The sequence below is a fragment of the Canis lupus genome, chromosome 21 (assembly GCF_011100685.1).
Source record: "Canis lupus familiaris isolate Mischka breed German Shepherd chromosome 21, alternate assembly UU_Cfam_GSD_1.0, whole genome shotgun sequence".
Classification (NCBI taxonomy): Eukaryota; Metazoa; Chordata; class Mammalia; order Carnivora; family Canidae; genus Canis; species Canis lupus.
The window spans coordinates 2,939,231-3,011,319 of NC_049242.1; the positions used below are offsets into that span (position 1 = coordinate 2,939,231).

General features: G+C 34.9%; 1 pseudogene; it reads left to right on the top strand.

Moving 5' to 3' along the window:
• Positions 1-7,715: 7,715 nt before the first annotated feature.
• On the top strand, positions 7,716-47,052 carry LOC100688359 (annotated as a pseudogene).
• The last annotated feature ends 25,037 nt before the right edge of the window (positions 47,053-72,089 follow it).

The following is a 72,089-nucleotide window of genomic DNA, read 5'->3' on the forward strand; positions in this document are numbered from 1 at the left end:
TATATATTATATATTAATATACATATAATATATATAAATGGAAATAATAGTCCTGTCAAAAATAACTATAAACCCTAGACAAAAACAAAAGAAAACAAAAAAAGAAAGGAAATGTAAATGATTAAGGAAACTAGAAGATATTTATCTTGAAAGAAGGGAACAATGGCTGAGATCCACATTACAAAACACTCTTTAGAATACTATTTAGTTCTTGTGGTGGTAATTCAGATAGAGCTCAAAGAGAAAGCTTTATCTTCTTTGAAGCTGGGTTTTACCATCAACTAAAAATAAAAAGGAAAATCTCAGAGGAGTGATTAAAAAATAAAGCTTTAAAATCCTGTATGATAATTAATCACACAAAGAATGCAGTGTGAACAGTGATATATTGGAGCAGATTATTTTGCAATTATTTTTATTGAAATTAAGTTGTAGAATGCTTTGTGTTAAACTGTTAATGGTAATCCCCCAAGCAAGCAGTGACAAAATAATATAAAAATGCAGTAAAAGAAAAACAAAAAATAAAATAAAATGGTATAATAGAGAATATTGAAAGCAAGAGGAAATGATAATGGAGGAAAAAGGAACCAAAAGAAATAAAATGTATAGAAGACAAGTAAAAAATGGCAGAATAAACCATACTTATTTGATAATCATATCAAATACACATTTATTAAACACTCCAATCAAAAGACAGAATTGTCAGAATTTAAAAAGAAAATGATCCAGCTATAAAAGATACATATTTTACATTCATAGACTCAAATAAGAAGGAAGTAAAGGATGAAAAAGATTCATACCAGTCCTTCACAAATCAGGTGAGAGTACTTCCCAAGATATGCCATGAGGATTCCATTACTCTGATTCCATAATCAAATTAAAAACAAATAATAAGTACAATAAAGACCAGTATTCATTTTTAATATAGATGCAAAGTTCAGAAACATGAAAATGGATTGTGCATCAAGATCAAGTGGGATTTATACCAAGAATGCAAGTGTGTTTATTATATGAAAATCAAAGTGATACATGAAGGATACAAAACATGATCATCTCAATAGAGGAAAATGGAACAAAACAAAAAAAGACATTTAATAAAATTCAATACCCATCCATGACAAAACTTTCAATATGTCAGATATAAAAGAAATGTACCTCAATATAACAAAGATCATATATGGCAAGACCAAAGCTTTTCCTTTATGATCAGAAACGAAACAAGAATACCTACTCTTGCCACTTTTTTTTTTTTTTTTTTTTTTTTTGCCACTTCTTTTTAACACAGTACTGGAAATCCTAGTCAGAGCAATTAAGCAAGACTATATCTCACTCTTAAAAAAAAAATCCCCTTGCAAAAATAAGTTGTGTTTCTAAACACATGAATCATCTGAAAAAGAAATTAATAAAACAATCTCATTGGCAATGTCATAAAAAAGAATAACACTTATTAATCAAGGTATAAATTTAACCAAGAAATTATATACTGAAAATGACAAAACATCCATGAAAGATATCGTGTTCATGGATTAGAAGAATTAATATTGTTAAAGTGTCTATACAATTCAGAATGACCTTTGAATTCAGTGCAATCCCTATAAAAATTCCAATGGTGTGGTGCAACTGGGTGGCTCATAGGTTGAGTACCTGCCATCAACTCAGATGGTGATCCTGGTGCTCTGGTATAGAGTCCCCATTAGGTTCCCCACAGGAAGCCTGTTTCTCCCTCTGCCTATGTCTGCCTCTCTCCCTGTTTCTCATGAGTAAATAAATAAAATCTTTAAAAAAATTCCAATAATGCTTTTCATAGAAACAGAAAAAGCACTCCTAAAATTTGTATGAAACTAAAAGATCCCAACTAGCTAAAGCAATCTTGACAAAGAACAACAAAGCTAGAGAACTAACACTTCCCGATTTCAAATTATATTACTAAATCTTATAAAGAACTCTTATAACTCAATAATAAAACAATACTTTATCAAAAAATGGCAAGGAACCTCAATAGACATTTTCTAAAGAGGACCTTCAAAGGGCCAGAAGGTATATATATGAAAAGGTTCTCAACATTACTAATCATCAGCTAAGTACAAACTAATACCACAATGAGAAATCACCTCAAACCTTTAGGTGACTATTATCAAAATTAAAAGATAACAAGTATTGGCAAAGAGAAAAGAGTACACTTTGGGATGTATAACGAAAATATGGAATATATATATATACAATGGAGTATTATGTATTCTAAAAATAGAAGGCAATTCAGCTATTTGCAAAAATCTGAATGGACCTTGAGGATATATTATGCTAAGTGAGATAAACCAAACACAAAAAGAAATACTGCATGATTTCACTTACATGTGGAATCTAAGAAAGTTGAACTTAGAGAAACAGAGGGCTGAGAGGTAAGGGGAGTGGGGAAATGATAGTCAAAGGGCACAAACTTTCTGTTATAAGATGAATAAATTCTGAATATCTACTGTACAACATGGTAACTCTAATTAATAACATTGTATTGTATTGTATACACGAAATTTGCTGAAAGTAGATCTTAAGTGTTCTTTCCATATACGCATATGCAAAAAGGTAATTATGTGAGGTGATGGATATGTTAGTTAGCTTACTTGTAATAATTTCACAATGTATATGCATATCAAATCACATTTTATACCTTAAATATATATAATTTTTATTTGTCAATTATACTTATTAAAAACTGGGAAAAAGAAAAAGGACAAAACCACTGATCATCTCAATTGGCACAGAAAGAGCATGTGACAAAATTCAATATACTTTCAAGATTTAAAAAAGGACAACTAAAGAAACTAGGAATAGAAATGAACTTCATCAAGCTGATAAATAGCATCTACAAAATTTTACAACTAGAATCCTATGTAAGAGTAAAAGACTACAAGCTTTTCACTTAAGATCAGAAACAAAACTAGGACACTTATTCTCACCACTTGTATTCAACATTGTATTGCAAGATATACACGGGGTAATTGAGGAAGAAAAAATTAGTAAAAGTATACAGAATTATCATTCTGGATCAAGAATAGCTATCTCTAGATGGCATAACCTTATGCATAGAAAATTCTAAGAAATATATATATATAAAAAAGAAAACCATATCTGGGGGCATCACAATGCCAGATTTCAGGTTGTACTACAAAGCTGTGGTCATCAAGACAGTGTGGTACTGGCACAAAAACAGACACATAGATCAATGGAACAGAATAGAGAACCCAGAAGTGGACCCTGAACTTTATGGTCAACTAATATTCGATAAAGGAGGAAAGACTATCCACTGGAAGAAAGACAGTCTCTTCAATAAATGGTGCTGGGAAAATTGGACATCCACATGCAGAAGAATGAAACTAGACCACTCTCTTTCACCATACACAAAGATAAACTCAAAATGGATGAAAGATCTAAATGTGAGACAAGATTCCATCAAAATCCTAGAGAAGAACACAGGCAACACCCTTTTTGAACTCGGCCACAGTAACTTCTTGCAAGATACATCCACGAAGGCAAAAGAAACAAAAGCAAAAATGAACTATTGGGACTTCATCAAGATAAGAAGCTTTTGCACAGCAAAGGATACAGTCAACAAAACTCAAAGACAACCTACAGAATGGGAGAAGATATTTGCAAATGACATATCAGATAAAGGGCTAGTTTCCCAGATCTATAAAGAACTTATTAAACTCAACACCAAAGAAACAAACAATCCAATCATGAAATGGGCAAAAGACATGAACAGAAATCTCACAGAGGAAGACATAGACATGGCCAACATGCATATGAGAAAATGCTCTGCATCACTTGCCATCAGGGAAATACAAATCAAAACCACAATGAGATACCACCTCACACCGGTGAGAATGGGGCAAATTAACAAGGCAGGAAACAACAAATGTTGGAGGGGATGCGGAGAAAAGGGAACCCTCTTACACTGTTGGTGGGAATGTGAACTGGTGCAGCCACTCTGGAAAACTGTGTGGAGGTTCCTCAAAGAGTTAAAAATAGACCTGCCCTACGACCCAGCAATTGCACTATTGGGGATTTACCCCAAAGATACAGATGCAGTGAAACGCCGGGACACCTGCACCCCGATGTTTATAGCAGCAATGGCCACCATAGCCAAACTGTGGAAGGAGCCTCGGTGTCCAACGAAAGATGAATGGATAAAGAAGATGGGGTTTATGTATACAATGGAATATTACTCAGCTATTAGAATGACAAATACCCACCATTTGCTTCAACGTGGATGGAACTGGAGGGTATTATGCTGAGTGAAGTAAGTCAATTGGAGAAGGACAAACATTATATGTTCTCATTCATTTGGGGAATATAAATAATAGTGAAAGGGAATATAAGGGAAGGGAGAAGAAATGTGTGGGAAATATCAGAAAGGGAGACAGAACGTAAAGACTGCTAATTCTGGGAAACGAACTAGGGGTGGTAGAAGGGGAGGAGGGCGGGGGGTGGGAGTGAATGGGTGACGGGCACTGGGGGTTATTCTGTATGTTAGTAAATTGAACACCAATAAAAAATTAAAAAAAAAAGAAATATATATATGTACACACCCATATTATTAAAACTAATAAATTACAAATTATGTAGTTAATATGGAAATACTTGCCCAGTTTGTCTACAATTTATTTTTTATTTTTTTTGTCTACAATTTAAATGTAATACTTATAAAATATTTTTTTTCTGCAGAAATTATAAGCTATTATTTAAATAAATATGAAAATGCAGAATAGCCAAAGCAATCTTGAAAAAGAACAAAGGTGGAGGACTTAGATATATATTTAAATTTTGAAACCTACTGCAAGGCTACAGTAATCATGATATTATGGTACTGGAAATAAGATGGACAAATCAATGGGATAGAATTGAGAGTTCAGAAATAAATCCTATATGGTCATTTAAATCATTTATGGTCAAATTATTTAAGGTCGATTGAATTTTAGCTAGGATGCCAAGGCAATTCAATTGCAAGGAATGATAGTCTTTTCCACTAAGGGTTCTGTGTAAAATGGATATCCACATGGAAAAGAGTGGATTAAGACCCCTGCTTCCCATCATAAACAAAAATGAACTCACAGTGATTCATAAAACTAAGCACAAGAGCTAAACCTATTAAAATCTTAGAAGAAAACACAAATAAATCTTCTGACCTGAATCAATGCAATGGCCTTAGATATGATAACAAAAAAACACACATAAAATAACAAATCATAACAAAAAAGCTAGATAAATTGGATTTCCTTAAAATTAAAATGTTTTTGAAAATTAAAAACAATGGAAGGAAGAAGATATCAAATGTCATGTTATGCATGGTGAAGAAAAATTGTCTACAACTCTTTGCAAATAGACCAAAAAATAACATGAAAGAGTAATTTCTGGTCATTTTACTAATTTTCTTTCTTTACATACACTCTTAATTTATGCTAACTCACCATTTCCCCCACTCTTCCACTGAAGTTTCCTTTTCTATCTACATCATCTACAATCTTTATTGTTAAACTCAACATTCCTTTTTACTTCTTATCTTGCTTGACTTCATAGCAACATTTGACAACTTTGATGCTCCCTAATTATTAAAACATTTTTACTCTGGAGTTCCATAATACCACACTTCTTAGTTCCTGTTTTTACTTCTCAGTAGATTTTATAGATTTACCTCCATACATACCTTTCTAAACATTTAAGGGGCAAGGCTTAGTCCTAGATTCTCACTTCACAACTGGAGGGCACATTGCTTTCCCTTTTTTCAAAATCTTCAGGGCACATCTATGGCCAGTTTTTTACACTAAAACATTAAACCTTGACTTGTCCTGGGGAAAACTGTCAGGACCCATCTCCAGCAAGAAAATCCTTAAATGTTCATAATCTGGAGATAAACCTGGTAAGGAAAATCTGCTGAGGTCTTTGATCCTCAGATTAACAAAGTCATTCAAATCTTGACAGTATGTCAGATCACATACACTGAGAAAGGATATTACAAATAAAACAAGAAGAATCAAAGAAAGTGGCAGAGTAGGAGGACCCTAGGCCCCTCTTGCCCCACAAACACAACTAGATAACCATCAGATCATCCTAAATACCCCCTAAATTGACCTGAAGTCTGGGAGAATAGACTCTATAACTGAAGGGAGAAAAGAGCTCACAGTGAAGAATTAGAAAGTGTGGAGACATAGTTTAAGGGAGAAACACATCATGGGTGCCATGGAGGGGAGGGAGCCATGGTCACAGAGAAGGAACAAGAAAGAAGGAAGCACACAGGGGAACCCACAAAGAGAACATTTCCCTAAAGTCATTGGCTTGGGAAATGAAAGGGGCAGAGTTTCATCAGTTGTAAAGGTCAGTGGGCTTGTCTGGGATAGAGCCCTGAGGGTGCTGACTTGCTTCTTGATGGAGCACAGACAAACAACCCACACTGTGTCTGGAGAAAAGTGAAATGTCCGAGGCACTCAGGGGAGGTTATTGGCTTGTCTTGGAGACCTTCCCTGGGGGGGCAACATTCACAGAGATGAATCTTCAGGAACTGAGGAATGAACCAAAGCCATTTCCCTCCCTTACCCTCATCATAAACACAGAGGCACCTGTGGGAGTCAGTTCAACACCCACACTGGCTTATACCAAGACCCACACCTCTGTTCTGGCAGGACTGCTTTTCTTGGTCAAGCTTGCCTCAGTTCCAGAGTGGTAGGCCCTTTCCCCAGAAGACCAGTGTGGGCCCCTCCCCACAGCATGTCCCTCAAGCCTAGGATTTTAAAAGTCAGAAGGCTTGGCTGGGATTGATCCAGGAGGGCTCCTGGAGAGAAGGCAGACAAACAACCCAGGGACATACAATATGGAGACAGTGATCTGAAAAACACCTGGGGCACACAGTGGAGAGATTATTCCCTATTCTAGGAGAACTTTCTTAAGAGGCAGCATTCAGGGAAACACCTCTCTGTGAATAAAGAAGCTGGTTGGTGCCATTTCCCTTGTCTGCACCTCCACATAAACAGAATCACCTGAGGGGAGCAGCTCAGCCCTGATACTGGCTGCCTAACCCATTTATTCTAAGCCCCATCCCCATGGTCTGAATGGACTTCCATTCTCTGTCAAGTTTGTTTTAGCTCTAGTAGGGCAAGCCCCTTCCCCCAGAAGACTGGCTGGCACAAACCCCTGCCCACGCCATGTCTCCTAACCCAGAGTTCTGCAGGGCCTCAGTTCTGGTGGAATTGGTGCTAGAGCATATCTAGTTAAAACTCATCACATTCAGGCCAGGGACCAAACACGGACCACAGCATGCAGGGAGAGCCTCTGTAAACAATTGGCCTGAAGGAAGAACACCCAAAACACAACAGCAGAGTGCTTGCAGCACACACTGGAGACACCCCTAAAACACCAGACCCTGTGTACTACATGAACTCTTCTTCATAAGGCCTTTACTTTCAGAAGAGGAAGACATAAATGGCTTTTCTAACACAAAGAAGAAGGCAGAGACTCAGACAAAATGCCAAGATGGTAGAAATTATCTCAAATGAAAGAATAAGGGAAGGCCATGGCCGGAGATCTAAGTGAAACATATGTAAGTAACATGCCTGATGGAGAATTTAAAGTAGAAATCATAAGGATACTCACTGAGCTTGAGAAAAGAATAGAAGACATCAGAGACCTTTACCACAGGGATAAAAGAGTTTAAAAAGAATCAATCAGAGATGAAGAATGCAATAAAGGAGATTGGAAACAGACTTGATGCAATGAAGAGAGGACTGGAAGAAGCAGAAGTAAGAATTAGTGACATAGAAGACCAAATAACAATAAATAAATAAATAAATAAACTGAACAAAAAAAGAGAAAGAATTATAGAACGTGAGAATTGATTTAAGGAACTCAATGACTTCATCATATGTAATAACATTTTTATTATAGGAGTGCCAGAGGAAGAAGAGAGAGAAAGGGGAGTAGAAAATTTATATCAAGAAATAATAACAGAAAGCTTCCCTAATCTGAAGAAGGAAATAGACATCCAGATCAAGAAGACATAGAGAACTCACATCAAAATCAACAAAAGCATGGCAACACCAACACATATTGTAATTAAATTTGCAAAGTATAGTGATAAAGGAAAAACTTAAAAGCAGCAAGACAAAAGAACTCTTTAACTTAAAAGAGAAAATCTATAATGTTAGTTGGAGATTCCTCAACAGAAATTTGGGAAGCCAGAAGGGAGTAGCATGATATATTCAAAGTGCTGAAGGGAAAAAAAATATGCAGCCAAGTATATTCTATCTAGAAAAGAACAGAAGGAGAGGTAAAGAGTTTCCCAGAACCAAAAGCTAAAGGAGTTCATGACCACTAAATCAGCCCTGCAAGAATATATATACATCATATATAAATATGTACATAAATATATATATTTAAAGATTTTACTTATTTATTCATCAGACACACACACACACACACACACAGAGGCAGAGACACAGGCAGAGGAAGAAACAGTCTCCTCACAGGGAGCCTGATGTGGGACTCGATCCCAGGACTCCAGGATCATGCCCTGGGCCAAAGGCAGAGGCTCAACCACTGAGCCACCCAGGCGTCCCCCCTGCAAGACATTAAAGGGGCCTCTTTGAATGCAAAAGAGATAAAGACAAGAAAGGATCAGAGAATACCTCCAGAAACAATGACAAAACAAGTAATAAAATGACAATAAATACATACCTCTCAATAATTACTTTGAATATAAGTGGAATAAATGCTCTAATCAAAAGATACAGGATATCAGAATAAACACACAACCAAAAAAACAATGGAAGACCTGTCTGTATGCTGCCTACAAGAGAGACATTTTAGACCTAAAGACACATGTGGATTGAAAGGGGTAGAGAAACTTTTATCACACAAATGTTTGTCAAAAGAAAGTTGCAATACATATATCATAAAAACTAGACATTATTATTTTCTTTTTGTTCTTGTTTTTATCCTGCTTTGGTATCAGGTTAGTACTGGCCTTTTGGAATGATTTTAAATTTATTTTTTATCCATTATTTGTAAGACTTTGATTAAGATTGTCATTTATTTATTTATTTATTTATATTTATTTATTTATTTATTTATTTATTTATTTATTTATTTATTTTAAGTTTGTTAGAATTCCCCAATGAAACCATGTGCTCTTGGGCTTTTCTGTGTTGGGAGATTTTTGATTCCTAATTCAAATTTCTTTTTTTCTTTTTTTTACATTTTTTAAATTTAAAATAAATTTGTCAACATATAGTATCACCCAGTGTTCATCCCACCAGGTGCCCTCCTCACTGCCCATCACCCAGTTACCCCAACCTCCACCCACCTCCCCTTCAACAACCCTTTGTTTGTTTCCCAGAGTTAGGAGTCTCTCATGGTTTGTCCCCCTGTCTAATTTTTCCCACTCATTTTCCCTCCTTTCCCCTATAAACCCATTTACTATTTCTTATATTCCCCGTATGAGTGAGACCATCTGATGATTGTCCTTCTGATTGGCTTACTTCACTCAGCATAATCCTTCCAATACCATCCACCTCAAAGCAAATGTTTGCTATCCATTCTTTCTGATAGCTGAGTAATATTCCTTTGTATATATAGACCACATCATCTTTATCCATTCATCTGTCAATGGAAACCGAGGCTCCTCCCACAGTTTGGCTATTGTGGACATTGCTGCTGTGAACATTGAGGGGCAAGTGTCCCGGCGTTTCACTCCATCTGTATCTTTGGGGTAAGTACCAAATAGTGCAATTGCTGGGTCCTAGCGTAGCTCTATTTTTAACTTTTTGAGGAGCCTCCACGCAGTTTTCCAGAGTGGCTGCACCAGTTCATATTCCCACCAACAGTGCAAGAGGGTTCCCCTTTTTCCACATCCTCTCCCACATTTGTTGTTTCCTGCCTTGTTAATTTCCCCCATTCTCACTGGTGTGAGGTGGGATCTCATTGTGGTTTTGACTTGAATTTCCCTGATGGCAAGTGATGCCGAGCATTTTCTCATGTGCTTGTTGGCCAGGTGTATGTCTTCTTTGGAGAAATTTTTGTTCATGTCACCTGCCCATTTCATGATTGGATTGTTTGTTTCTTGGGTGTTGAGTTTGATAAGTTCTTACAGATCTCGGATACTAGCCCTTTATATGATATGTCATTTGCAAATATCTTCTCCCATTCTGTAGGTTGTCTTTCAGTTTTGTTGCCTGCTTCCTGTGCTGCGCAGAAGCTTTTTATCCTGATTAAGCCCAATAGTTCATTTTTGCTTTTGTTTCCCTTGCCTTCATAGATGTATCTTGCAAGAAGTTATTATGGCCAAGCTCAAAAATGGTGTTGCCTGTGTTCTCCTCTAGGATTTTGATGGATTCTTGTCTCACATTTAGATCTTTCATCCATTTTGAGTTTGTCTTGGTGTATGGTGTAAAAGAATGGTCTAGTTTCATTCTTCTGCATGTGACTGTCCAATTTTCCCAGCACCATTTCCTGAAGAGACTGTCCTTTTTCAGTGGATAGTCCTTCCTGCTTTGTCAAATATTAGTTGACCATAGAGTTGAGGACCCATTTCTGGGTTCTTTATTTTGTTCCGTTGATCTATGTGTCTGTTTTTGTGCAGGTATCACACTGTCTTGATGATCACAGCTTTGTAGTACAACTTGAAATCTGGCATTGTGATGCCCCCCAAATTGATTTTCTTTTTCAATATTCCCATGGCTATTAGAGTTATTTTCTGATTCCATATGAATCTTAAGATATTTGTTCCAACTCTGTGAAGAAAATCCATGGTATGTTGATAAGGATTGCAGTAAATGTGTACAATGCCCAGGGTAGCATAGACTTTTTCACAATAATTATTCTTCCAATCCATGAGCATGGAATATTTTTCCATCAGTTTGTGTCTTCTTCAATTTCTTTCAGTAGTGTTCTGTAGCTTTTAGGGTATAGATCCTCTACATCTTTGGTTAGGTTTATTCTTAAGTATCTTATGTTTTGGGTCCAATTGTAAATGGGATTGGCTCCTTAATTTCTCTTTCTTCAGTCTCACTGTTAGTGTATAGAAATGCCACTGATTTCTGGAAGTTGATTTTGTATCCTGCCACATGGCTGAATTGCTGTATGAGTTCTAGCAATCTTGGGGTGGAGTCTTTTCGGTTTCTATGTACAGTATTATGTCATCTGTAAAGAGGGAGAGTTTGACTTCTTCTTTGCCAATTTGAATGCCTCTTATTTCTTTTTGTTGTCTGATTGCTGAGGCTAGGACTTCCAGTACTATGTTGAATAGCAGTGGTGAGAGTGGACATCCCTGTCTTGTTCCTGATCTTAGGGGAAAGGCTCCCAGTGTTTTCCCATTGAGAATGATATTTGCTGTGGGCTTTTCATAGATGGCTTTTAAGATGTCGAGGAATGTTGCCTCTATCCCTACACTCTGAAGAGTTTAAATCAGGAATGGTTACTGTATTTTGTCAAATGCTTTCTCTGCATCTATTGAGAGGATCCTATGGTTCTTGTTTTTTTCTTTTGTTGATGTGATGAATCACACTGATTGTTTTCTGAGTCTTGAACCAACCTTGTATCCCGGGGATAAATCCCACTTGGTCATGGTGAATAATCCTCTTAATGTATTGTTGGATCCTATTGCCTAGTATCTTGGTGAGAATTTTTGCATCCGTGTTCATGAAGGATATTGGTCTATAATTCTTTTTCTTTTGAGACATATCTTGGTCTGCTGTTTGATTTCTTATTTAGCTCATTTCTTGTGAGGTAGTGTTTTGTTTAATATTTATGTATTAGATTTCCCTGCTATGTTTCATTGTCATTCTTTAGTTTTGTACCATTGTGTTTGGAAAATATACTTATCATAATTTCAGTCTTCTTACATTTGTAATATTTGTTATGCTTCATTATGTGATTTAACCAGGGAATTCTGTATGTACTTAAAGAAAATGTGTATTCTGTTTTTCTTAATGTTTTATTTATATCTTTTAGAACCATATATTCTGAAGCATGCTTCAAATAAAACATGTTCTTTTTTAAAAAAAATATTTTATTTATTTATTCATGAGAGACAGAAAGAGAGAGATGCAGAGATACAGGCAGAGGGAGAAGCAGGCTCCATGCTGGGAGCCGGATGTGGAACTTGATCTCAGAAATCTAGGATCACACCCTAAGCCAAAGGAAGATGCTCAACCGCTGAGCCTCCCAGGCTTCCCTAAAGCATGTTCTTGTTGAAAATAATAATAATAATGTTAAATGAGGGTACTTGTTTTAAACAAAGCATAAATGAAGTTATTGGTGGAGGGTGGGTGAAATAGGTGAGCGGGATTAAGAGCATGCTTATCATGATGAACACTAAAAATGGATTATAGAACTGTTAAATCACTATATTGTACACCTGAAACTAGTATAACACTTTATGTTAACTATACTGGAATTAAAATTAAAAACAGTAAAAATAAACATAAATAAAAACAAAATACCTTTACCTATATTTAGGGTTAAAAATAAACTGTCTTTAGTATATTTTACCATACACACATATTATGGTTACTATCTATTAGTAGCAAATTGCATCAATTATATCTGTTTTTATAACTGATAACATGTGTGTTGAGTATGTAGAGATATGGTAAAATATATGCTGACTTGTATTTTTGTGTCCAAAGCAGTTTTTTCTAAGTTATTGATGTTCTGAGAGCCTCAATAAAGATTAAAACAAAATAAAACAATATGAATAAATGGTCTCTTGTATTCTCAGAATATGTAGAAACAAAATAGTTATTACTTTCATGTTTTCATTTAATGTTATACAATACTGCCATTGTTTAAATCAACATAGCAAATGGATATTCTGGATGTCTATTGCTGCCAAGTCTTCTCATGTTGAAATTTTTATATGCATTAATTGGATTCCTCATTCAACTCAGAAATTATATGTAAATTCAGAAAATGTTTGTTACCAATAAGCACAATAGGTTATTAAATTGATTATTTTGAATGGCCAATAGTCTTAATTAAAGCCGATTGCTCATTTTCACCCAAATGGTTATGTTTTGTTGTTATACATGAAGAGATTTTTGTATAGGTTTTTATTTATTTTATGAAGCTTGGCAAACAAAATAACTCTGTTTTTGGAAATTAATATTCAACATATAACATGTTCAATATACTTAATAAATAATATCACAAAATATGCCTGGATTTATTTGAAATATCTATTTATGTGAGGATAAATAAGTTTTATAATCCTACAGAATCTTAAAAAGAGTAAATACAAAGTAACATTATTTCCTAATGTAGAAACAATCATGGAATAAAATATAACATTATGTTCTATATTGTAAAATTTTCTTTAAAACTCTATTCACTTAATAGCATACTCAATTTTATGATAATGTTTGTGTCTTATGGATAAAATTAATCTGCATGGCTGCTTAGTTTTATTCAAAATAATAACAACAACTCAAATCCAGTATATTTGATTAGCACTGCATTCGATTAAATGAGTTTGAATTTAAAATTAATGTTCTCAAGATTTCATTGGCTAATATTTACTACAATATGGTTCTGATATTTATAGCTATCTTAATAAATTGTGTAAGTAAGTATATATTTGTATTTGTCCAACATTTAAATTGTCTAATACTGTAAGGATCCAGGAGAAGTTATATAACTTGCTCAGCTTATAAAGTTGGTTATTATCTGAAATGTGATAAGAATCCAAGATCTTTGGAAGCCTTGGTGGCTCAGCAGTTTAGCATCTGCCTTTGGCTCAGGTCATGATCCCAGGGTTCTGGGATCAAGTCCCACATTAGGCTTCCCGCAGAAAGCCTCCTTCTCCCTCTGCCTATGTCTCTGCCTCTCTTTCTGTGTCTCTCATAAATAAATAAAAATAAAATCTTAAAAAAAAGAATCCAAGATCTTTGCCATCTTTTAAGTTATCCTTCAGTTATGCTATCTTTCTATGTGTTTGTTTTGCAATTAATGTTAGATTGAAAGTGTTCTCCAAAAAAGTCTGCATATTGCACTCCAACAAAAGTATTATTTAATTACTTTACTAGTCTTACCATGGTGCATCTTTTGGCTTTATGGATAATCAAATCAAGTCTGAGAAGGTCTGTAGTACAGATAGAAAATTTATTCATTCATGAAGTACACGTAGCATTTAACTATGTTAGATGTATTTTATCAAATATAAGGTAGTGCATTTTGAGTAATATACATTCATTATGCCATTTAATCCATTGTAAATATTATAATCCATTTCATGTGTAGCTCTCTCCCATGACATTACCACTAGAGTATTACCAGTTTAGAAAAAAAAAAAAATCCTTCTGCCACCAGAGTTTTGATTTCTAATTTGAAGTTTGTCTTAGGAAGTCTCCTTAAACAATCTCTTCTTAAACATTTTATCTATCTATCATCTATCTATCTATCATCTATCTATCTATCTATCTATCTATCTATCTATCTATCTATCATCATATATCTATTATCTATCTATCTATCTATCATCTATCTATCATCTATCTATCATCTATTTATTTATTTATTTATAAGATTGTTTTTATTTATTCATGAGTTTTATTCACAACTAGAAGCAAGCTCCTTGCAGGGATCCTGATGCTGGACTGGATCCCAGGACCCTGGGACCATGGCCTGAGCCAAAGACAGACACTCAAACCACCAAGCCCCCTTTCTTAAACATTTTAAACAATTTTAATACTGTAACAAATAGCACATCTATTATTCTATAAATTAACTACTTAAAAGTTCAAAGATTTTAATACAAAACTAAGGTAAGTGGTCTCAAGCTGGATTTGTTTAACAAATGAAGAAGTTGAAAAACAGAACTGATTAATCTTGAAGACAATGGGAAACTCCCATAGAGACCAAACTCCACACTCTCACCATAGTGACCTACAAGGCCTCTCTGAGAGGTTGCTGCTCCTTTTTCCATCCTCACTTTGTACTACATTTCAAAATGCTTTTTCCTTCAGCTTCAGCCACAAAGTCCAATTTTAGCTCCTGAGAAGTGTTAAATTTTTCCTGTAGTAGAAAATTTCATTTTCTTTTATCTTTTCCTTTCCTTTCTGCTTATCTTTGAGTGTGAGCTTAAATGTCACTTCCACTGAAAGTCTCTAATCTAAATGAATCCTTCTTGTTATATTTCATGTCACCACACACATCTCTTTTATTAGAGAAATCTGTGTGCATATATAATTTATTTATTCATATAATTGCTTTTTAATGTTTGTTTAACCCATAGATTACAAGTACTGTGATGGCAGGAAATTTACCACTCATGAAGCTTTTACATGTGGTAGCATGTATCTACTTTTTAGTATTCTAGGACATAACTATGGCTACAACGAATAGTGGAATCCACTGCTTAATTCTGTTATTTCTCTTGCTAACATTTAAAATTTTTTCAGTGCTTAGATTTCAGTTCACCTGTTTAGTAAAACTATGTTATATCTTATCTCTGAACATATGCCACAAATCATATCAAATTGTGTACTCTGAAATAACACATTTCACACAGTTTAACTACTTAATAACTAGGTAATTCTCATTTGTATCTCATGTCCTATACTTAAAGTAATTATATGTTGTATTTCTAGTGGAAAGTAATGTTTGAATACTTGATGTATAGACACTTCATATTATAGTAACATACCTCCTTTTGTTTTCTACATTTGTCATGAAAAGTTTCAGTTTATTTCACTGATCCTTTTGTATCTATATGCAGTTGAGGAGGTAATAAATCCAGGTATGACAGATGCCCAGAAATAAGTTAACATGAAATAATCAACTGGAAATTTTAAGTTCACATTATCTTTTAAAAAATTGAATATTTGGTACTATATGAAAATGTTAGAAATAACAAGCACAATTTTTCACTTTTATTTAATCTAAGTTCATTATTAAAAATAGCTAATTGGAGGGATGCCTGGGTGACTCAGTGGTGGAGCATCTGCCTTTGGCTTTGGTTGTGATCCTGGGGTCCTGGATCGAGTCCTGCATCAGGATCCCCACAAGGAGCCTGCTTATTTCCCCTGCCCATATCTCTACCTCTCTCTTTATGTATCTCATGAATAAATAAATAAATAAAATATTTTTAAAAATAAAAATAGCTAATTGTATTGCATGACAATGAGAAAAAAGTGAATTGTTTAGAGACTAAAATATTCTCAAAATGTAATTTTTATATCTTTTTATTAAATGAGATGAAACTTCCAGATTTCACTCCTTTAATGTATGTTATTCAGAAAATTAGAACAGCCCTTTAACTTGGTCTTTCATTCTCCAGCTCCTGTTCCTATATATAACTTTAATTAGTTAAACTGTATTTAACTTTACTAGTTTTTAAAAGCATAAAAAAGGGCATATGCCTTCATCAGAAAGCAGTCTCTATTGAAGATGAGGGAATGTAATTAGTAATCAGAATTTACTACTTCTTAAAAAAAAAGGCTGCTTTTAGTTTCATAAAGTTTGTAAAGTGTTTAGTAAAGACATTGTCAATCATGTATAGATGCTCCTTTAAAAAATATATTTAAAAAAAAAATAAAAAATATATTTTAGCATTCCCAAAGTGTATATTATGGTGCACAACATGAAGAAAAGGATTCAATGTCAATGTTACAATCCACTAAAAACTATGGAGTACTTTTTGAACTTATGTGAGAGATTTGTCAAGAAATATCTGTCCAGAGGAAAAGAATAGGGGCAAGAGACCAGGAGAAAACTATCAAAAGAAAAATGTTTATCAGTTTAAAAGAGAAAAGAAGAAGTTATAATAAAAAAAGAGATGAAATCCTCTTTTTGCCATGGTAGCCTCTTTCATTTCAATAATTTCTTTCTTCCCAGGTATTTTTATTTGATTATAAAAGCCGTGGTGTTAGACCTTTTCTTTCTCATGAGACATGGAGTAATAATATAGGTCTTGTTGGTTTAAGACTGTCACAATATATCCCCCTTGGGAGAAGATACTATTTTCAACTCATAAAGCTAGCAGAATGTGAAATCACTTCTGATTACTGTTCTATTTCATCCTAGTTCAATTAGTATAGAATATTGTATTTGTGAATTGCCTGTCATCCAAGCCTTCCCCTAGTGCTTATAATGGCAAATGAACTGTATGCTAAGCATTTTCTATAATGTACATATAAAACTATTATGTGATGTGCAACAACTATGTTGGTGTATTAAGAAGAAATAAGTGATCTGTATTCATTAATTTTACAATCACAGTTTCATTTTTGTTGTGCTGTCAGTTCATCCCCTGCAAATAAAATTTAAGTAAGAACACAGGTAATTTTCATTGGCAATTCAGGTGGGATTCTCAACATTAGATAAAATCATTAGGCTTAAAGTACAGAATGAGATTTAAACTATCCATTTTTAGATTAGTTTTGCTGTACAGAGAATTGATTAATGAAAGAAAGGAAAATAATTAGAGAATCTGTTCTTGCAACTAATTTTTGAATGGGCTTTAAAATTTCTAATAATTTCTATTTTGGTGATTGCTGACAGAAAGTCAAGTTATACTAATTTCTTATTTCTACTAGCAGCATGGCATGTGAAGCATCAGGATTATCTTTATTAAAAATAATCATTTTGTTCTCCAGAGATTACAATGTTGAAAATTCATGGTTGATTAGTACTGAAATTAGTACTTGAAATTTATGGTTCATGGTTAATTAGTACTGGAAACTAACACCGATATTGTGTTAGTTAGTTCATGGTTAATTAATACTGGAGAGTGACACAGGATTACTGCACTGTAGCAATTAAAATATCCCATGTATTCTTTTCTGTCATAAACAACATGTGTCATTTTAATGTATGCATTTAGCAATGCACAATAGAAACATACTATTGGGATGAAGACAAAAATTATTTGAATGTCTCCAATATTTTACTAGTTATACTATATTTGGCCTAAAGAGAAAATAATTTATATAGATTCTCCAGACTTTGTAGATACTTGTTGAATTATTTTCACATTTTGAATAAATGCAATTGCATATGGTTTTTTTTTTCCTTTTTTCCTTCCTCTCTTCCTCCTTTCCTTCTATAGCCAGGCAAGAGATTAAAAAAGAGATAGGTAACAACTAGGTGTAAAAATATATGTGTGATTAATACTGAAGAAATATTTTGCACTATACATAATCAAAATATATCTAGCTGAACTACTGAAGTTAAAGAAGACTTAATGCTAAGCTAGAAAATAAATTGTATCCTGGAAAGAAAGGAAACTTCTTTCATTCACAGCATAGATCACTGTCAGTATGCTAAAAAAAGTTATTTTTACTGTATCATTTCATGAAGTAAATCTAATTGCAAGGAATGAATAAACCCTCGTCTCCTTAAAGTTTTGTTTTTATTTCTTTGACTTCAAATTTATCTTCTCTCCTGGAGGGTTTTGAAAATAAGTATCCTCCCCCTTTTTTTAATCCTTAGACAAATTTCTCTCAGTTTTCAGGAAAACAGAGATTGAAATGTGAGCTTAGCTTTGTTGTTCTGCTGTTCTGATCCAACAACATCTCAGGATCTTAGGTTGTAAGATTGTAATATTGGAATATATCACCTTTTTTCAAATGCAGGATAAGAGTCAATTATCAATAAGAAAAGATGTAAACTAAAGAGAATCTTTCATTTTTATTTCAAACTTTTAGTTTATTAATATTCCATATTTATTTTCTTTACCTATCAAATGGAGATAATAGTATCTAGTCCTGTCTTCTTCTTTTAGGTTTCAGGAAATTGCTTAGTGGCTAATGGGGAATGTAATTAGAATTTATAAGTAGTTGATTAATTAATGACCTTAGCTTTATTTTGTTTGTTTGTTTGGGGGAGGTGGTGCATATCATAAGCTAACTGTAATATTCAACAATATTAGAAGTTGAAGATAAACTTGTAGAATAAAACAAGAATCTAAGATAATACATTTTCCAACATGACAGCAATTCTTGTTTTGCTCATAACATTTACAGAGTTTTTTCATATTTATCAACTAAACATGCATTCTATACTCATTCAGGACTACCCAATTATGTGACAAGCAAAGTGCTAAATAAAGAAAAATATTACTTGTTATCAGCCCCAGAAACATAGGAGAGAGAGACAGAAATACAAATCAATGACTATGAACAGTATGATAATTGCTTGATAGAAATCTTTGAAGAATGCTAAGAAAAACATTAAGAAAGAGAAATGAAACTGCACTGATCTCCTAAGTTTACAAGAAATGGTTAAACTTGGCCTGAGTTATAGACCAAAGAGAATGATGAGGTAAATCCACAATGCTCACACCTCCAGAATTCACAGGTATTGTGTTGAGTCCAGGAGACCAAAGTGACACTGGAGAAAGATTTAACTAGAAGCAGGAACAGGAGCTGGAGAATGAAAGACCAAGTGTGCTTCCTGGTCAGGAGGCGACTATTACAGTGTAATTTAATACGTTTTTTATGGATGCGGTTATGGGAGCAGAAGGCAAATAAATCATCAATGCTCCTCACAAGGAGAAGAAATAAACAAATTGTGAAGCATCCATACAAAAGCCATTACTTAAAAATCCATAAAAATAAATTCCTTAAATAATTTGGCTTTTACTTTAAAAATTTTGGCTTTTGTTATACATGGAAAAAAATCACATCTTTTTAGCAGTGTTGCACAAGTTCTCTGCTCCATATTTACTGTCTTTCCTAAGCATACTTGTTATTTTATGCTCCACTTTTTTCCTCATTATTCTTATGGTTACTGTAATTTAAAATTGGCGCTACATCTCTTATCTACTATTTCTATGGAAATACATTGAATCATAAATCCCAATGATTAGTATTTTATCCCAAAAATGTTACTCATTAGTAGTTTAAAGTGAGGGAATTAAATTATTAAATTTAACATAAATGTTCAAGACTTGTGGTATTGGGTATATTGTTTACAAAATAAGGTGTATAAAGGCTTGCTGTAAACTTGGTACAAGTACGGCCTTTCATGCTATCTAATGAAATATCTTCTGTTTCCATATTTAGCCTATGACAAAACTCTGCTTTCATTATGGAATGGAGAATCTGGAAACAAAATAGATTCATGAGAATTTCGTTTAAGACTTTTAACTGGAACCTCTTTATGAGTGGCTCAAGGAAGACTTTTGTTTTTGATAAGATCAAGAAGCAGAGATGGCTGCAAAACATATGAGGTATTTAAAGCTAAAATGAAGTGAATAACTGAACATTAGCTACTGAGATTAACATGGATTCTTCTTTAGGCTGTTAGACAAAAAGATAATTTCCATTCAGAAACCATTTAGGTGGATCAGGCCCAAAATGGGTTTTGAACCATAAATAATTCAAATTGATTTAACTGCACAGAGAAATAATCAACTGTTTACTTTGACTTTATTTTTACATGGCTTTATAATACCTTTCATTTCTTTCATACTGAAGCGGTAACAGTGGTGACCATATGTCTAAGACAATTTATTCTAAAATCAACATGAGACAGATGAGGTTTTCATCTTCAACATAGACACACTGAGGTGAAGCAAGGGGAAATTTTAATCAGAATTTACTGTTCTGATTATCTGAGATTAGGATGCATCAGTGATGGAAGCTTTGTAATTAAGTTGCTGCTTTTTCTTCAACTGACTCTGATTTTCAAGTCAACTAATATACATGTCAATGACATTAAACAGAGAACCTAGGTTCAAATAATTTTCAGTAAATGGGAATTGTTCTTACCATAATCATAATTAGTGTCTTGGGCCCTAAAACAACAAATTATTTCTTCATTGATTTTGGCTTCTCTAACCTCTCATTGATTCTTACCATTATTTTCATTTTTCTAGGATACAGAATCAGTCGTTTAAGGAAACTATATAGTTTAGGAAGGTTTTATTGTGGTTGTTGTTTTACCTATTTTTGTTGTTGATATTTTTAATAGTGACATGATCTAATATACCCATCCAGTAACCTAATATTACTTTTTTATCATTTTTATTATTTATCTGCCTATGCTACTAGAAAATGTTCAAATAATATAATTTTCATAAAACAATTATAGAACATTAGACAAAAACTCTGCAAAGTTGCATATTAACATATTTGTCTATTTTTTCACTAATTTGTTTCAGTAACTACTTTTCAATAGTAAGAGAATATTTTTCTTAAAGATTTTATTTACTTGACAACTAGGCTGAGTGGCAGGCAGAGGGAGAGTGAGAACCAGGCTCCCCCCTGAGCATGGAGCCCAACCAATGGCAGGAAGGGCAATAGTAAAAGAATATTAAATAATATCACTAGTAGACATTTGCTTCTATAATAATTCTTGAACATTACTCCAATGTTCTTGTTCTCCTTTGTATGACTGACACAAAATGAATCTGTTTTTTCCTGAAGTTTAAAGTCTTGCTAATCTACTTTTTCTGTGACATTCCAATAGCACACGGCCTGTTTATTAAAGGAGTAAAATAGTTGATAATAGAAATAGAAATCATTTTACTTCCATGAATCTATGCAGATAGGAATGAAATGGAATGAAGAATAATTATTCTTATAATTTGTTAAATATAAAATAATGGTATAATTTATTTAGGCCTTATATATCTGTCCATTCATTGTACACATAGCTATGAGTCTAAGTTCAACTTTCAACTCCTCCAAGTTATAAAAAATAATAAAACAGTGGAAAATACAAGGGTAAGTAAAGACCTTCAAAGTCTCAGATATTTGAGGATGAGGGAGATGTGAACATTATTTCCTTGGTGTTCCTTAACAATTTTGATACAGATGTTTATAGTTAAAAGCTGAGAAATAGGTTAAGCTTCATATTAAAAAAAAATTGAGTACTGGCATCTTGTTGAATTCACCAAAAATATAACTCATCATTAGAATGTGGGACTTGTTAAAAATGTAAGTGCTAGGAATCTAGCAGCAAATTCAGGTTCATTACCTATCTCACATAGCTGAGGAATTTGTATTTGATCTGGTACCACACTTGATTTTGAGGTACATGTTAGAAAAACACTAGCCTAGGGATTTTTTTGAATTTATCACATTCAGTAATTGAACTTTTACACTGCCCAAAGAAAAAAGAGGAGACTTACTCTTATGAAACAGATTTACAACAGACAAGCTGATAAAATATGACTGTGACTTAATAACAATAAACAACTTCTAAACAGCCTAGATAGAGTGTGCTGTCTTTATGGGATCTTGTGTGTGTGTGTGCCACTGTCCTTTTGAAAATATTTTTTGTGATAGGTTAACTAATGATATTTAATTATTGAATTTTATTCTTTACATATATCTGATATTTAAAGTTTCTTAACTTGATTCTTTTCTTCCTCATCAACCTCTGGAGGAACTTATTCACTGCCTATATTTTTACTAAACTCTATGTATTCTTTTACTTATGTACCCATTCATTCATTCAACAAAAGCAAACTATCATTTATGTGTAATACACTGCCATTTGCTATGAAACTACAATGATTATTAAATTTACAGTACTTTTGAGCATTTAACATTTAATCTAGGAAAAACTCAAATAACATAATAGACAAGGATTCAGTGTAATAATTCAAATATGGATCAAGTGCAAAGTAGGTTAATTTAGACCCATTTGCTAGAGATTTTGAAAGTCAGAGAGATCTAGCTACTGTTTATGTTCATGTAAATGGCAGAGCATAGAATCTAACCCACAACTATCTCAATATTGATTCTGCCATCATGTCACCATAAACGAGATTGCAGGACAAAGTATTCAAGGAAAAGAATGAGCAGCAGCATCATTATTTTATGTTTCGTATATTAAACTGTGTTTATTATTACTAGACCTTTACTATATGGCAGATTACATATATGTATGTGTATATGCATATGTGTCTCTGTGTGTATAGGTAAGCAATAAAGCAAAATCACACACACACACACACACACACACACACACACACACACAAAACAACAACACAAATACCCAATGAATTAAACTGGAAATTTAGAATGTGGAAAAATTATAGCCCTAAAATTTCTCATTTGCCCTGACTTAGTCTCATACCTCTGACTCCTATCGTTGAAGTGACAACCTTATGAAATGTTATTTTATAGTTTTCTTGTTTTTATTATCAATTTTACCATATATGCATGTATCCATTTATCCCTTTTATGTTTCTGATATTCATTTTTTATTAAGCATTATCTTTGCCAGACATAGCTAGGTTGATGCACATAGCTATAATTCAGATTGTAGCATAATATCCATTGTATGAATGTACTATATTTTACATATCCAGTATATTGAGATGATCACTTTTGTTACATTGGGATTTTTTTCTATTACCTAAATCCCTCTATTAACATCCTATCTCATGTACACATGCACTAAACTTTCTTTTCTAGAAAGTTTCTCTCTTAAATTCAGTTGCCAAGTATTAATATTTTCAACTTAACCAGATAAAATTAGCTATTTAAAGTTGTAGCAACATACTTTCTTATAAGTAAATTACATATGTTCAATTATGTTTTATTGTAATTTCTCCTTAGCATCTCCATTTTATTCTAGCAAGGCTGAGGTTTTCTCATACATTTGCTGGCATTTTCTATTTTTATTCTGTTATGCCATGAAATATTTTATCCATTTTACTATTGAGTTGCTATTTTCTTATTAATTGTAATGTTTTAAAATATATTTTGGGTATTAATAGCTTGTCACTTATATTAGTGTCAAGCTTCCAGTTTGTGCTTTCTACTCTTCCTTTCTTTATGGTAGCCTCTGAGGAACAATCACTATACATTTTGATGTTGTTAATCTCCATGTAATTATTTATTTCTTTTTAATATTTTCCACTCTTTAGAGTTTAAGAACTACTTTACACAAAGTTAATAAAGATATTTTCCTATACTATAATTTAAAAACTTTTAGTTATTTGTCTTTCACATGTAAATCCTTATTCATCCTGTAATCAATCTTTTGTGTTAAGCAAGGGTGGATGGATGGATGGATGGATTGATTGATTGAAAGGATTTCATTCTTATTCTTTCATTTGTTGAAAAGTCCATCATCTCCCCACTAGTCTCCAGAACCAACTCTGATGTGGCTCAAGTTTTCATGTATGAGTGGGTTTATCAGCTCTGTCCTTATAAGTTTCATTGGATGATTTATAGATTCCACAGTGTTTCTTTTGATGTAATTGATACGTTAGGATAATTTTTCACACACATTCTATTTCTCCAAGGATCTCTCAGATATTCTTTACTCTTGGATGCATTTCACATTACTATTCAAAATACACACAAGACCCAAGTGAGAAGTTTTAGTGAATTGGGAAAGACTGACATCTTCATAGTCTTGAATGTTCATAAAACAGTATTTTTCACCAATTTTAAGAATTTTATTGTAGTCTTGTAGCAAATAGGAAACAATAGATTTGATTGTGTCTGATTTCCAAGCCTGGGTTATAAAAGGCATTGCATACTCTGCCTTGGTTTCTGAATTCCTTACTGTTGGAGTAGCCAGCTGCCATCTATGTGCTATCAAGCAGCACAGTGGAGGGGCCCACTGGATAGGAACAAATATGCCAACAATCTGAATAAAACATCTTGGAAACAAATCCTTCCTAAGATATAGCCCCCCAAGCATCGAACTGCAACCTCATGAGAGAACTTGAGTTAGAGATGCCCAAATGAACCACCCTAAAATTCCTGACACAGAACATTATAAAAAACAACAAATCTTTACTGTACTTTAGCTTGCTAAAGTTTGCAATGATGAGTTAGGTAACAACAAATAAGTAATAGTAATAATATAAAATAATATAGTATTATAATTGATACAGTTATAATTATTATGTTATATGGTCAGTTACTCTTGAGGATTAATCCACGTGTTTACCATTCCATGCAACTCTTTGTCTTACTTCTCAAAATTTCCTTTTGATAAAGATTTTTTTACTTTTCTGCTTATTGAAGTATATGCTTCAGAAGTGACATAAATGAATTTCTGCATTTTAAGTTTGTTCTGCTCTAGGGTGTCTAAAATAGTATTATTTCCCCTTATATTTGAAAGTAAGTTTATGGGATTACCATTTTAATTTACCAGTGAATTTCTACCTACATTTTGGAGGCACTATCAATATGTCTAATTTACATTGTTATAGATATTTGTTTTGTTTTCTTTTCTCAGAACCTGGAAAAAGAATGAATTCCAGCTTCCAACTAATGTGCAATTCAACATCTTTAAAATAAACATTTATAATTTTTCACCTAACCATTCAGAGTCACATTTGACACACCATATGTTTTTTTTTTTACTTTCTGCTAGCTTGTGATTTATTATTATTTATTATTTATTATTTTTATGAATTTGGTTGTTTGCTTGTTTGTTTCTTTCTTGTGTGAGTGAGTATATCTGATCTTCAAACACCTCCTTAGTCTAAGGTCAGATATTTTGCCTTATGCAGACTCAAGCTTTACTTAGTAAGCCTTACGTTCCAGAGATCATTAAAACAAGCATTAGGCTCTTGGTCAAGTATGAATAACTCTGCTGCCTGCTGACTTCTTAGTCTTAGGCTCCTATAAATCTTCTGGCTTTAGAAGAGATATGTTCTTGTCAGCTCACCCATTTATTTATTTATTTATTTATTTATTTATTTATTTAGGAGTTTAATTTGCCAACATATAGCATAACACCCAGTGCTCATCCCATCAAGTACCCCCCTCAGTGCCTGTCACCCAGTCACCACCACCACACGCCCACCTCCCTTTCTACCATCCCTTGTTCGTTTCCCAGGGTTAGGAGTCTCTCATGTTCTGTCTCCCTTTATGATATTTCCCACACATTTTTTCTCCTTTCCCCTTTATTCCCTTTCACTATTTTTTATATTCCCCAAATGAATGAGACCCTAGAATGTACGTCTCCGATTGACTTATTTCACTCAGCATAATACCCGCCAGTTCCATCCACGTAGATGCAAATGGTACATCGCTTCTAATGGCTGAGTAATATTCCATTGTATACATAAATCACATCTTCTTTATCCATTCATCTTTCGATGGACACCGAGGCTCTTTCCACAGTTTGGCCATGGTGGACATTGCTGCTAGAAACACTGGGATGCAGGTGTCCTGGGGTTTCACTGCATCTGTATCTTTGGGGTAAATCCCCAGCAGTACAATTGCTGGGTCATAGGGCAGGTCTAGTTTTAACTCTTTGAGGAACCTCCACACAGTTTTCCAGAGAGGCTGTACCAGTTCACATTCCCACCAACAGTGTAGGAGGGTTCCCCTTTTCCACATCCTCTCCAACATTTGTGTTTTCCTGCCTTGTTAATTTTCCCCATTCTCACTGATGTGAGGTGGTATCTCATTGTGGTTTTGATTTGTATTTCCCTGATGGCCAGTGATGCGGAGCATTTTCTCATGTGCATGTTGGCCATGTCTATGTCTTCCTCTGTGAGATTTCTCTTCATTTCTTTTGCCCATTTCAGGACTGGATTGTTTGTTTCTTTGCTGTTGAGTTCAATAAGTTCTTTGTAGATCTTGGATACTAGCCCTTTATCTGATATGTCATTTGCAAATATCTTCTCCCATTCTGTAGGTTGTCTTTGAGTTTTGTTGACTGTATCCTTTGCTGTGCAAAAGCTTATTATCTTGATGAGGTCCCAATAGTTCATTTTTGCTTTTGTTTCTCTTGCCTTCATGGATGGATCTTGCAAGAAGTTACTGTGGCCGAGTTCAAAAAGGTGTTGCCTGTGTTCTCCTCTAGAATTTTGATGGACTCTTGTCTCACATTTAGATCTTTCATCCATTTTGAGTTTATATTTGTGTCTGGTGCAAGAGAGTGGTCTAGTTTCATTCTTCTGCATGTGGATGTCCAATTTTCCCAGCACCATTTATTGAAGAGACTGTCTTTCTTCCAGTGGATAGTCTTTCCTGCGTTGTCGAATATTAGTTGACCATAAAGTTGAGGGTCCACTTCTGGATTCTCTATTCTGTTCCATTGATCTATGTGTCTGTTTTTGTGCCAGTACCACACTGTCTTGATGACCACAGCTTTGTAGTACGACCTGAAATCTGGCATTGTGATGCCCCCAGCTGTGGTTTTCTTTTTTAATATTCCCTTGGCTATTCGGGATCCTTTCTTAAGATAATTTGTTCCAACTTTCTGAAGAAAGTCCATCGTATTTTGATAGGGATTGCATTAAATGTGTAAATTCCCCTATGTAGCATTGGCATTTTCACAGTATTAATTCTTCCAATCCGTGAGCATGGAATATTTTTCCATGTGTCTTCCTCAATTTCTTTCAGAAGTGTTCTATAGTTTTTAGGGTACAGATCCTTTACCTCTTTGGTTAGGTTTATTCCTAGGGATCTTATGCTTTTGAGTGCAATTGTAGGTGGGATTGACTCCTTAATTTCTCTTTCTTCAGTGTCATTGTTAGTGTCTAGAAATGCCACTGGTTTCTGGGCATTGATTGTTTATCCTGCCAGGCTACCAAATTGCTGTATGAGTTCTAGCAATCTTTCACCCACACATTTAAAGGAATTGTTACATTATGTGTTCTGACATTTTTATGTATTTTGTACAGGTACATTTTAGGATATCTGATTTGCAATATTGTCATAAAAGAGGCTCTTGGCATTGAAAATGTTAAGCTGATGTTTTCTAAAACTCCCTTTTGTAACTTTGTAGGAAATGATGTGGAAAACAAACAACCAACAAAAATTAATTCAGAGATTTTAAAAGGAAAAAAAATCTAAAGATAATGAAAGCAAAGATTTAGATATGATACATAATGGCACAGATGAATGTCCAATAGGAATAGAGTGAATCCAGAATAGTTTTTAAAGAGTTTACAATGAAGATCAGAAAGGAGAAAAAGAAGAGAGCATGAATAAAATAATAGGAATAAGTTTGAAGTTGTAAAAGTTTGTGTTAGATGTCTTCTATCTTCTCCATAAATTTTGTGAGGAGGGAATCTGTGGAGATTTTAAGTAGTGGAGCTGAGGGACTCCTGGGTGGCTCAGCGGTTGAGCACCTGTCTTTTACCCAGGGCGTGATCCTGGAAAACCCGGGATCGAGTCCCACATCAGGCTCCCTGCATGGAGCCTGCTTCTCCCTCTGACTATGTCTTTGCCTCTCTCTCTGTGTCTCACAGAATAAATAAATAAAGTCTTTAAAAAAAAGTAGTGGAGTTGAGGATATATGAATGCTTTGTCTCAGTTTTCTAATGACTCTTTTAGGGAACTAAAGACTCATTTAAAAGCCAAGGTGCTTCCTTCCCAAGGCCTACTCAAAGTTGCGTAAAATTAATTTGAGGTTGATCCTTTTAGGTCATTTTTGCATTTTTTTCTTCCTATGTATAATTCAGTAGCCATTGTGAAAGTGTAAAAACCAGGGAATCATGATAACAAGTAAGGTGTTATTTTTATATCTAGTAATTGTCAAGGTAAGTGTATCAAAGATAAAAGTAAAAGAAAAAAAAATCATATATTGAATGAACTATACAAGCTAAATTTAAGAACCATTTATGCATGATTGAAGAGTCTTGTGCCCAACTGCATAGCTAGTATAAGTGAACAATATAAAGGTCAAAATAACAAGTTTGAGGAATATAGTTTTTAACATAGTTTATTATAGTATATTAATATCTTATCATGTTACTTTTAAAATTAAAGGTATTGGGCACCTGGGTGGCTCAGACAGTTAGTTAAGCATCTGCCTTGTGCTCAGGTCATGATCCCACGGTCTGGATTGGAGCCCCATGTTGGGAGACTTGACAGGAAGACTGCTTCTCCCCCTCCCTCTGCCTGCCACTTCTGTTTGTGCTCTCTCTCTAATAAATAAATAAATAAAATCTTAAAAAATAAAAATAAATAATGGTATTGAAAACTCTTGTAAAAAATGTAAATTGATTTGTGTACTAAAATAAGATAAAGCTTTAAGAGTCTTTATTTTTCAGGTTAGTTATCATAATTTAAAGTAAAAAAAAGTGACAAACAATCCAGAGAAAGAGAAGTCCTTAATATGGCAGAAGTTCCCTTTTCTCCTGTTACTGGTATGGTAATACTAGATAGAAAACAATGTTTTCCAATAAGCAGAATTACCTGAAGACATATTTTTCATTATAATTATGGATGGCCTGGTCACAAGAAGCTTAGAGCCATATTCATACAAAAAAGTAGTAAACATTTCTTCATGCTGTCCAATGTTGAATCTAATTTATTTATGAGTTGTGGGAAATATTTATTTTTTCATATTGTATTTTACATTATTTCCAATTCATCTTTGAAATTTTAGGAATAATAAAAAAAAATAAAATAACATCAAATTCTTCTCCCCACACCGAATGGGAGTTTCTGGTGGAACTAAAAATTTTTTTGATAAAGCAGAAGCATTAGGATTCTGTCAGGATAAGGTTTCAATATGACCTCAAGTGAAGAGTTCTTGCCTAAGGAAACTGAAGATAAAGTGATCAAGGTGTTGACTAAATGAAAAGCTGTGCAGAAATTTGATGACTAAATGTCAAGTAATTAGGTATATAAAAAAACTCCTGAAATACCAGAGTTACGAGTTTAGATAAGTATGTGGAGACAGGACGCCTGGGCACCTCATGGGTTGAGTGTCTGCCTTCAGCTCAGGTCATGATCCCGGGGTCCTGGGATCGAGTCCCACATCGGGCTCCCTGCAGGGAACCTGCTTCTCCCTCTGCTTGTGTCTCTGCCTCTCTCTCTGTGACACTCATGAATAATAAATAAAATCTTAAAACTTAAAAAAAATTGTGGAGCCAAGGCCCAAAAATTTGCAAAAATAAGTAGATATTAAAAGCAAGTGAAGAAATAGGTTGAATCTTTGGTGAGATTAGCTTGAATCTATGACTTCATTTTGTCATCTCAGAAGGCCATATTATAAGGGAGTTGATATTCAAATAATCTGATCCAAGGTTAGACAGAGTAACATTGAGTGTAGCTTTGCTCAAGGGTTTGGTAGACCCCCAGTTCTTTTTATTTTCATTTTATTTTTTAAATGCTTTGCCAGTGATAAATCCCTGATTCAATAGAATTTCTTTTCTTCCTTGAAATTATGTTCAAGCAAGGAGTTGAACCCCAGCCTAAATATTTTGATCAGCAAATGAATAATAGAAACTACTGCAAGAGGAGAACAATCACTAAATAAATTCTTCTACTGTAGTCCAGGTCTTATTTTGGTTTTCATTATTTCTTTTTCTCTGTCAGAATGTCCTAAAAATCTTCCTATGGCTGCAGGTGCTGATTCATCTAAGGTAATGCAAAGAATATGAAGCATAGATTGTAAAACTTACTAGCATTTTCTCATTAAAGCTTTTGAAATTAATGGCAAAGCCTTGATTTGGAATCTGTGTTTGATCAAGAAATGTAAAGATGAAGGTAATTAGACTCACAAATCTTTCTCTTACCTATTGGCAAAAAAAGGGGTTTTTCAACTAGACTAGACCTTTCTGTGATCTTCTGGATGAATACCAGGAATACTTACTCATGCAGTTGCAGAGTTTAAATCAGTCATGCAACGTTGATTGGAAATGCAAAAATTCATTACTATTTATTGTTACTGTTGGCATAAGTGGTGGTGCCTTATTGCAAAATATTTGAAAAAGAAGATAGGATTTGGTTCTGTTGGTATTAATTTTCTAAAGATTTAAATATTATTGTGACTGTTATTTCTTTATTTCTTTATAAGAAGAAAATAAAGATAGGTAAAAAATTATAGTATACTTCCAAGAAAACTCCCAGTATATTTTTACCACATTTAGTTAACCTCAAGGAGCACCAGGTGTTACGTATGTATATACTTACATACACTCTATGTAAATCGTAATGATCCCTGACAATTAAATTGAACATGGCCTAAAGGGCTTTAATAAGTAGCTTCCCTCTTTCATACCCTTCCATACAAGTATAAGGTACAGACAGATGTCATAGGATTAAGTACAAAATTATCCATATGGTTAACATAATTTTTATAACCCACAATTTTCAATTTATATAAACAGAATAACATTAAGCTCAAATTAAAGCAGCAAACAATTTAATTGACTGATGGGCCCATACAACATATGTTCCACTTTTTACCCTATTTTTTAAAAGACATCTGAAGAACCAGAAATGCTAAACAAAACATCAATATCCTTAATGCTCTCATGTTTCAGATCTTAAATGTTCTTATTTTCTTCAAATATGTTTTGCTATGGAAAGATGTCATGCATATCCTTTAGTGGAACCACTCATGCTGCAACATAGGTCCCTTAAAAATAGTTGCCACCAATCTGGTTCACTGGAACTCAGGAGTAATTCCACAATGTTACACAATTTAAGTTAGAGAAAATATTCATGTGGAAAAGATAGTACTACAATTAATAGATCAACAAGATAAGAGACTCAATAAGATATGAAGAGATATAAATAAGTCCCTCATTTTCATGTTATTCTATGGGCATATCAGGGCCTGGGGTATTTGCTGGATAAATTGAGTTGAGTGGATTTGTGTTCAAGTGGAAGACTCTTTTCTCATTCTCCCAACTGATCTTCTGTGTTATAAGGTAAGCATATAACCAAAGTGTCCGTAGGAGCAAATTCATACTCTGGTACGAAGAACTCTGAATATAGACGGCAGCTACTGACAGGAGTTATCTCAAAATGTCAACTTCAAATACTTAGATACGTTGATACCAAGGGTGAGATTTATTCTCCTCTACTAGCATGATGGAAGCCATAACTTCACTGCAAATTTGAACTTTTTACAATCCCTTTGAGCAGAGGATATCTAAGGTTTCTTTTCAAACAATTTTACTCATAATTTTATAATGATTTTCATAGGAGACATTTTCCCCTTTTCCCTTTATAAAGAGTTCTAACCAAAGACAAAGAAATTGGTTCACTTAAAGATAAGTGGAAAATTTTACTAATCACATTTTATATAAGATAGAGAAAATGTACTGGAATACAAATCCTAAAATATGTATGAAAATGACCATGCATTTCAATAATTTGTTGTTGACCTTTAAGTGTATATGCTACATGGATTTGGCTGAATCACCAGCAAAAAAATAAAAGCCTCAAGTGTCAAGGAAGAGTCCTAATGTAAGGCAGAAAAAAATTGTTTGAAAACTTATTGCTCTGTTTGAACTAAAAGAACCAAGAAAAATATTTTAACATCTTCCTACCTCTCTTTATCCCTTATAGTAATTACGGCAACAAACTCAACAGCTCAAATCTCCATGCTCATTCCAGTCTGCTCTGTTGAAAGTTTCCAGTATATATCAACTTTTAAACATATGAATCTCAGTTGGAGAATAAACTCTCAATCTGATTAAAGCGTGCTCACAGCTCTTGTTTGGCTAGAATTCTATTTACCTCTGGCTGATATCACATCCTGTCATTCCAGGAGCTCCCATTAATACTGAATTAAAGCATTTACTTGTAATTTTGTGTGAGGTCCTTCTATGAATGCAGTTGTGTTTCACGCAGTTAACTTACCAATTGCTTTAATGGGTTAATAAAAGATCCTTATAGTGAAAAGTACAGTTAACAGTACTTTTAGGTTGGAAAAATAAGACCCAGGAGATAAAGACGACTGGTGATAATGTGGTGATTAAGAAGAGACAGTTATATTACCATTATCTCTTTTGAGCAAACTGGCATTTCCTCAAATTTTATCCTCCTGTTTAGCCTATATCAAAAATAAAATAAAATAAAATAATTATATATATTTTTTTCTTTCTCTCTCTTTCTCTTACCCATGCATGTGTGAATGCACACATGTGCCACACACATTTATGCATGTGAGAATACTACATATGCATACATTTCACATATTGAGAGAAAAGAAAGACAAGACATTAAAATCCAATCTCTGTCTTCCATTTCTTTGGGAATTAACTACAGTATCTTATAAATTTAAGCAGCAGAATTGTTTACATATTAAATCTCTGAGTAAAGGACATCTGAAAATAGCTGTTATCTTGATGGCTGTTGTATAATAATTTTATATCTCATGGCATGCCCAGGCAATTGCATTCCTCAAGGATTCAGTCACTGAAGCATTTAAGAACAATTTATTTTAAAGATATTATTTATTTATTGAGAGACACAGAAAGAGAGAGAGAGAGGCAGAGACACAGGCTGAGGGAGAAGCAGGCTCCATGCAGGGAGCCGGACGTGGGACTCGATCCTGGGTCCCCAGGATCACACCTTGGTGGCGGGGGGGGGGGGGGGGGGGGGGGGGGGGCGCGGCACGGTGAAGGCGGCACTAAACCGCTTTAGGGCCGACGGCGGCACTAAACCATTGAGCAACTCGGGCTGCCTAAAGAACATTTTTAGCAATAAACAGAAGTTCCTGCTTGTTTCTGAAAAAAACAAAATGAACAAACAAACAAAAAACAACAACAAAAATCTCCACTGGATACTTTGGGGGAAGATAAACCCCTTAAAATTTGCAGAATTTGAATGAGAGACTTGAAGGAATGTCCTTTAGACTTATGTGGTAGGAGAGTGTAACCATCATCAGCATGTGGATAATGAACATTTTAAATGAAATGCAGTTGGTATAAATGATGATATGATGTAAGTGTAAAATATTCACCAAATTTCAAAAATGTGTCTGTAAAAATATAAAATGTAGCATTAATAATGTCTACATTTATTACATAATGGAGTGAAAAATTTATATACACTGAATTAAAATATGATACCATTAAATTAATCTGTTTTACATTTCAAAATTACATAAATGGTTCATACTATATTCTTATTGCACAGTGTTGCTTGAAAACATATAAGACATTTTTTGAAACAATGCTATTTCTAAAGCATTTTAATGTACTGAAAGATGATATTGTATAGAAAACATAAGTATTGATGACCCTGAGTCAAAAATAATTGTGAAGATTTGGAATCTGATTGCAAAATGTTTTTGGAATTATGCTTACCTAAGGAGTTGGGTGAATATAGTCCATAATTCACTTCAAGTTGCCACTTGTTTTTGAAAATAAAATTTTAGTAGAATGCAGTATGTCTATTGGTTTGCGTTATGTCCCTGATTGTCTTTTGCTATAATGGCAGCTTTGAGCAGTTGTACCCAAAGCCAATGGCAAAGTCTAAAGTGTTTGTTATCTGTCTCCTTACAGAAAATGTTGCTGGCCCCTCCTTTAAACAATTTATTTTGTTTATATTTTCTTTTTGTTATGTTTGCACAGAAATGATAAAATCCCTGTATAAAAATGTAAATACAGGGATCCCTGGGTGGCGCAGCGGTTTGGCGCCTGCCTTTGGCCCAGGGCGCGATCCTATGACCCGGGATCGAGTCCCACGTCGGGCTCCCGGTGCATGGAGCCTGCTTCTCCCTCTGCCTGTGTCTCTGCCTCTCTCCCTCTCTCTCTCACTGTGTGCCTATCATGAATAAATTAAAAAAAATGTAAATACATAATGAAGTTCAAGTAGTAAACTCTCATTGGATATTTATTAACTAACATTTTCTTTTCTGAGAGTTTATAATTTTTATTTTATTTTATTTATTTATTCAGAGAGACACACGGAGAGAGGGGTAGAGACACAGGCCAAGGGAGAAGCAGACTCCATGCAGGGAGCCTGATGTGGGACTGGATCCTGGAACTCTGGGGTCACTCCTGAGCCAAAGGCAGACGCTCAACCACCGAGCCCCCCGGGCATCCTGAGAGTTTATAATTCTATGTTACTGTCATGTTGTAGAATTAATGAAGGATACTTAGATTGATAATAGATTACTTTCTTGTGTATATAAATAAATACGAAAGCTTTTATTTTTTGGTGAGTAATTATTGAGAGATTTCTATTTACTACATATTATTTAGGATAAATATATAGAGTGTATTATATAGAATAAATTACTATTTATTAGGAACTTACAATCTAGAATGAGAAAGCCAGAGCACAGAACTGCAGGTGTTAAGTAGAATTAAAAAGAGGTTTCTCGACAGGTGACCTGGCGGCCGAGGGCGGCGGGGGAAGGGGCGGCACGCGGGCAGCTGGGGGCCCCGGCGTTGGAGCAGGGGCGGCTCCGGTGGGGAAGGGGCGGCGGCGGCCGAGGCGTCACCTCCCCCTCCCCGTGGGGCCGGCGTGGGGAGCTCCGGGGCCGTCCCGGGGCGGTTCTGGGGGGCGTCCGCAGGCGTTTGTTTGAGGGTCGGCGCCGCCTTCCCCGCGGGACGGCTCCTGTGACAGACGCTGCCGCTGGGCCGTTTCCCAGGGCGATCACGGAACCAGGTGGCCTTCCCAGCGGCACTGAGGATTCTGACCACGTGGCGGCCTCTCCACTACTTGGTCACAGAATTCCCGATCCCAGCACGGGAGAGGGTCATGCTCCGGACATGAAGATCGAAAACCTACAGAGGCGCTCAGGACGGACCTGATCACCGCAGTGAGGCTGCATGACTCCTGTCAGCTGAACCCAGAGGAGTACTCTGTGCGGGCAGGTCCCTGGAGACAGGAGTGGGAAAAAGGGGTTCAGGGGCCAGCGAGCCCTGGGACCATCCCTCAGCCGGTGACCAGGCTCGTGTTCATCAGGCCCAAGAAATACATTGTGTCGCCGGGCTCCGAGCCTCCAGAGTTGGGCTCTGTCGATATCCGGACCCTGAGCGACAGTGTGTGTCATTACGACCTCAACGACATGGATGCTCGGTGGCTGGAGCTGACGAATGAGGAATTTAAGGAGATGGGAATGCCTGAATGAGATGAATACACCATGGAAAGGGTCCTAGAGGAATTTGGGCAGCGGTGCTATGACAATATGAATCAAGCTATAGAGACCGAGGAAGGCCTGGGATCAAATACGATGAACATGTTGTCTGTGATGTGTACTAGTCACCTGACGGTGAGGACGGCAATGAGATGGTGTTCGTGACAAACGCAACACCTGTGCACAGCAGGCCTGTTACGGAATCCTCAAGGTGCCGGACGGCAGTTCCCTCTGCCGAACATATGCCCTGGGGGTTCAGCCAAAGTGTTTGCTGTGTCCCAAGAGAGGTGGAGCGATGAAGAATACCCACAGTGGCACCAAGTAGGTCCATGTCAGCTGTGTTCTGTGGATCCCTGAGGTGAGCATTGGCAGCCCCGAGAAGATGGAACCCCTCAAGAAGGTGTCTCACATCCCCAACGGTGAGTGGGCGCTGATGTGTAGCCTCTACAACGAGAAGATTGGGGCCTCCATACAGTGCTCTGTGAACTTCTGCACCGCCTTCCACGTGACACTTACACTTGGTGACTTCAATGTAGCACTTTCTACACTGGATAGGTCTTCTAAGCACAACATCTCCAAAGAAACAAGAGCTTTAAATGATACACTGGAGCAGATGGATTTCAAAGATATTTACAGAACTTTACATCCAAACTCAACTGGATACACATTCTTCTCAACTGCACATGGAATTTTCTCCAGAATAGATCAATACTGGGCCACAAATGAGGCCTTAACTGATACCAAAAGATTGGGATCATCCCCTGCATATTCTCAAACCATAATGCCTTGAAATTAGAACTGAATCACAAGAAGAGATTTGGAAGGATTTCAAACACATGGAGGTTAAGGACCATCCTGCTAAAAGATGAAAGGGTCAACCAGGAAATTAAGGAAGAATTAAAAAGATTCATGGAAACTAATGAGACTGAAGATACAACCATTCAAAATCTTTGGGATACAGCAAAAGCAGTCCTGGGAGGGAAATACATCGCAATACAAGCATCCCTCAAAAATTGGAAAGAACTCAAATACAAAAGTTAACCCTACACCTAAAGAAGCTAGAGAAAAAACAGCAAATAGATCCTACACCCAGCAGAAGAAGAGAGTTAATAAAGATTCTGCAGAAGTCAACAAAATCAAGACCAGAAGAACGGTGGAACAGATCAACAAAACCAGGAATTGGTTCTTTGAAAGAATTAATAAGATAGATAAACCATTAGCCAGCTTTATTAAAAAGAAGAGAGAGAAGACTCAAATTAATAAAATCATGAATGAGAAAGGAGAGATCACTACCAACACCAAGGAAATACAAACGATTTTAAAAACATATAATGAGCAGCTATATACCAATAAATTAGGCAATCTAGAAGAAATGGATGCATTTCTGGAAAGCCACAAACTACCAAAACTGGAACTGGAAGAAATAGAAAACCTTAACAGGCCAATAACCAGGGAGGAAATTGAAGCAGTCATCAAAAACCTCCCAAGACACAAAAGTCCAGGGCCAGATGGCTTCCCAGGGGAATTCTATCAAACGTTTAAAGAAGAAACCATACCTATTCTACTAAAGCTGTTTGGAAAGATAGAAAGAGATGGAGTACTTCCAAATTCGTTCTATGAGGCCAGGATCACCTTAATTCCAAAACCATACAAAGACCTCACCAAAAAGAATTATAGACCAATATCCCTGATGAACATGGATGCAAAAATTCTCAACAAGATACTAGCCAATAGGATGCAACAGTACATTAAGAACATTATTCACCACGACCAAGAAGGATTTATCCCCGGGATGCAAGGCTGGTTCAATACTCATAAAGCAATCAATGTGATTTATCATATCAGCAAGAGAAAAAAAACAAGAACCATAGGATCCTCTCAATAGATGCAGAGAAAGCATTTGACAAAATACAGCATCCATTCTGGATCAAAACTCTTCAGAGTGTAGGGATAGACGGAACATGCCTCAACATCTTAAAAACCATCTATGAGAAGCCCACAGCAAATATCATTCTCACTGGGGAAGCACTGGGAGCCTTTCCCCTAAGATCAGGAACAAGACAGGGATGTCCACTCTCACCACTGCTATTCAACATAGTACTGGAAGTCCTAGCCTCAGCAATCAGGCAACGAAAAGAAATAAAAGGCATTCAAAAGGGCAAAGAAGAAGTCAAACTCTCCCTCTTCGCTGATGAGATGATACTCTATATAGAAAACCCAAAAGCCTCCACCCCAAGATTGCTAGTACTCATACAGCAATTAGGCAGTGTGGCAGGATACAAAATCAATGCCCAGAAGTCAGCGGCATTTCTATACACTAACAAGGAGACTAAAGAAAGAGAAATTAAAGAGTCAATCCCATTTACAATTGCACCCAAAAGCATAAGATCCCTAGGAATAAACCTAACCAAAGAGGTAAAGGATCTAAACCCTAAAAACTATAGAATACTTCTGAAAGAAATTGAGGAAGACACAAAGAGATGGAAAAAATATTCCATGCTCATTGATTGGAAGAATTAATATTGTGAAAATGTCAATGCTACATAGGGGAATTTATACATCTAATGCAATCCCTATCAAAATACGGTGGATTTCTTCAGAGAGTTGGAACAAATTATCTTAAGATTTGTGTGGAATCAGAAAAGACTCCCAATATCCAGGGGAATATTAAAAAAGAAAACCACAGCTGGGGGCCTCACAATACCAGATTTCAGGTTGTACTACAAAGCTGTGGTCATCAAGACAGTGTGGTACTGGCACAAAAACAGACACATAGATCAATGCAACGGAATAGAGAACCCAGAAATGGACCCTCAACTTTATGGTCAACTAATATTCGATAAAGGAGGAAAGACTATACACTGGAAAAAAGACAGCCTCTTCAATTAATGGTGCTGGGAAAATTGGACATCCACATGCAGAAGAAGGAAACTAGACAATTCCCTAGCACCAGACACAAAGATAAACTCAAAATGGATGAAAGATCTAAATGTGAGACAAGAGTCCATCAAAATCCTAGAGGAGAACACAGGCAACACCTTTTTGAACTCCGCCACAGCAACTTCTTGCAAGATACATCCATGAAGGCAAGAGAAACAAAAGCATAAATGAACTATTGGGACTTCATCAAGAAAGAAGCTTTTGCACAGCAAAGGATACAGTCAACAAAACTCAAAGACAACCTACAGAATGGGAGAAGATATTTGCAAATGACGTATCAGATAAAGGGCTAGTTTCCCAGATCTACAAAGAACTTATTAAACTCAACACCAAAGAAACAAACAATCCAATCATGAAATGGGCAAAAGACATGAACAGAAATCTCACAGAGGAAGACATAGACATGGCCAACATGCACATGAGAAAATGCTCTGCATATCTGGCCATCAGGGAAATACAGATCAAAACCACAATGAGATCCCACCTCACACCCGTGAGAATGGGAAAAATTAACAAGGCAGGAAACCACAAATGTTGGAGAGGATGCGGAGAAAAGGGAACCCTCTTACACTGTTGGTGGGAACGTGAACTGGTGCAGCCACTCTGGAAAACTGTGTGGAGGTTCCTCAAAGAGTTAAAAATAGACCTGCCCTACGACCCAGCAATTGCACTGTTGGGGATTTGCCCCAAAGATACAGATGCAATGAAACGCTGTGATACCTGCACCCCGATGTTTCTAGCAGCAATGTCCAGAATAGCCAAACTGTGGAAGGAGCCTCGGTGTCCATCGAAAGATGAATGGATAAAGAAGATGTGGTCTATGTATACAACGGAATATTCCTCAGCCATTAGAAATGACAAATACCCGCCATTTGCTTCTACGTGGATGGAACTGGAGGGTATTATGCTGAGTGAAATAAGTCAATTAGGAAGGACAAACATTATATGGTCTCATTCATTTGGGGAATGTAAAAAATAATGACAGGCAATAATGGGGAAAGGAGAAAAAATGACTGGGAAATATCAGAAAGGGAGACAGAACATGAGAGACTCCTAACTCTGGGAAACAAACTAGGGGTAGGAGGAAGGGTGGTTGGAGGGGGGCAGGGGTGACTGGGTGACGGGCACTGAGGGGGGCACTTGATGGGATGAGCACTGGTTGCTATTCTATATGTTGGCAAATTGAACACTAATAAAAAATAAATTTACAAAAAAAAAGTGTTTCTCATACTTAGGGATGGATAACAAAGTGTTTAATAAATGGTGTTGAAAAAAAATAAATGGTGTTGAAGAAGGCAATTAGTAATCTTGGGAAAATAAATTGGGTTCATGTCTCACAAAGAATATCAGGAAAAGTTTTAAATCAAATACATAAATATAAAAAAGGAAGTAAAATATATTAAAACAAATTGACAATTTTAGTTATTTTAGAAAGGAGATTTTGTAAAATTCAAAATCTAAGGGTCATAAAAAGGTAAATAAATTCAATAAAAATTTAACATAAAGGCATCTTTATGGGGGAAAATATTATACAATCTTAGAAGGCAAATACCATAAGTTGGAAAAATAATTACAGATTTTATTATAGAAAACAGGCAATAGGGATGCCTGGGTGGATCAGCAGTTGAGCATCTGCTTTTGGCTCAGGGTGTGATCCTGAGATCTGGGATCAAGTCCCACATCGGGCTCCCTGTGGGGATCCTGTTTCTCCCTCTGCCTGTGTCTCTGCCTCTTGCTGTGTGTCTCTCATGAATAAATAAATAAATCTTATAAAAAAGAAAACAGTCAATATAGGAGAGAGAGGTTGGTCATTGTGGGGAAGGAATAGGTAGTCCACTGAATTTGTGATATGCAGTAATTTAGTGGAGAGAATAACATAGACACAGCATAGAAGAAATTGGCACACATTTTCTCTTGATTCTTTCATTGAGTGAAAACCAGTGTCTGTAAATTGTGAAATTCAGCAAGGCTTGGCAAAGAACAACATCAATAATTATCAGAACACAGTCAAGGTCAGGAGATGTTCAACTTCTAGCCCATGAAATTGGAGAACCCACCATGAATACTTGAGACATTCAGTGGATAGCCAGAGATCTTAGTAGTTTGCACCTTCTACAGTAATGTTTATTTCATAACTGAGCCAATAGAGTGACCAAGCTGACCCTCATAATTTTAAATGCCCCCTAACAAAGTTAGTACTCTTAAGAGAAGATAATATTATTCAGATGCTCTACAACATAATGTTAATGTGAATAAAACAATTAAACTAGAAGACAAAGAATTTCAAATAGTTCTAACAAATATGCTCAAAGATTTAAAGAAAATTACTAATATCAGAGTGAGACAATTGATATGTTTAGTTGAAGAAACAAATGGAACTTCCAAATGACAAATAAATATATGCAATGAAAATTTCACTTGATTGATTTATAGCAGATTATGTACTGCAGAAGAGAAAAACAATTGACTCAGAAACACAGGTATAGAACCCATCCAAAACAAGACAGAAAGAAAAGAAGAAAGAAAGAAAGAAGAAAGAAAGAAAGAAAGAAAGAAAGAAAGAAAGAAAGAAAGAAAAGAAAGAAAGATCAAAACATTACTATCCTAGTAGAACCATATGTATAATAGGACTAGAAGAAAGGGAGAAATGGGACAAAGCCTCAAAATTATCAGGGAGTATTATTTCCAACATAAAAGCATACAATCAATTAACTAAACATTTAATCAAGCCTAAGGGTGGAAAGAAGACAATTTTAGACATTCATTTATATCATCCAGAGTTAAGTTTCACAGAAGAGAATCTATTCTGTCTAGTTTATGCATAAAAAGATTAATGATAGGGAAACCTGGGTGGCTCAGTGGTTGAGCATCTGCCTTTATTTATTTATTTATTTATTTATTTATTTATTTATTTATTTATTTTGAGCGTCTGCCTTTAGATCAGGGTGTGATACTGGGGTCCTGGGACTGAGTCCAGCATCAGGCTCCTTGCATGAAGCCTGCTTCTCCTTCTGTCTGTGTCTCTGCCTCTCTCTCTCTCTCTCTCTGTCTGTCATAAATAAATAAATAAAATCTTTTAAAAAAAGATTAACAATAGATTACTAAACTGCCTAAAAAGTATTGGAAGTGCTGATAAAAATTAAATTTGCCTTTAATAATTTCTATTATTATTATTATTATTATTTTACTTAAACTCAAGTTAGTTAATATATAGTGTAGTATTGGCTTCCAGGGTAGAATTTGGTGATTCATCACTTAAATATAACAGCCAGTGCTCATCCCAACACTGCCCTTCTTAGTGCCCATTACTCATTTAATGCATCCCCCCATCTTCCTCTCCTATAGCAACCCTCAGTTTGTTCTTTATAGTTCAGAATCTCTTATGTTTTGCCTCCCTCTCTGCTTTTAGTTTATTTTAGTTTTCCTTCCCATCCCCTATGTTCATCTATTTTGTTTCTTAAATTCCACATATGAGTGAAATCATATGGTATTCGTCTTCTCTAACTGATTTATTTCACTTAGTATAATACACTCTAGCTCCATCTACATTTTTTTTTCGGTTGTTATTTTTTTTATAATAAATTTATTTTTTATTGGTATTCAGTTTGCCAGCATACAGAATAACACCCAGTGCTCATCCGGTCAAGTGTCCCCCTCAGTGCCCGTCACCCAGTCACCCCCACCCCCCGCCCTCCTCCCCTTCCACCACCCCTAGTTCGTTTCCCAGAGTTAGGAGTCTTTATGTTCTAGCTCCATCTACATTTATGAAAATGGCAAGATCTCATTCTTTTTGATGGCTGAAATATTCAATTATATATATATCACACCTTCTTCATTCATTAATTGGTCGATGGACATGAAGGCTCTTTCCATAACTTGGCTATTGTTGACAGTGTTGCTATAAACACTGGGGTGCATGTGCCCCTTCAAATCAGCATTTTTGTGTCCTTTGGATAAACACTTGGTAGTGCAATTGTTGGGTCAGTGGGTAATTTGGTTTCTAACTTTTTGAGAAACTTCCATACTGTTTTCTAGAGTGTCTGTACCAGTTTGCATTCCCACCAACAGTGCAAAAGAGTTTCCCTTTCTCCACATCCTTGCTAGCACAAATTCTTTCTTAGTTGTTAATTTTAGCCATCCTGCAGAGTTTTAGGTGACATCTCATTGTGGCATTGATTTATATTTCCCTGATGATGAGTGATGTTGAACATTTTTTTATGTGTCTCTTAGTCTTTGGAGAAATGTCTATTCATATTTTCTGCCCATTTCTTACCTGGATCATTTATTTTGGGGTGTTGATTTTGATGTGTTCTTTATAGATTCTGAATCCAAGTGTATTAGCCAATGTTCTCCAGAAAAACAGAATCGATAAGCAATTAGGATGTATATATAGGTGTGTGTGTGTGTGTGTGTGTGTGTGTGCACGCTTGCGCGTGTGGAGAGCGAGAGAGATTTATAACAGAATTAGCTCACACAATTAGGAAGGTTGACAAGTCCCAAGATCTTTAGGGTGAGCCAGCAACCTGACCTAGGAAAGCCAATGGCACAGTTTTAGTTTGCAAGCTGGCAGGTTCAAGACCCAGGAAGAGCCAATGTTTTCATGGTTCAAGTTTGAAATCAGGAAAAAGCCACGATCACAGCTTAGGCAGGAGGAACTCTCTCTCCTTCAGGAATGATTGACTTTTGTACTTTTAAGATCTTCAACTGATTGGATGAGGCCCACTGACATTAGAAAGGGCAATTTGCTTTACCCAGTCTATCAATTCAAATACTAATCTCATCCGCAAGTATCCTCACAGATACATCCAGAATGCTGTTTAACAAAATGTCTGGGTATTCCATGACCCAAACAGGTTGACATATAAAATTAACTATTACACCAAGTCAAAAAAAACAAAACAGGTAAAAATAGCTCAAGGGAGCTATTTTTGCAATCTGAGAACACTGCCTTCTCATTTGGAAAGCTATCAGTAACAACCAAAACAGCCAAAGTGTATCCCCTGCCTTACTTCTCAACTCCAAATTTTATGTTTGTCAATTCATCATATTCACCATGGTCCACTTCTATGATATTTCTTATGCATATACATGGATATAGCTTCCCATGCATAACCTTCTGGAACTACCAACATCTACAAGCTCTTATATTACATGATGCAAACATCTCCCTGATGCAAACATAAATATGTTCATTGTCACTCTAAAAGGAGATACTAAAATCTTTAGACATGGAATCTGTTTATTACGTGCATTCTTCTCTGTTCAGTCAAAATCCCAACTGGATAACCTGTACCCTATGGAATAAGCTATAGAAATAACCACAGTCATTGCATAACACAGTATAAAATAGAGAAAATGAAATGAGGAAAGAGGAAAATGTAGAAAATAAAAGCTTTTACTATACCCTTTGTTTTTGTAACTGGCCATAAAACTGCAGTTTTTGTTTGTAACTTTCTCATTTCATTATCTATTTCATATTACCTTTGCTCTCAACCATGATTTTTTAAAAGATTTTATTTATTTATTCATGAGAAACAAAAGGGGAGAGAGAGACAGAGACAGAGACTGAGAGAGAGAGATAGGGAGGGAGGGAGAGAGAGAGAGAAGTCAGAGACACAGGCAGAGGGAGAAACCGCCTCCATGCAGGGAACCTGCATCGCTCCCAGGGTCTCCAGGATCACGCCCTGGGCTGAAGGTGTTGCTAAACTACTGAGCTGCCCTTTCAACCATAATTTTATCTTGCCAAGGTTCTTTTTTTTTTTTTTTTTTTTTTTTTTTTTGCCAAGGTTCTTTATAAGCCTGAGTAACCAAAACTTTATTCTTGAAAAGGTCTGAGCCCTTGAGAGTCATTTCTGTATTTAATTGCTGTAAACTTCAAATACTTTTAAGAGTTGATCTCACAGTGCTGGACAATATCCTTTAGATACAATATATTCCTCATTGTGTAGAATCAAATCCAATTTCTTGTTGATCATCTGGATAAATATCCCGAGTACGTATCCTTTTTTCTTCTATTTCAGAGGCATGAAGGATGCATTTTGAAAAGGTGGCAGTGTGAACATTCAATTCAAAGCAGCAATTGTTTTATTGTATGGTGGAAGAATTTCTTTGGAGATGTTAGGTCCTCTGAAACTGGAAGAAAAGTTTTGTCAGGGTATAATAGAGAAGTGCTCCAGTCGTATTTTTAGATAACCTCTTACCTACCCAGTATTTTCATAAAGATCTTTTAAAAAATAATGACTGTTCTATCATAAAAGCCTATGAATATTAATGACTCTTTTAAGTACTTTGTGGAGCACCTGGTGGCTCAGTAGGTTGAGCATCTGCCTTGAGCTCAGGTCATGATCCTGGAGCCCTGGGTTGGAGCCCCACATTGGACTCCTGCTCCTTTGCCACTTCCCCTGCTTGTGCCCTCACTCTGTGTCAAAGAAATAAATAAAATATTTTAAAAGAATAATGTACACTGAGGTCTCTTAGGGACATACATAATAAAATGAAATTTAAAATTATTTATTTGATAATACAATTTGTTTAAATTGAGGTAAATTCATGAAAAAATCTATAAAGATCTTAAGGGTCGAATTCTATATATTATCTTTTATACTTTCTTTTTCTTAAATACAGAAATTTTAATTTTATATGGTAGTAATTATTTATATACTAGTAATTTTTAAAAAATATTTATTTATTTATTTATTCATGACAGACACAGAAAGAGACAGACCGACAGACAGAGACAGAGACACAGGCAGAGGGAGAAGCAGGCTTCATGCATGGAACCTGATGCACTCGATCCTGGGTCTCCAGGATCACACCCCCCCGCCGAAGGCGGTGCTAAACCACTGAGCCACCAGGGCTGCCCTATACTAGTAATTTTTAAAGTCATCTTTAATTGTGTTTCACATTATATCCTACTTTAAAATAAATTCTGTTTTATACTTTAATTTTCTGTGCAAGGTCTAGAAAAAAGAACATTTCTGAAGTAGAATTTCACTGGTGCAATTGATGCTATTTCCTTTTATCATCCTAGATTGGGATGTTTAACTTGGCACTATTGGCATTTAAGACCTTTTAATTTTTTTTGTTTGGGATGCATTGTAGAATGTTTAACAACAGTCCTGATCTCTACCCATTTGATGCCAGTAACCATCTCCCTTCATCCCCCTCACATTTGCAAGTTGTGACAATTTAAACTATCTCCAGATATCTGTCCCATGGAGGGGCAGAGTTATCCCTGGCTGAGAACCATTGCCCTACATTTAAGAAGAATTTTAGGTCACTCTGAATTGAAATTTAACTATTAGAATAAAAATCACTATAACATGATGTAGAACACATTTTGTATTTTTAATTATGTTACTTCTTATTGCTAGTCTGTGGATTATTGTATTAGGATGTCTTTTCTATGAGGGAGTATTGTTCTATATTAGAAATAATTTTATTAATAGTTCTTCTTGGGTTTCAAGAAGACCTCAAATGAGTAAAAGAAATTAAATAGTGGCATGGCACAAAAGGTACGGTTTACAGCAAGTTTTTCACAAAAATTTGCTGGTGAAACATTAACTTGACTTGATTCGCTCTCCTGCAGGCTTTTGTGAATTTTGAAATGAGTTAAGTGATTTAGGGTTGCAAAGAGAAGACAGAGATGAAAGAAAAAATAAATCCTTGGAATTTTGAAAATCAGAATCCTAGTATTAATTACCCAGACTGAGATATTCAGGAAGCTATTTAGTGAGTGTTGCCTCAGTTATTATTTCAACTTACGTGTTTGTTTTTCTACTTACCCAAGTTATGGGACTTTATTTAGTCAATTGGTCATCAAAAAATAAGAGGTGTCCAGAACACCTGTGTGGCTTAATTGGTTAAGCACCAGATTCTTGGTTTCAGTTAGGGGCAATATCTCCTAGTTCCCAGGATTGAGCTCTGTGCTCAACAGGGAGTCTGCTTGAAGATTTTCTCTCTCTGCTCCTCCCCCATATTCAGTGGGCTCTCTCTCTCTTCTGCTAAATAAATAAATCTTAAAAAAAAATAAGAAGTGTCCTTTTGGGAAATGTTTTAGGACAAAATGTTTTCTTGTGAAAAAAAAAAATGTTTTCTTTTGTATGTAAAAATCAGGTTTTTCTACTTAACTTCAGGTAATTTCAATGTAATAAAAATCAACATGGCAAGAACAAAGGAAAATTTCAAGTCTGTTTACTTCTCATATTTTAATTTTCAATCCCCCAAATTCTCTTTAGAATCCAAAGTAAAGAGGAAAAACCTAAAATGCAAAGTGATGCAACTAGCACGAGAGAGGCTGCCATATATGCCCTTTTGGTACGCTGTAGTTTTTCATCCGACTTAGACCAGTCACTTCTGTAAAGAAGCAAGGAAAAAAAAAAAAAAGAATCTAGGCAGTAGGCAGGGATGGGATAAGCAGATATATACCTAAATCTGGATTATATATGTATGGTGTGTGTGTGTGTGTGTATGTTTTGGTGGTGATGTCCTGAAATGTTTGTTATAAACTTAAAATCACCACCACTACCTATTAATGTCTCTTCTGCAACATAGAGAAACTGTATTTTCCAGAATCTCTTTTCTAGTAAAGTTCTAGACCAGATTTAACCAAGTAGAAGCACTGAATGACAATTTGGAAAGCTAAAGCAGAGGAGAAGCTAATATTCTCTGGATTAAGTTCTGACCAAACACATGAGTGGTTGTGATATTTACAGAAGTTCCAGGGTAGCTCCTGAGAACAATTCACCTTGGAACTCTAGCCTAAAATAGATCCCCTGATCCCTTCCTCTACCTTTGCTGCCTCATTGTTTTCAACAGATCAAAATCTTAATGCTTGAAATATATAGAGTACCTTCTATTTTCCTGATATAAGATGTGTCTAAATAGTTTTAGAAATTATGACAAAAGGGTAACTAAAACCATAAAGTATTATCCTTGCCTTATTTTTTTTATAATTTAAAACATCAGCAAACTTTTCTTTAAAGATGTTTTTATAGCATGTTTAGGTTTACAACAAAACTGAGGGAAAAGTACAGAGATTTCTCATATATTCCCACATACATAATCTTTGCCATTATTGACATCACTCACCAGAATGGTACACTTCTCTTTTTTTTAAAAGATTTCCTTTATTTATATTAGAGAAAGAGAGAGAGACAGCAGGGGAGAGGGACAGAGGGAGACAGAAAAGGGGAGATGCAGACTCCCCACTGATCACTGGGTGTAGAGTCCCACATAGGGCTTGATCTCATAACCCTGAGATCACAACCCAAACCAAAATCAAGAGTGGGATGTTCAATCTACTGAGCCACCCAGGTGCTCAGTATTGCCTCTCATATTAGGTGTTCTTACTACAAAACAGCAGCAACAACAATAAAGGGACATAGGGGACTTTTGGAGGTCATGGTATATCTATTATTTCCTGTTAATGGTTTCATGGTTATATGCGAATGTCCATACTCAACAAATTGTACACATGAAATATGTTCAATTTTGTGTATGTCAATATGATTCAATAAAATGTTAAGAAAAAGAAAAGAAAAATTAATAGAAAGAGACCCAGAAACACACATATATTGGAACTAGAAATCAATTGCTTTAAAATCATATAAAGGAGTATATTTGAAACCCAAGGAATTCTCTGAAGCTTGTCTTAATGCTTATGTATTTGAAGGTAAATTAATAGGAATTTCATATCGTTCCAATACAGGCAAGACCACTAAGACTCAGATATTTTTAGTATGAAATTTTGATGCAACCTACCAGGCAAAGAAACCTAACCAAATTGGGCACCGGCTGAGGCATAGGGAACATGTAATGATTGATGGAAGAAGGAAGTTAAATATATAGTACATACATGTTTTCCCTCCCATTCACTAATCCATTTTTGAATTGAGTATTAACCAGTTTTCCACTCTTTTACACTTGACTTTTTAAAAAATGTAATATTAATTTTGGTTAATGCAAACAGGTGAAATTTGAACTAAACAAGAAAATTAATTTATTAACAAGAAATAAATATAGGACTGAACTATGTTTCTCCTTTGGGGGAAAATGCTGAGAACCCTTTCATTTTTTTAAATTGGCTGTAGTGAAGTACAACTTATAAATTATAAAATTTATCAAGTTTATAAGTAAAGTTTGATAAGTTTTTACAAATACAATGTATAACCACCAACAAAATACATGAAATCTTTTTGTCACTGGAGAAGTTCCTTTTTGGTAATATTTTTCAAAAGTCACACAAAAATAGAAGGATGTTAAAATCCCATAGGCAGGATAAAAAATGAATGAGAATATGTTGTGTTGTTTTGTTTTGCTGCCAGAAATCATGATCTTTTCCTATATACAAAGCAGACTTTTAATTCTGAAGTTCTAATGATGGCTAAAATGTCTTTCCACTCCTTTGCTTAACTGTAAATTTTACTGTTTCATAAAAATTTGATATCATTTAAATATTTTTCATTTTCAAGATATATGATGGCAAAAGACAGTCTATTTAGCAACCTCCTTGCAAGTTGAGTGTATACACTAAGTAGTATTAAATGACAAAACATTTTCCTAATAAAAAAGCTTACTTGCTTATCACATTGACTAACAATGCAGATAAAGCATTTTTGGTTATTTTTTAAATTCGAAATAAAATCACTTTGGTTGATAATCATATTGATATTTAAGATTAGTTTAAGTTATTTCCATTAATCATATTACTTTGCTTTTATGTACTCTTTTACTGTTATTCACCTCATCTTTAAAATAACCTAGTAAAACTAATATTTTGTCTGTATTTCTTTGAATTTATTTTCTTTTTCTTTTTCTTTTTGTTAAATAGGTTCCATGCCCAGTGTGGAGCCAGCCCAATGTGGGACTCATAACTTATAACTCTAAGATCTGATTTCAGATTTGAGCTGAAATCAAGTGTTGGATGCTTAAGTGACTGAGACTTTTAGGTACACCCCTGTGTGTATATTTCTATACATTAGTTAAACTAAGGCCCAGAGATATTATTTAACTTGAACCACTTTTATGAAATGGCAGAGATATCTCTCAACATCTGGTCTTTTTACTCTAAATATCATTCTAGTCTACTAGGATGCCACATTTTAAATAAGTAATTAGTTATTGATTATCATATTAACCAAAAAAATAAAATGCAATGACTTTGTGGATTGATTGCAATAAACCCTAAGATATCTTTGATATAAAATTAGCATCTCCAATGATTTGGCTTGCAAAATATTTCAAATCCTATCTAGTATATCATTATTTTTGAAGATTTTTGGAGTGAGAGAAAATGCCTATCATTTCATTTAAAATCTATCATATTTTTTTTCCCAAAGTCCTCTACTTCATGACTCTGGATTTTTCTTTTTCTTCTTTCAGTCTTTGGCCCTACCTCTTCTGATTTCTTTATTACCCCACACCCTAGTTTTTATCTAACCTACTAAATCAGCCCTGAAGACTCACAACTTACTGGGGCTTAAAACATATCTGAAGAAAACTATATACTGAGCAAGTATATCATTCATACCAGCTGCTAAAAATGTAAAAAATACCCCACATGTAACTATATCTGAGGGACACCTGAGTGGCTTAGTCAGTTAAGTGTCTGCCTTCGGGTCAGATCATGATCACAGTGTCCTGGGACTGAGTCCCACATTGGGCTCCCTGCCCAGAGAGAAATCTGTTTCTTCTTCTCACTGTCCTTCTGTGACCTCCTTCTCTCTCTCTTAAATTAAACAAATAAAATCTTTAAAAAAAATAATTATAACTGGAAAAATAATTATCACTTCTATTATTTTGGAAATTCATGATGGAAGTATTTATTTGCTTAATAAGTATTTTTATTGGTCCTCATCTTTTCATTTCTTTAGAGTAGGAGCAGCAGGCATCATTTAACATTACTACCAATCTAAATAAGAATATTGTATTTATCTTTGTTGTGTAACAATATTGCCACAAACTTAGCAGCACATGTTTATTATCTCACAGTTCCTTTTGGTCAGGACTTTGAGGACATCTTAGTTATGTACTTTGCTTAGATTTTGTGAAACTATAATGTAGGTATTAGCTGAAAATATGATCTCATTAAGGTCTGACTGGGGAATGGCCTGCTTTTAAGCTCATGATTGCTAGAAGTATTTAGTATTTTGTGAGTTCTTGGCTGAAGGCTGCAGTAAATTCCTAATTGACAGGTCTGAGTGCTTTCTTAAAATTAGCAAAAGAAAGTCTCACCTAGCAAGGTAGACATTACTATATATGTAATGTAATTACATACATCCCATTGTCTTTATCCTATTCTATTTGTCCTAAGTAAGTCATAATTCCCACTGCCTAGAAGATGTGAACACTAGGAGATTCAGATGATGAAAGTTATAGAGTTTGTCTGCCACAGTTGGGCTCCATATTCTAGTATTATAGCTGAATGCTCCTAAGAAACATATGTATTACAATAGAAGTTTGTCCTATGGCTTTGATCCATGCTATTTCTTAAAGTTAGCTGTCCCCAAATATTTTAAATATAATAAATAAATAAATAAATAAATAAATAAATAAATAAATAAAATAAATGTGACTTTTTTTTTTAAATTTAGAAAACAAATTTAAGCAGGAGTATCAGAAAGTAAATTTCAAAAGGAGAGTTATAAGGTGGAAATGAAAGTCACTTTTTTCCTACCCAAATCTAACTGGCTTCATAAATAACAACAGCATGGATACAGAAAAAAATATTTTTTCAGAAAAATATATTAAATGAGTGTATTAGTCTTTTGTTATCACCATACAAATTACCACAAGTTCAGCAGTTCAAAACAAAATTCCTTAATTATCTTCAATGTGTGGGAGCTCTGGGCACAACAGTACTCAACTGGTTCTCTGTTCCAGGTTTCACAAGGTGGAAACCAAGATGTCAGGAGGACGGTGCTTCTTTTGGAGGCTTGGAGGAAAAAACCTTCTTTCAAGCTCATGCAGGTGGTTGCTCTAATTCAAGTTCTCATGGTTTTAAGACTGAGGTTTCCATTTCTTGGCTATTGGTTCAAGGCAATTCTCACTTTCTAGATGCCATCCATATCCCTGGCTCCTGTCTACCTTCATCCATCTCCAAACCCAGAAATAACCAATAATGGGTCAAGTCTTTCATATTCTGCAACTCTATCTCATTTCTCCATCTGTCTCCTTACCCCTCTGCTTTGAGTCAGATAAAGCTCTGGGATTTTAAGAGCTCATGTTATTAGATTGGCTCCACCAAGATAATCTCACTATTTTAAGTAAAACCATAATTAAATCAGCAACATTTCTTCCCCAGGCTAATGTATTCAAAGATTGTAGAGATTAGGGCATAACCATCTTTTCTGGATGTGTTTTTTTTTTTAAATCAAAATAAACAATAAAATGACAGTAAGTAATGATGGGATGTATTTTGTTACAAGAATTAAAAAAAAAGTTTAATATTTTACTGTCTCAAGGGACAATATAACCTGATAATCTAAATAAATGGCAGAGATTTAAAAGCTTTTAAGAGTTTTTGTAATTTCAGTTTTATCCAAGAAAGTACAACTTCTCCAGAAGTCTATTTCATTGTAATTAATCTCAGCGACAGTATTATTTTTAGGGCAGTGAAATATAAGCTGATTATAAAGCATTTTGGCATCTCTTATACAATTTCTGAGCAGTCCTTAGGTCTAGGAGAAAAATGTTGAGGAGGCCAAAATCCTTTCATCCAAAATTATATTTTGGCTTAGACACACAGCAATTGTCAACATTTCATAAAAGAAATGCCAAAATCTTCGCTTACAAAAATTGAGAGGTGTTTATTTTTGTTGGTTTTGTTTTATCTGTGTTCTTAAAAATATCAAATGATCCTGAAAGTTGATGTATTTTGTGTGTTTGTATTTGGTGAATTCTAAATAAATCAGCAATAGTATGTCACTTCATGATGTGCTTCACAGAACAAATTTATGTACTTACTGACCCTGAGAAGAATGTCAACAAACACAGCAATAATAATGGCTTGTCTTACTCAAATGCTTCATTTATAAAACACTATGCTAAGCACTTTCATGAACTACCCCCACTTAATTCTAACTGAATAGTAGGCATATTATTCCAAGAACAAAGATGGAAAACAACCCAACTAGTTAAAATTCATACTATTGGTACCTAATAGATCTGGGTGTAAAACCGTGAATATCTATTTTTGGCAGCTACAACCTTAATTTTTATTTTCTACCTCCTACACAAACATAAAGACTCACAATCATGCATGTACAAAAGGTATACATCTAATATCAAAAAGTACACACAATCAGTACACATGAAGACTTAAAGACCTCAGTGTTTGTCCCTAGATCAGGCCTAGGTGCAATAATGCTAGAGATCAGCAAAGATGATAGAAACATTAATTATGTTTGTTTTAAAATTCTAAAACTTTATTTTCTTTTATAAAAATTCACATTCATGCTTTTCTTTCTATTAGGTTCATTTTGAAGCTAAGCTTATGTTACTACTTTTGACAGGACCTCTGAATATACCACGTTAGCTTAAAGTGAGACCATGATTAAGATATGGTGATAAGGCAAAATGCAGTACACTACAAATTAAGTTATATCACCAGTTCTATAGATTCTGGGCACCATAAGGGGCATTTTGTTAAAAGAGATGCTAAATGAGTTTCTGAAGGTTTGAAATATTTGGGACAAAACACACTGGCGGAACTCCAAGATATCAGATAATTGGACTTAGCTCCTTTACTGGGAGTAATTAGGCCTAATTTGCATAGATAAGGTCATTTGAACAACTTTCTGGTGGAAAATAAAGTTAATTGAGATTAATGACTCTTAAACACATTGCTCCTCTACTTAGCATATCAAGACAATATTTCCTGGAGAACAGAAAATGCTTCAGGAATTCTATTGGGAAAGTAGGGGTAAAAGGCCTTTTATTCTTTCACTCATTTTGTCACCAAACATTCTTATAAGTTCCTGTAGTACATGTCAAATTATTTTACAAAATAATTTTTAAAAAATCCTTATCAATATAGCAATTTTTTTATTTCCAGCAATTTCTGTGCTTAACATTTTCTACACTCATTCATTTTTCAGTATAGTCACAACTTTTATTCATTTATAACTCCTAGAAGTTTGACATGATTTTCTCCTCTTTTAAAGATGAACACACTGATGCTTGAAGAAATGAAGTTCCTTACTAAAAACTATAGAGCTAGTAAACAGTCAAGCCAAGATCTGAAATCGAGTCTCTTCAACTTCTCAAACCATTTCAAAGCCTAAATCAAAATAAACAGAATGAAACACATACAATTTACCAAAAGTAAAGCAATATAATTTTTCTTTTGGTTTATATTCTTATTATACTTCATACCAAATAAAAACAGGAAATAAATGCACGTATTTGTTTTGAGCAGCTGTGTGGTATATATAGACATATGAAAACATTAAAATACTTTTTAAAAACTGTATCAGGGTCTTGATTTTATCAAACATTCCAGTAGAGATTGTATAGGAAGAGAGAGCAATATATTTGTACTACCTACAATGTTTGAGTATGTACTTTGAACAAACTTGGTTCTCTGACAATGTATTGATAAATTGATCTTTCACTAAATCATCACACTGTAAAGATAATTGACAAGTAAAACAAATTAAATCTGTAAGTCTAAAGTAGTATACAAATCCTTCCCCCTTCACAGAAACATAGTCAACATATGAACTGGATGACTAGGTGTGACCTAATAATTAAAAAAAAAGAGAAGACAAAGAAAGAGAGAGAGAGAGAGAGGGAGAGAGAGAGAAGACTACTACTCTGCTATAGGCTGAACTGTGCCCTGTGCCCCATCCCATTCCTATTTTTAAGCCCTAAGCCTTGGTATCTCAGATTACAACTGTATTTGGAGAGAGGACATTTAAAGAGACTAAGTAAGTATAACAAGGTAATTGTGTTGGGCCCTAAACCAATATGGCTGGTGTATTTGCAAGAGAAGATTGGGACTCATAGAGAAGAAGACATCAGATAGGTGCATTCAGAGTTGAGGGACAGACATGTAAGGACACAATGAGAAGGCAGCCATCCACAGGATAAGGGAGATAGGCCTCAGAAGAAATCACACCTGCTAACACCTCGATTTTGGATTCTGGCTTCCTAAACTAGGCAAAGTAAATTTATGTTGTATTTTATTATGGTAGCCCTAGTAAGCTAACACACAGCCCCTTCCATTAAAGCACCTAAACTCCTTTTCCACTGAAACTGATAATTGTACACATTAACTTCTACAGAGATCTATAAGAAAAAGTCAAATTATAGAATCTGTAGGGACCACATTATAAGATTCTTAGTAGAAAAAAAAATTCAACTTTTAAAATGACAGAATTTTTAGCTCTTTGTTTCTTTCTCTATGGCTTTCTGAGGTTGGTTTTCCAAAATCATTACTTGTCATTACTTTCATTACTTGTTTCTTGTGATGCTCTGATTGTAAATTTGATACTTGATCTGGTTGGTGTAGACCATTCCTAGTCTTATGTCAGAATCAAATGAGTAAACCATAAGATTGTACCTAAGGGGAAAAAAAATAGAGCAATTAAAGCCACTTTGGTATCTCAAAATAAGGGTATACTATAAACTCAAAATGGATGAAAGATCTAAATGTGAGACAAGATTCCATCAAAATCCTAGAGGAGAACACAGGCAACACCCTTTTTGAACTCGGCCACAGTAACTTCTTGCAGGATACATCCACAAAGGCAAAAGAAACAAAAGCAAAAATGAACTATTGGGACTTCATCAAGATAAGAAGCTTTTGCACAGCAACGGATACAGTCAACAAATCTAAAAGACAACCTACAGAATGGGAGAAGATATTTGCAAATGACGTATCAGATAAAGGGCTAGTTTCCAAGATCTATAAAGAACTTATTAAACTCAACAGCAAAGAAACAAACAATCCAATCATGAAATGGGCAAAAGACATGAAGAGAAATCTCACAGAGGAAGACATAGACATGGCCAACACGCACATGAGAAAATGCTCCGCATCACTTGTCATCAGGGAAATACAAATCAAAACCACAATGAGATCCCACCTCACACCAGTGAGAATGAGGAAAATTCACAAGGCAGGAGATCACAAATGTTGGAGAGGATGCGGAGAAAAGGGAACCCTCTTACACTGTTGGTGGGAACGTGAACTGGTGCAGCCACTCTGGAAAACTGTGTGGAGGTTCCTCAAATAGTTAAAAATAGACCGGCCCTATGACCCAGCAACTGCACAGCTGGGGATTTACCCCAAAGATACAGATGCAATGAATGCCGGGACACCTGCACCCTGATGTTTATAGCAGCAATGTCCACAATAGCCAAACTGTGGAAGGAACCTCGGTGTCCATCGAAAGATCAATGGATAAAGAAGATGTGGTTTATGTATACAATGGAATATTCCTCGGCCATTAGAAATGACAAATACCCACCATTTGCTTCAACGTGGATGGAACTGGAGGGTATTATGCTGAGTGAAGTAAGTCAATTGGAGAAGGACAAACATTATATGTTCTCATTCATTTGGGGAATATAGATAATAGTGAAAGGGAATAGAAGGGAAGGGAGAAGAAATGTGTGTGAAATATCAGAAAGGGAGACAGAACATAAAAACTCCTAACTCTGGGAAACGAACTAGGGGTGGTGGAAGGGGAGGAGGGCGGGGGGTGGGGGTGAATGGGTGACGGGCACTGAGAGGGGCACTTGACGGGATGAGCTCTGGGTGTTATTCTGTATGTTGGCAAATTGAACACCAATAAAAAATAAATTTATTATAAAAAAGGGTATTCTAATTACCAATTGCTACATAATACATTTCCATAAAATTTAGTGGCTTGAACTAATAAACATTTATTACTTCATAGGTTCTGTGGAGCAGGAATTCAGGTGCTGCTTCTAGGTTCATCTTGCTCAGGGACTCTGACAAAGACGTCATGTAAGTACTGCCCAGCACTGCAGTCACAACTCAACTGAGGGAAGACTTATGTTCACCCTTGAAGCATGTTAATAGGAATCAAGTCCCTGTTGGCTATCAGTAGAAGAGATTAGTCCTTGCCATACGAATGTCTATATAAGGCTACTGAAAACATGACAATTAGATTCTAATCAAGAAATGACTGCAGTGCTGAGCAGTACTTACATATCGTACTTTATATCAAACATACTATATTATAGACTTCAAAGTTGCTAAGAGACAAGATCTTAATTGTTCTCAACACAAAGAAGAAATTATCATGTGAGTGAATAGAGATATTAGCTAACTCTATGGTGGTAATTATGTTGAAATATATACCTGTGCCAAATCAACACATTGTATACATTATATATATAGTGCATATTATATATAATGGTATATATTATGCCATTATACCATGTGATATATTATATATGCATATGGTGTGTGTATATATATAATATATATTATATATATATATATATGGTTATATATATATATATATATGGCTACCTGTCAATTACATAAAATTATTGGTGACCAAATGGCAGAAAAAGACCTAAAACATGTTATTGAAATAGAATAGAGTGGTTACTAATGCATGAGTAAGACCAAAGAGTGGGAAAACCATTGGTATCATAAATAATTGACCTTAGAAGTAAGACGAACAGGGTCAGAGAAGACAGGTTTGAGTAGTGTTGGGAAGGAAGACCTTCCTCTGATCTACAAGGTCCTTCCAGTTAGAATCAAATTGACAGATTAACAGGAGAAAATCGAATTTAATAGAGGAATCCACACAGACATGAAATTCCAAAGACAATGAGGTAACGTGAAGCTTGTATGATCTAAGGAGAGTGGTAGGGTCTGAGGAAACAAAGGGATGTAGATACATTATCTACTCCGAATATTTGATATATCTTCAATATACAGTTATCTCTATTTGAAATATGCTTTCTTTTCTTAAGGAATTAATGAATTGGTTAATTAACTAATTGTAATCCACTTCTTTTTTTGCCATAAATGTTTCAGTGATTCATTGGGCTATTTGCAAACAACTCTGCATTAAGCTCTCTCAAGCATTTCTTTTCCTTTCACAACTTAATGAACTATCCTCTGGAGTACACTGTGTGACATATTTGGTTTAAAAAGGGGCAGGTAAGAAGAGAGAAAGGAACTAAAAAAAATTCATTTTGAAAACCTGGCAGTTACAGTCTGGGCTTCTGAGACTTTAATTAAAATAATAAAATTTTATTGATCCCATGATTACTTTATATACCTTGTTGTTTTGTATTTTTAATTATAACAATTGAAAGCTGTCTGCAGTGTTTTGTTCCTCAGACTAAGTAGTATGGAAACAATATTCAGAGGATATGTGGATTATCATCTTTTACTTAAGAATTGGGATTCCAGTTTTCTTTCCTTATGCATCTTGTATTCACAGGTGTGGTTTAGCAATTATCTTCTGTCCCCTACAACATGCAAAGATAACTGCAAACCTCACATGTTAAGCTAATTAAAACATACTCCTTTTTTAGTTTTCTCAATGTCAAACTGCTATCCAATAAGTGATAACAATATGGATAAACAAGGCCAATTTGACCAATAAGTCAGTTAAATAAGTGAATGTTTTTAAGTGTTTTTGCATATTATTTTGCATATTGTAGACAAATCTTTTAAATAATCAAGTTCATTTTCTCTGAACTTTGTAGTTAGAAATATTATACATTTTGTTCCAAACTTAAAAAAAAATAGGGTGCCTGGGTAGTTCAGTGGTTGAGCATTTGCGTTTGGCTCAGGTGGTGATCCCACGGTCCTGGGATTGAGTCCCACATCATGCTCCCTGCAGGGAACCTGCTTCTCCTTCTCCCTATGTCTGTGCCTCTCTCTGTCTCTCATGAATAAATAAATAAAATATTTTTAAAAAGTAAAAAAAAAATTAAATAAGTAATATTATTTTATTTCTGAGCTTTGTAAAGCTGTTTAATTAAAGAACGACCATTTTAACTGATGTGGAGTGATATCTCATTGTAGTCTTGACTTGCATTTCCCTGATGATGAGTGATGTTGAACACTTTTTCCTGTGCCTCTCGGTCATCTGTGTCTTTTTGGAAGAATTGTCTCTACAGGACCCTGCCCATTTTAATTGAATGTTTGGGTTTTTACTGCTGAGTTATGTAAATTCTTCATACATTTTTGGATATTAATCTCTTATCAGGTATATCAATTATAAATACCTCTCTGATTCACTAGTTTGCCTTTTGTCGATTATTTCTTTTGCTGAGCAAAATATTTTATTTTAGTGTCGATAATCACCTCACACCAGTTAGAATAGCTAATATCAAAAAGACAAGACTAGAGGAACCTGGGTGGCTCAGTCAGTTAAGCGTCTGCCTTCCACTCAGGTCATGATCCTGGAGTCCCAGGAGGGAGCTGTAGATTGGGGTCCCTGCCCAGCTGGCAGTCTACCTCTCCCTTTGCCCCTCACTCCTCTCATGCTCTCTCTCTCCCTCTCTCTCTCAAATAAATAAATAAACACAACCTTAAAAAAAAAAAGACAAACATTGGTAAGGATGTGGAGTAAAGAGAACCTTTGTGCACTGTTGGAAGGAATATAAATCAGTGCCACCACTGTGGAAATGTACAGAGGTTTCTCAAAAAATTAAAAATATAAATACAACATAATTCAGTAATAATAATAATAATAAAATGTATGATACATAATTCAGTAATTCCACTGCTGGGTATTCACTCAGAGAAAATTAAAACACTAATTTGAAAAAATACATGCACCCCTATGTTTATTGCAGCATTATTTATAATAGCCAAGATATGGAAGCAAACTAAGCAAGTGTCCATGGATAGATGAATGGATAAAAAAGATTTTGTATTTATAAACAATGAGATATTACTCAGCCATAACTCAGATCTTGCAGCACCTGAGTGGCTCAGCAGTTGAGCATCTGTGTTTAGCTCAGGTGGTGATCCTGGGGTCCTGGGATCGAGTTCCACATGAGGTTCCCTGTAGGGAGCCTGCTTCTCCCTCTGCCTACATGCTTTTCTGCCTCTGTGTGTCTCTCATGAATAAATAAATAAAATCTTTAAAAAATGAAAATAAGAATAAACTAATTATTCTAGGTTGGGGAATACAACAACTAGACCTACACCAAATCAGATGAATATATCTGTAGAAATACACAACTATACTGACCACAGATTTCTTGTTTCAAGTTTAAAATCACAGATTTCAACTGAGCTCTCTGAACTGAAAATACTATGTTGCTCCAATAGGTTAACTTTCTCATTCTGGTAAAAGAGTATCCTTTTAACATCCCCCCATTATCTTGCTTTCAGTCAATGAATTTGTATATATATACATATATATATATATATATATATATATATATATATACACATATGACCTAATTATTCATAAAAATACCTTCATTTGGTTGTTCATTATCCCTATTTATTTAGCTTTTTCTTTTTTTCCCTTCTTCTGCCTAAGTCCAAACTTTTAGTTATTATACATATTACATGTGTCTTGTCACTCAAAAATCTCACTCTTGATTTATCTTCTTTCTTTTTGCAACATTGTTTATATCCTGTATTACACGTGTTACGTTTAGCATAAACAAAATCGTTCTTAATTTTATTAAATCTTGTAAAATACTCCCTTGGCCATTTACTTTAGATACCTCTAACAATTGATCAATTATCTGTTTCCATTTTTCAGACAATCTCCACAAAAGTTGTTTGTGTTTACTGTTTCTAATTCTTCATGACCCATTCTGTTTTCTCTTATCAGATTTTCATTCCCTTGTGACATCTTTCTATTTAAGTCCATGAATGACTACTACGTTGACTGTAAAGCACCGTTCTTAACAAGTTCACGAATGGTTTGGCTTATTTTCAAGTTTATCAAATACTTTTCAATCATTTATATGCATTAATCCTGCTTGGATTCTCAGCAGCTTTGACAAAATCATTATTTCTACCTTATTGAAGCACTTTAATGTGTTGGCTAAATGACCTCATTAAACTCACAGAACCTTAGTTTCTCGTACATAAATGAGGACAATTATCTTGCAGGATTGTTATATGATTCAGTGAGGTAATATATATAGGACATCTACCAGTGGCTGGTTTTTGGGAAGGACTCAATCGAGAGAAGCAAATGTAATAATAATTAATTTTGTAAGCATTCTAATCTTGTCTCTAGGTCTCATCTATGCTTTATGAGATGCAAGTTAGCAGGAAGCATTCCTATTTTTTATACTCATTAAGCCCATGTCTGAACACAAACATAGAAAACTTTTGGAACATGGCAGTAACTATTTATTAAAAATTATTTAATTCAATTGTTTAGTCAATTTTTAATTTTAAAAAAAATTTTTAAAGATTTTATTTATCATGAGAGACATAGAGAAGAGGCAGAGACACAGGCAGAGAGAGAAGCAGGCTTCCTGTGGGGATCCCAATGCAGTACTCATCCGTGGACTCCGAAATCATGTCCTGAGCCAAAGGCTCCCTGAGTCATTCTTTTTTTAATTATTAAATTGGTTGTTTAAGTAGACATGCACTTTCCTTAAGAGTGGGAATACAAAATCCATAGATATCAAGTTTAGTATGTTCCTTTTTGACATCCTCCAGCAAAATTGCTCAATATACACCCAAATGTGCATTTATAATGGTTTACATCACCAATACATAGCACCAATTCTAATCTCTATGTGTCAGAGTTATGGATACTTGAAGTCTTCTGTGAACTTTAATTTCAGCTTTTGTTATTTCTCATTAAAGGTAGACTATTTCAACTCAATCCATTACAAAAAATTATGCCTTTAATTCCTCCATTCCTTTCAGTCAATTGAGGTGATGTTCACATAAGTACAGAACTAGAAATTAATTTTATTGTAGCAAAGTCATTGTATGATAATTTCTTATGAGGCTATAACTTTAAAAAGAAAGAATAGTAGAAAGCAAATTTATTACTTTAAAATCCAACATAAGTATTATGGCTAAATATGAAAAACCCACACCCAACATCATCCTTAATGGGGAAAAAAATGAGAGCTTTTCTTATAAGGTCGGGAACAAAACAAGGATGTCCACTCTCACCACATTTATTCAACGTATTACTGAAAGTCTGAAAGTCCTAGTCACAGCAATCAGAGAACAAAAAAGAAATAAAAGACATCCAAATTGGTAAAGAACAAGTAAAAATTTGACTGTTATGACATGCTACTGTATATAGAAAACCCTTAAAGACTCCACCAAAAAATGCTAGAATTGACAAGTGATTTCAGTAAAGGATACCAAATTGACATACAGGAATCTGTTGCATTTCTATTCAATAATAATAAATAGACAAAAGATAAGAAAACAATCCAATTTATAATTGCACCCAAAATAATAAGACAACAAGGAATAAACCTAACCAAAGAGATGAAAGACTTGTACTCTGAAAACTATAAAATGCTATTGAAAGAAATTGAAGATGACACAAAGAAATGCAAAGACATTCCACGCATATGGATTAGAAGATCAAATATTGTTAAAATGTCTATAATATCTAAAGCAAACTACAGATTTAATGCAATCCCTATCAAAATACCAACACATTTTTCACAAAATGAGAACAAACAATCCTGAAATTTGTATAGAACCACAAAAGACCTGGAGTGGCCTAAGCAATCTTGAACAAGAAAAGCAAAGTTGGAGGCATCACAATTCTAGACTTCAAGTTATTTCACAAAGCTATAGTAATGAAAATAGTACAGTCCTAGCACAAAAGTAGATGCATAGACCAACAGAACAGAACAGAAACCAAGAAATAAACCCACAATTATATGGTCAGTTAATCTTTGACAAAGCCGGAAAGGATATCCAATGGGAGAAAAAGAAAAAGAAGATGTGGTTTATGTATACAATGGAATATTACTCAGCCATTAGAAACGACAAATACCCTCCATTTGCTCCAACATGGATGGAACTGGAGGGTGTTATGCTGAGTGAAATAAGTCAATCGGAGAAGGACAAACATTATATGTTCTCATTCATTTGGGGAATATAAATAATAGTGAAAGGGAATATAAGGGAAGGGAGAAGAAATGTGTGGGAAATATCAAAAAGGGGACAGAACATAAAGACTCCTGACTCTGGGAAACGAACTAGGGGTGGTGGAAGGGGAGGAGGGCAGGGGGTGGGGGTGAATGGGTGATGGGCACTGAGGGGGGCACTTGACGGGATGAGCACTGGGTGTTATTCTGTATGTTGGTAAATTGAACACCAATAAAAAATAAATTTATTATAAAAAAAAGAAACAGTCTCTTCAACAAATGGTGTTGAGAAAACTGGACAGCAACATGCAAAAGATTGAAACAAAAATAAATTCAAAATGGATTAAATACCTAAATGTGAGATCTGAAACCATAAAAATCTTAGAACACAGGCAGTAACTTCTTTGACATCAGCTGTAGCAACTTCTTTGTAGATCTGTCACCGGAGGCAAGGGAAAATGAAAGAAAAATAAACTATTCGGACTACATCAAAATACAAAGCTTCTTCACAATGAAGGAAATGACCAACAAAACTAAAAGGCAACCTGTAGAATGGGGGAAGATATTTTCAAATGGCATATCCAAAATATATAAAGAATTTATACAATTCATCATCCCCAAACCCCAAATGATCCAATTTAAAAACGAGCAGAAGATGTAAACAGACATTTCTCTAAAGAAGACATACAGTAGCCAACAGAAAAGATGTTCAACATCATTCATCAGGGAAATGCAAATCAAAACCACAATGAGATATCACCTCACATCTGGCATAATGGCTAAAATCAACAACAGAAGAAACAGCAGGTGTTGATAAGGATGGAGAGAAAGGAAACCTCATGCACTATTTGTGGGAATACAAACGGGAACAGCCACTGTGAAACAGTATAGAGGTTCCTCAAATGTTAAAAAAGAACTACTTTATGATGTAGCAATCACACTACTGGGTATTTACCCAAAGAGTACAAGAACAGTAATTCAAAGGCATACATGCACACCTATATTTATCTCGGTATTATTTACAATATCCAAGATGTGGAAGCAGACGAAGTGTCCATCACTTGATGAATGGATAAACACAATGCAATATTATTCAGCCATAAAAAATGAAATCTTACCATTTGTAACAATATGGATGAAACCAGAATATAATGCTTAGTGAAATAAGTCAGACAAAGATAATACCATAGAATGCCCTCATGTATGAAACTTAAGAAACAAACAAGTAAAGGGGAAAATAAGAGAGAGGGAGGGAGAGAGAGAGAGAGAGAGAGAGATTAAGAAACATACTTTTAATTATAGAGAACAAACTAATGGTTACCAAAGGGGAGGTGGTTGGGGAAGATGAGTAAAATAGGTGATGATACTTGCCTTGATGAATACACGGTGATATATGGAAGTGTTGAATTATTATATTGTAGACGTAAAACTAATATAACACTGATATTAACTACCTGGAGTTAAAATAAAAACTTGAGAGAAAAAGAAAGAAAAAAGGAAGGAAGGAAGGAAGAAGGAAGAAAGAAGGGAAGGAAAGAGAGAAGGAAGGAAAAGATGGAAATTCAAATACTCAATTTTAAAACAGGTAGTGCCAAATGACCATTTCCTTCTGAGTCTCACTGAAAATTCTTCCTCAAACTCTCTCATTCCTCTGTCCACCAATTCTAAAATATTATATCATAGACTATAACCAGCCCATAGTAAGCTCTTACAATGAAAGCCTAACTTTAATGTAGACCTTAAGAAAATGCAATTTTTTTTTTCTTTTTCCTCTGAGAGCCACCAGAATTCTGCTAAGGCAATAATAGTCTTATCCATGGTAAGCAATAAAGTCAACTTTATCAAAAGGTTGTTTGGTATTCTTTTTCAGGAAACACCACTCAATATTTTTATATTTATTTTTTGATAATTTATAAATCATTTATCATAAATGTTCAGTTATATCTATATATTCTGATATATATATACATTTATAATTAGCATAATCTATTTTTATCACCTTATGTGTTTATCTTTGGTCCTTCTTTGTTCACCTCTGTATCAACAGTACCTAGAACAATGCCAGGCTTATAAAAGGTACTCAACAAATATCATTGAAAATGCGAGTGACTCTTCTTTTTATTTTTGTTTATTTTGCAATAATTTGTTTTCATAAAATTCCTAGAATCTCATACATCTCATGTGCATCCATATAGAGATATATAAGCCGTATTTATGTGGAAATCCTAATAATTCATCACAGTGAATTCATAACATGTTTTATTAAGGTAACTTACATAGCTTTAAATAATTTATCTGAAACGTCTCTCTTAGACTTAAAATTTCTGCTTAAAACCACCTTCCAGTTTTACCTCTTTTTAGGGCACAAAGGAAGTTAACCTTCCTGCTTTTGTTATCTTTTTTCCTCATTTTTTATGAGTTTTCATATTAGGGATGACTGATTTATATCCTCCTTCAAATTCATGTCTTGTTGGAAACTGATTTATTCATATTAGAGAAGGAAACAAATGCATCGCCCCATACTTAGAGTGAAAAAAAGTTAATGAAGCTCTACAAGGGCATACCCTATCTCTGATGTCCTTGGAGCTCTATGTGGTTCTTTATACAAAAGTTAGCACCAACATGCATCAGGGGCATTTAATTAAAGAAGCTCAACTGCACTGACTCCAACCAACTGGATTAATGATCAATAAAGAAGTAAAAATCTACCATTTATTTTTAGGGAGTGAAAATACTCTAGGATATTATAATAATATGTAATAGACATTTGTCTAAATTCATGCAATGTATGGCTCACTCATGATAGCGAAGTCATCTTTTTTTTTCTTCTAAAACATCTACAAATTTTCCTCTCTCAATTCAATAAATCCTGTGAGAACACACATTTTTATTTGCCTAAAAATCTGATTTCCCTTTTTATTTCTTAAAGAAACAATATATGTGTGTTATGAACATACATATGAACCCTAATGTAAACTATATACCTGGAATGATTATGTGTCAGTGTAGGTTTTCGTTGACAAAAAGTGTACCATTCTGGGATGCTAGGGTGGCTCAATTGGCTGGACATCAGACTCTTGGTTTCAGTTTGTGTCATGTTTCCCATGGTCCTGGGATTTAGCCCTGTGATGGCATTGATCTATTCTGGAGATTCTCTCCCTCTCCCTCTGCCCCTCCCCCATCTCTCTCTCTCTCTCCAAAATAATAAATAAATAAATCTTTAAAGAAAAAACTAACATAAGACATATCCTCTTAACAAGATTTTTAGTGCTTAATACAGCATTATTGTCTATAGCCACTATACTGTATGGCAGTTCTCTAACTAATTCAGCATGCATAACTGAATCTCTATTCCAATTCATCAACCCTCCATTGTCTCCTTTCCATGGCCTCTTTTTTCCCCCTCTACTGCTAATGTGTTAACTTTCTTCTTCTTCTTCATATATCAAATAATAACTGATCTTCATATATCAAATAATAACTGATTATAAATAGGATATTATGGGAACACCTGGGTGGCTCAGTGGTTGAGCATCTGCCTTCAGGTCAGGGCGTGATCCTGGGGCCCTGGGATTGAGTCCCACATCAGGCTCCCTACAGGGAGCCTGCTTCTTCCTCTGTCTGTGTCTCTGCCTCTCTCTGTGTCTCTCATGGATAAATAAATAAATAAAATCTTAAATAAATAGTAAATAGGACCTTATGAATGGCCCGTTGTTCAAAATTTAATTAATGAATAAATAAATAAATAAAATCTTAAAAATAGTAAATAGGATAAATATGAATAAATAAATAAATTTGCAAATTTTAATGACAGAGTTCAGTAGTATTAACAGGTACAGTATGCCAGCAAGTTTTAAATATTTTCTATCTAGCCAATAAAAATAAAAATTGTTGACTCCTGAGTTAGACCAACAAAGAAAATATGATATATATTCCCTTAATGGGGCCAACCAGGTGATGTATCTCTTTTTAAGTATTTGGTGGGGCAATACCTACCAACTTATGTTTTTCACTCTTTTAGAGGCTATCCCAAATATCCCACATAGTAGGTTTTATATTCCACCAGTCTCATTAATTTAATGTGGCTACAATTAAATGTAATGGACTAAACAATTCAATCAAGAGGCAGAGATTTTCAGACTGGGTAAAGAAATAAAACCCAACTGTATGTCGTGTACAGAGGACATATTTTAGATTAAAAGATATAAGTAGATTAATAGTAAGATGATAAAAACCTGGTATAAACTATTAATGTCATACAAAAGATAATTTAATATAAAAATTACTAAAGATAAAAGGATATTTATGAAGATAAACGGGGAAATACAATAAACATATAATAATTAAAGAAATATATGCACCTAAAAATTGAGAACCAAAATACATGAAACAAAAACTGGAAGACAGGAAGGGTAGATAATTTAGCAATAATAGACCAATACTTAAATACCTCACCTAATAATGGGTAGAATAACCAGGAAAAAGACCAATAGGAAACAGAAGACTTGAACAGCTTAATAAACCAAGTAGACCTAACAAACATCAATATAATATTATAACCCAGCAGCAGAATATATATTCATCTCAAGCACACATGGAACACTTTCCAGTAAAGGCCATACCCTAGACTGTAAGACAAACCTCAGTTAATTTGAAAATATAGAAAAATCACAAAACATTTTTTCTGTTCATAAAATAATTAATTCAGAAATCAATAATAAAACATTTGTAAACTCAAATGTTTTGTAACTTTTGTACAAACTTTTTTACAAACTTTGTAAATATGTGAGAATTAAATAATACAGTCTTAAATAACCAAGAGGCCAAATAATAAATCAAAAGGAAATCAGAAAATATTTTGAATTGAATAAAAATAAAGACATAACAAACCAAAATGTATGAGATGGACACATAGCAGTGTTTAGAGGGACATTTATAAAAGCATATGCCTCCATTAGAAAAGAAGATAAAATCTGAAATTAATACCCAAACTTTTCAATTAAAAAATAAGAAAAGACAAGCAAACTTAAAGTAAACAAAAGAAAGGAACTGATATAGAAAGTTAGGCAAAGCAATGAACTCTTTTTGAGGCAATAAAAATATTCTAAAATTAACTGTGGTGATAGTTGTAACTGTATACTTTAAATGGGTGAATTGTATGACATATGAATTATATTTCAATAAATGTTTTTTTAAATTACTGTGTCTTATTTCACACACTTTGAAGTACATTGTACTAGTAAGGATATATATTTTATGCATTTGTAACTATATATGTATATGTAAATGAACAAAGGATAACATACAACTATACTCTATGTACTTTTTTTACCGATATATAGTATTTTCTTTTCTTTTTATGTAGGCTCTCCACCAGCACAGTGCCCAACATTATGCTTTGAACTCACAACCCCAAGATCAAAACAAGAGTCGGAAGCTTAACTGACTGAGCTACCTTAGGTGCCCCTCAACTATATATACATTTTTGTAGAGATTAGAATTGTCTACTTTAGTAAATATTATTTAAGAATATACACACTTATAAAACTGAACATATAATTTTATAATTCAAAAATAACATGTGGCCAGCATACACATTGAGCAACAGAACATAGTTACTACCCCAGAGGTCCTTTCTATTCCTTACAGTCATAGAGTTCCCACTCCCCAAGGATAACTGCTACTCTTACATCTGTCATCATAGATTTGTTTTGTTGAGTCTCAATTTAATTTAAAGGAAATCGTTATATGTGTGTATATATATATATATATATAATTTTGTATCTGGAGTCTTTGCACAACTTTATATTCTTGGGGCTTTCATTTTTCCTTACAGTTATAGAATCACATTCCTCTTAAAAATGCTGCTATGTTAATATGGATTACATTGAATATATAGCTCAATTTGAGGGTAACTGGCATTTTTACAGTGGTGAGTCATTAAACTTATGATGTCAGATATCTCTGTGTCTATTTAATCTTTATTTTTTCTCAGTGATATAGAGTTTGAAGATTTTTTTTTTCAAGGTTTAAATAGACTTTATTGTTACAAGGAGGATCCTCCTGAGCAGGGCCTTATAAACCAATATATGTGGCCCCATGGAGAAATCAAGAGGTCATGAGTACAGAAAAGGTCACTTGTAATTGAAGGACATGATCCAGGGAAGGACAGCCAGGAATGTAGCAGATATAATCAGGATAGGCCAGTGATGGTCAGGTCACAGGTCAGGTCACAGGATGAGGGATAGGACAGCCCCCTTCACTCCTGCTTTTTGTAGCTCTCCAGATTTGACAGGACCTAGCACTATAGTGGGAGGAAACAAAGGAAGCAGGAGGTGAGCCCATTGGTGACATCCCGGATTCTGAAGACTTGGGATGCCTGGGTGGCTCAGCAGTTAAGCGTCTGCCTTCAGCTCAGGGTGTGATCCTGGAGTCCTGGGATCGAGTCCCACATTGGGCTCCCTGCAGGGAGCCTGCTTCTCCCTCTGCCTATGTCTCTGCCTCTCTTTCTTTCGGTGTCTCTCATGAATAAATAAATAAAATCTTTAAGGAAAAAAAAAAAAAGAAGAAGACTCACATTCAGGGCCTGGTTCTTCCACCTGGGAGCCTAGGACGCCTCTGGACTGGGAACACCAAGAGCCCAGGTTAGGCCTGTCAAGCTCCTCAGCAGCTGTGGAGTCAGCATAGGCAAGACCACACAGAATGACTGCAGACGGTGACAATGACAGTCACATATTAGGAATAGGTTTGATTTCCTTAAATTGATATTGTACCTTATAACTTTGTTCACTTTAGATCAACTATATTGTTTTGATTTTCTACATGCCAAAATGTCATTTTTATGATATGTATTATCATGCAGAATTTAAAGAATCATAAGATTGAAATTATCAAAATTTTAAAAATATTCTAGATTTCAAGATTAATGTAATATTTAGAATGGCCTTTTATACACTAAAGTAATTAAAACAATGTTATTTCATGATTTTGTTAGGGACAACCATCATCACTTTGGCCTCATGTTTCCATTGTAGGATCTTCTGCTTGAGTTGACATTTCTCAGTGCTGACTGAATACTAGTAACCTGTGAAACTCCTGACAACACACACACACACACACACACACACACACAGTGTCCAGTTCACTATCCTAAGACATTGTTATTGTATTGGTCTGGGATGGTCTGGAAATTATTAGCTTTTAAAAGTTCCAATTTGCAGGAGGGTAGTGAATCTATAAGGCTGACCTTGCTCCTCCAATGCTTGTGTGCATCAGAATCATTTGGAGAGCTGATTCAGCAAGTGTCCCTGGAACTTGAAAACTGACAATATTTACTAACTGCTTAGGATGGTTCTGATGCTGATAATTCAAGCACCACGTTTTGAGAATCACTCCTAGTCTGACTTTATGCCTTACTGATTCTTATCCAAAACAAAAGAAAAGCATATACGATGGAGGAATTTCAATGATCTTTGTGACTGCCTATTTTCAGAACTAGTGCATTCTAGTTTGTTTCCTTGTAATTAAAAATTTTAATCATGCAAACTTTGCCCCTGTTGAGGGAAGCTTATATCTGTTCAGATAGGATTAATCTGGGTGGGTCACTAAGGATTGTTAGCATATCCTTTAGATTCAAATTCTCCAAACAATTTTATTAAAATTGAAGTCCCAGTGTACCTCTGTGGCTCAGATGCTTAAGCGATTGCCTTTGGCTCAGCTCATGATCCCAAGGTCCTGGGATGGAGCCCTGCATTGGGCTTCCTGCTTGGTAAGGAGCCTGCTTCTCCCTCTCCCCCTGCCCCCCATCCCCTACTTGTGCTTGCTTTCTCTCTGTCAAATAAATAAATAAAATCTTTTCTTTTTTTTTTTTTTTAAAGTCCTTGTATTTCCACTGGCATTTTTCAACGAATTACAGATTTGGAAGAGGCTGAATAAATAAATAAAATTCTCTTGTTGGAGAGATCCTTTAAGTATGATATAGTGTCCCTCTTCATCTCTCACTACAGTCTTCGGGGTAAATTTTAGTTTATCTGATATAAGGATGGCTACCCCTGCTTTCTTTTGAGGACCATTTGAATGGTAAATGGTTCTCCAACCTTTTATTTTCAGGCTGTAGGTGTCCTTCTGTCTAAAGTGAGTCTCTTGTAGACAGCAAATAGATGGGTCCTGCTTAAAAAAAAGGAAATGAAAAATAAAAAATAAAAAAAAAGTGTGAAAGAGGTGCAAAAAAAGTCATAAAACAAGGATGCACATTGCAGTGCTCTTCATGATATTCCACCACTGGAAAACCCCACAAGACTAACAAAAAAGAGTAGATAACTAAGTTGCTATATATTCCTGTAATGGAAAAATATGTAGCAATAAAAGACTACTATTATGTGCAAAAAATATAAAAAATGTAATACTTTTTGTAAAATAGATTTTATTCATTTATTTGTGAAAGACACAGAGAGAGAGGCAGAGACACAGGCAGAGGGAGAAGCAGGCTCACTGCAGGGAGCCCGATGTGGAAATTGATCCTCGAACTCTGATCCTGAACTCCGGGATCACACAATGAACCAAAGGCAGATGCTCAACCGCTGAGCCACCGTGGGGTGTCCCCCTCAAAAATGTAAGACTGATGTGACCTATGGACATATCTTTTAGATCTAATCTATGAATAATTAATCTGCTTTATGAAAGGAAACATAATCCTCTGCAAAAGAGAAGCTTCATTAGAAATTGTCATGGAAAGTCTTGATAGTTATATTTTGGTACATTTCAATAACAAAATTTATTAGAGAAAAATAATATTATATATTCTATTCTCTTTTTATATTTATGCTAAATGAAATTTAAATTTTAAATTTATGCTAAATGAATTTGCTTTTTGCAAAGAGCTATCTTTGGCACTTATGGATTAATTTGATGATTATTTCTAATTCATTTGGTTCCTAATTTACCTTCATTTTTTTTCTCTTGCATTCTTTTTTTTTTTTTTTTTTGGTATATTTCTTATTGGAGTTCGATGACCAATATATAGTATAACACCCAGTGTTCATCCCATCAAGTGCCCCCCTCAGTGCCCAACAACCAGTTACCCCATCCTCCCACCCAACTCCCCTTCCAATAACCCTTGTTTCCCAGAGTTAGGGGGTCTCTCATGTTCTGTCACCCTCACTGATATTTCCCACTCATTTTCTCTCCTTTCCCCTTTATTCCCTTTCACTATTTTTTATATTCTCCAAATGAATGAAACCATATAATGTTTGTCCCTCTCTGACTGACTTATTTCACTCAGCATAATACCCACCAGTTCCATACTCGTCGGAGCAAATGGTGGGTATTTGTCCTCTGTGATAGCT